This window comes from Hyla sarda, chromosome 8, assembly GCF_029499605.1.
Source record: "Hyla sarda isolate aHylSar1 chromosome 8, aHylSar1.hap1, whole genome shotgun sequence".
Classification (NCBI taxonomy): domain Eukaryota; kingdom Metazoa; phylum Chordata; class Amphibia; order Anura; family Hylidae; genus Hyla; species Hyla sarda.
The window spans coordinates 197,865,159-197,937,247 of record NC_079196.1 but is presented as its reverse complement, the minus strand read 5'-3'; the positions used below and the strand labels follow the sequence as shown (position 1 = coordinate 197,937,247).

At 44.2% G+C, this 72,089-nt stretch overlaps 1 long non-coding RNA gene across 2 annotated transcripts; it reads right to left on the bottom strand.

Moving 5' to 3' along the window:
* Positions 1–20,727: 20,727 nt before the first annotated feature.
* Positions 20,728–30,588, bottom strand: LOC130284185 (uncharacterized). Of its 2 annotated transcripts, none has more exons than XR_008846941.1 (3): positions 30,357–30,588; positions 22,667–22,770; positions 20,728–20,861 (listed from the first exon to the last, which is right to left on the bottom strand). It is a non-coding gene; the product is annotated as an uncharacterized LOC130284185 (long non-coding RNA). The 2 variants fall into 2 exon arrangements; XR_008846940.1 differs by lacking the exon at positions 30,357–30,588 and adding an exon at positions 23,231–23,451.
* Between the last annotated feature and the right edge of the window lie 41,501 nt (positions 30,589–72,089).

The window sequence follows — 72,089 nt, the reverse complement described above, 5'->3', positions numbered from 1 at the left end:
CCCACAGGGCTCACGTAGCCGTGAGATGTAGGCGCAACGTCACCATTGCCGTGACCAGTGATCGTTTCAATCATTTGTTATAGGCAATGTAGGAGTGGAATTACGTCAGAATTTTGAAACTACACCCCTCAAGGAAGGTAACAAGGGGTACAGTGAGTACTTACACCTCACAGGTTTTTTGAACAGTGAGCCGTAATTAGAAAAATTTTATTTTCAACCTATGCTCTGCTTCATCTTTCTGGGAACAACTAACATGTGACTCTGAATTATGGCCTGGAAATACGACAGAGCTCATGAGCGAGAACTCTTCGCATTTGAGGCCGATGTTTCTTACGGACCTGAAAGTTACATATATTCAGAAGAAAATACAAGAAAGGAACACCCACATGTGAGCTTATTACAAACATTACACCCTCTAGGGAAGGTGTATAGGGGTGTAGTGGAGATTTGGAACAGACGGGTGTTCCCTAAATATTATTTTCAAGGAATGGATGAAGTGTACTATGGGGGAGGGGGGGGGGGGGTGAAAATTGCAATTTTAATACTGATATGCCAATTCCCAGAATGATCACCCAGAGTATAGCCGGGGTCTGGTAGAGGATGTCCCCACTCCAGTATTGCCTGACAAAGTTTTTTTTAACTAGACCCATTTGCAGCACGAGGCCCCAAAAGGTCCTCAGCTGTATTGACTGGGTACCACTCATTGGGTCTAGCTAGAAATAAGCCCGGGTTTGCGGCAACAAACTGTTGGGCATAGTTTTGTCCGGTCAACCATCAGATTGACAAAGTAGTCACTGAAAAAAAAACTGAAATAGTCCATTTCAGTGAACCCGACGATGTCAATCTTGATTCCTGAGTTGCTAACAAACTCAGGAATCACGGGCTCAAGGTCCACTGGCTGAGTCCAAACAAGTTCGCCAGTACGGGGCACCAGTAAACTTGGCTGGGGGGCTTGACTAGTATGATCGCCAGGGGGACTCATACTAGCATGGGGCACAGGGTCAGGAGCAGAGGAGGTTTGTGGCCTCGCATGGCAACATGTCCGCCGCCTTGGTGACTCATCATTAGAAGATGATGAGGAGGATAAGGAAATAAGGAAGGTGGGGTCTTCCTCGTCCTCTGTGGCGCTTTCAGAGTCAGAGGCAAGTAAGGCTTCCTACCCTAACCCTCCCGAACCTAACTAACTAACCTGCCCTAAGAACAAAAATATAAAAATATCAAATAAAAAAAATAAATAAAAAAATTTCCTTTTTTTTTAATGACTTCTAGAGCAAAAAACCCTGTGCCCAAAAAAAGCGTTTACCTCATCAGTAGTGTGCACACCGATTAGCGCTTGGTGGCGGAAGGGGGCACCAAAGTCAGTGCGGGGGGTCTGGCCACTCAGCCCAGAACAGTGGTTGCTGGCACGTACACAGACCCCCACACAAAAAAACCTGAAAAATAAAAAAAAGATTAGAACTTGATAAAAAGCACCAGCCTGAACCAAAAAAAAAACACTGATCAGTTATAAATCCCTGACAGCGGTGGGGCATGCCGCAGACACAGGTATGGTCCGTCCACACAGCACAGGCCTGCTACTTGTGGCACGGACCGCCTATAGGTGCAAAAAATCAAATAAAAAAGACGCTTTAATACCCAAAAAAGCACCTTCACAAAATAACCCGTAGTACTGATCAGCGGCAGGTGGGCTTTAGCTAACAGTGGCGGACTGCTCTTTTATAGCCACACGTTTAGCAAAAAAAAAAAAGGTCTGCACCCCCAAAAAAACGCTGGGGGCAGACCGCAGTGACCCTGTAGAGCCGGGGTCACTCAGCTAAAGGTACCATGAAGGCTTTGTAAACACACATAGCCTTCAATTCCAGCCTAATTCTCTTTCAAAAAGCCCAATGGCGCCCCTTCTCTTCTGAGCATTGTAAGTCGCCCGCAGAGCACTTTACATCCACCTATGGGGTATGTTCTTACTCAGAAAAAATTGTGTTACAAATTTTAGGAGGCTTTTTTCCTATTACCCCTTGTGAAAATAAAAAATTTGGGGTAACACCAGCATTTCAGGGGAAAAAAACACATTTTTAATTTTCATGTCCAACTTTAACGAAAATTTGTCAAACACATTGTGTTGTTCTGTGAGGGGTGTAGTTTCAAAAATGCGGTCACGTGGGTGTTTTTTTTTTTTTGTGTTCATGTCAGAACCCCTGTAACGATCAGCCACCCCTGTGCAAATCACCAATTTAGGCCTCAAATGTACATGGCGCTCTCTCACTCCTGACCCATATAGTTCCTCCACAGAGCATTTTATGTCCACATATGGGGTATTTCCTTACTCGGAAGAAATTGCATTCAAAATTTGGGGGGTCTTTTTCTCCTTTTACCTCTTGTGGTGAAAATGCAAAGTATGGGGCAACACTAGCATGTTAGTGTAAAAATTTTAATTTTTTTTACACTAACATGCTGGTGTAGCCCCCAACTTTACCTTTCATAAGGGGTAAAAGGAGAAAAATCCCCCCAAAATTTGTTCCGCAAATTCTCCTGAGTACGGAGATACCCCACATGTGGCCCTAAACTGTTGCCTTGAAATATGACAGGGCTCTGAAGTGAGAGAGCTCCATGTGCATTTGAGGCCAAAATGAGGAATTTGCAATAGGGGCAGACCCGGATACAAAGATGGGGCTTGTCTCCACCAAAACCCTACAGCAATGTTTCCCAAAAAGGGTGCCAGCTGTTGCAAGACTCCCAGCCTCCAGGACAGTCTATGGTTGTCCGGCAATACTGGGAGGTGGCAATACTGGAGTCTCTGTTTTGGAAACACTGCTGTATGAGACGTTTTTCATTTTTATTGGGGGGGGGGACGTGTAAGGGGGTGTATATGTAGTGATTTACTTTTTATTACTAGTGCAGTGTAGTGCAGTGTTTTTAGGGTACATTCACACGGGCGGGGTTCACAGTGAGTTTTCCGCTGGGAGTTTGAGCTGTGGCGGAAAATTTGCCGCAGCTCAAAATTGTAGTAGGAAACCCACTGTAAAAACCCACTAGTGTGAATGTACCCTGTACATTCACATTGGAGGGGGGGGTGCCCCAAACCTTCAGCTGTGGCAAAACTACAACTCCCAGAATGCACTGACAGACCGTACATGCTGGGAGGTGTAGTTTTGCAACAGCTGTAGGCACACTGGTGGGGAACCACTGAGTTAAGAAACAGATTCTGGGGGGGCGTGGCTTGGCGCGCTGAAGATGAGCAGCGGGGTGTGAGTGCTCCTGAGGGCTACATCTTTAGATGCACATTACCGGGATATGGGAGGCAGAAATAGGGGTAGGAACCGTAAACAGACTGCCCCAGCACCCGGGGAACACACCAGTGACATCGCAGAAGACCTAGCACCACCACAACACCCGGCTTCCCTTATGTCTCCCCAAAGTGGTCAGATGTGGCATGTTAGTCCCGTACATCATGCCTCCTCATCGCCCACCCAACCAACATCCTCCAACAAGCTCCATGAACTTCACATCTCTGCTGCACCTCCTGTTAACCCTTCTGGGACCCCTGAGGTACTCTCCAATGCCTCAGCTGCATTTACACCCCATGCAGAGAAAAGACCCAGGGAGACTCCTGATACCTGTCACCTGCTAGCTCCTGGCCCCGCTGCCATTGATGTTACAGATTGGTCCACTGCCAGGGACTCAGATAGCATTGATGGCTCCCAAGATTCAGCAGCCAACAGTGATACCCCGGATTACTGGGGAGCAAGTCCACCTGCAAAAAAGACTCTCTGTAAAACACCTCTAAAATCACATCCTCCTGATCACTCCATCTCGGGCCACTCATGCTCGGATGATACCCTCACAGACCAGAGAAGGCCGACACGTCACTATCAAACTCCTGACCGCTCCCGTGCTCCATCCCACATCCTCTTGAACACAGACTTGCCCACGCCTGAAGCGGCCACCAACACTCTGAAACGATTCCCTGAGTTACAGGCACTCCTGGCATTACTACCAACCAAATCCGATATGCAAACCCTTGCCTCAGACCTTAAGGCTCCCTGGAAACAAGATCTCAAACCTGTAAAAGAAGACATCTCGAAACTCTCTGACAGAGTCCAAGATTTAGAGGACTTTCGTGCATCTGTTTCGGCGCAAATTCATTCCCTTAACGACCATGCAAGATTTACTTCGGTCCAACAATCAGCAATGATCGACCAGATCGACGATCTTGATAACAGGAACAGGCGAAATAACATCAGGATAAAGGGCCTTACTGAGACTGTTCTCCCCCAAGACTTAGATGAGACTTTGCAAAGAATCTTTAATGAGATCTTAAAGAAACCGACTGACACTCCCCTGGAACTGGATAGAGCCCACAGGGCCTTGAAAGCTAAAAATCCAGACCCACCGAAACCAAGGGATGTTATTTATAGAGTACATCACAACAATATAAAGGAAGAGATCATGCACAAGACTAGAGACTTGAAACACTTAACCTATAATGGGTCTCCTATTTTCTTATACCACGACCTGTCCCTCCGTGCCCTCAGATTAAGAGCTACCCTCAAGCCGCTCCTCCTGATGTTGCAAAATGCTCAAATTACTTATAGTTGGGGCTTCCCCTTCTCCTTAACAGCCAAACATGGCCGTACAGTAGCAACGATTCGCAAGCCGGAAGATCTACCAGCCTTTCTAGCCACCTTCAAACTGCCTCCGGTTCAATTGGCTGAATGGAATGGACTCTTCCTGCTGACCGCGGGGGCCGAGATTTCCACCCCCTAAACGCCTGCAACAGAAGCAAGACAAAGATGACCTTCTGCACTTGACCCAACGCTTCACTCGAGCGAACCGCAAGACCTGACTCTTTAAAGAATTACAGTTTTCTCATTTTTTCCATGTTCTCTATATGTGTCTCCCGCAAGTTGTCTAGTATGGAACCGTATAGTCGTATCTCACTGTTCACTACCCTGCCATATGTTTATAACCATTATTATTATATTGCCTCCCGCAAACAACTAGTCACCTAAGACGAACATTGTTTCGTCTTATTACTGTCTATGTGCCCTCATGACATGAAGATCCCTCTTTTTGTTACCTACTCCATACCCCCGGATGTCATGGGATCTTCCTATTCCATATCATATAACAGCCCTGTTACTATCTTTATTCCAGTTACTGTTAGGACAATTGTATGCCGGCAGTTTATGTTCTTTCTGACCATTTTTCCCTGTGTCTTCTCACATCCGCTCTCGCCTCTGGCACGCTTTCCATGTTGTCCCCCACTAGTGTGCTGATTGGGCTGGTCCCACTCCTACTTTCGGCTTTTTCAGCCTTTATCCTTAGGCCCCGTGTAACCATTCCCTTATGGCTACTACTCTTCCTATTTTACCCTACCCTTCTTCTCCTGACTTTGCCTCTTTCTTTCTCTTCCTCTATGAACTCCTGTCTCCGGCTGCCTCTGTATCGCTGACGGAACGCTCTGGACCTCTACGACCCAGTTGGTAAGTTGCTTACTTCACCCCACATTCACCATGGCAGCTAACATTAAAGTGATTACACTAAATGTAAAGGGGTTCAATACTTCAGAAAAACGTGCCCAGATACTCTATGCCCTTCATAAACAACGTGCGCAGATAATAACTTTGCAGGAAACACATTTCAAGACTGCTCATATGCCTAATTTCCCTCCCAAATACTACACGACGTGGCTACACAGCACTAATCCAGAATCCAGAACCAAAGGTGTCTCACTAGCCTTTCATAAATCCCTCCCAGTTAAGTTACTAGCATCACAGCTCGACCCCCAAGCCCGGTTTATCTTTGCTAATTGTGAAATTTCCAACCAACCGTTTACCATAGCTTCCATTTACGCTCCAAACAGGAACCAGATACCCTTCCTGCTTTCCACACTGTCGGCACTCTCAAATTTTGCCACTGGCCCCATCCTCCTGAGCGGAGACTTTAACCTTCCCTTATTCCCGCTTATGGACACATCCGCAGGTTCCTCTACTTTATCCCATAGTAAATTATATGCCCTATGACAGAAGCTACACTCTATTCGACTGTGTGATGCCTGGAGGGTCTTTCATCCCCAAGACAGAGACTATACGTTCTATTTCTCCCCAAGGCAGTCCTACAGTCGCATTGACTGTATCTTTTGTCCACACTACTTATTCCCTTCTATCACCCCCACTACTATTGGCCTCAGAGTCCTTTCAGACCATGCCCCAATTTCTTGTTCGCTGACGCTCCCCTCTCTGTCCAAAAGTCGATCTTCCTGGTGCATAAATGAGTCATTGCTCTCTGACACTGTGTGTCTCCAAGATCTCAAGGACTCCATACACAACTTCTCTCTGGACCATGCATCCGATGACTCCTCCCCCATAATTAAATGGGAAACTCTTAAATGTATTCTTAGAGGGGTTCTGATAAAACATGGCTCCCGCTTGAAGAGGGAAGCGTCATCGAAACTCAAGCGTTTATATCTACAGTTACATTCTCTTGACACAAGCAATCTCAACAAGACAACACACTAAGGGAACTGATCCAAGTTCGCAGCGACATTCTCCAAATACTCTCATCAAAACATAAATACTACACTCAACTCACTGGACGCCTCTTTTATGAGTGGGGCAACAAATCGGGTAAACTCCTAGCTAATGCACTTAAGGCAAAAAGATCCTCCTTGTTTGTCCCTGTGATAAAACCGTGTTCGGGCCCCACATGTTTTCTAACACCTGATATTCTGGAAACCTTCAGAGCGTATTAAGAGTCTCTATAGAACTTGCCACCACCCTCAGACCATTTTATCCCTGCACCAACTACCACATCCCTATCCCAATATATTGCACGCACAGCCCTCCCTCAACTAGATGCCACAACAATACGTGACCTGGTAAGCCCATTCACTCCTAAGGAATTGGAGACTGCCATCTCCTCCATGCCACCCGGGAAAAGTCCTGGCCCGGATGGCTATACAGCCAAATTCTATAAAATTCTACATCCCAACTTATCTCCTATTCTCATGGCGGCCTTCAACTCCATATCTGTGGACTCACCCCCCCCCCCTCAATCCTACATTACTGTTCTCCCCAAAAGCAGAAAAGATCCACTACTATGCCCCAACTACCGCCCCATTTCCCTAATTAACTCTGATGCCAAACTATTCGCCAAGCTGATAGCCAATAGATTGTCGGCACACATGCCTTCCCTAATCCACCCTGACCAGGTAGGCTTTGTAAAAGGCAGAGAATCGAGGGAAAACACCCTCTGTACCTTCTGGTAATACACTATGCCCACAAACATAATTCTCCGCTCTCTTCTCCTCTCTCTGGATGCTGAAAAAGCCTTTGACAGGGTGGATTGGGACTACATGTCTGCAGCCTTGTCCCAAATTGGCATAGGGACAAACATGCTTTCACGCATAATGGCTCTCTATTCACATCCACAAGCACAAGTTAGAGTTAACGGTTGTCTCTCCAAACCCTTTGACATCTGTAATGGCTCGCGCCAGGGCTGCTCCCTTTCCCCCCTCCTACACGTAATCTGTATGGAGCATCTATTAGTAGACATCTGGCAGAATCCTGATATTAGAGGACTGACCGTAGGCTCACGCCATTACAAATGCTCAGCGTTCGCAGACGACCTCTTGCTCTATATTTCCTCCCCTCTGACCTCACTTCCGTCTCTTATGTCCACAATCAAACACTTTTCCCAAATTAGTAATTATAAGTTAAATCTTGCCAAATGTGAAGCCCTGAACCGGACTATACCCATGTCCATGTTATATCACCTCCAAGACACATACCCATTTAAATGGAACACCTCCTCCCTGATGTACCTGGGAATTCGTGTGCCGTCCATATTGTCAGAAGCATACAAACTCAACTCCCCCCCCCCCTCTCCTCCACTCCCTGAAGGGAGACCTCTCTAGATGGGAAAGGAAAGATTTCTCGTGGCTGGGCAGAGTGAACATCATGAAGATGAATGCACTCCCGAGACTCCTTTACCTTTTCTCATGTATACCGATCCATCTTCCCCGAACATTTTTTAGGGAATTACAATGAATACAATCAAGCTTTGCATGGGCCTGAAGACCCTCTAGGTTGGCGAACCATGTACTTGTCAGGAGAAAGAGAAAGGGGGGCCTCGCTCTTCCCGATTACCACTCATATTACCTGGCGACTGTGTTGACTATGGTCCTGGATTGTTGCCAACACCGTGTTAATAAACAATGGGTGGAACTGGAAGGCTTGTCGGTGGGGAGTGACCTGATGGCGTTTCTGTGGCGCCCTCAATCTCCATCTTCATTTTCCCGACCCTCAGCCCTTCCTCCAGTACTTTATTCTATACATTGTGCACGTAAACTCTACCTATTGAAGCTTGACATCTTCCCACCAGGTGGCCCCCTGACTCCACACTTTGATAATCCCACCTTTGCCCCGACTCTTGCTAACAGCCATTTCCTGACTTTTCGCCAGGGCCAAGGGACTACCTTCTTTAATCTCCTGGACAGGTCCTCGGTTAAACCCCTCACAGATATACTTACCGGCACGGCCCCTACTCCCGCTCATCTATTCCAATATGCACAACTAACGCACTATTTCCACTCTATGAAAAGCGAGCTCCACCTTCATCGTCCTCTGATCCACTTTGAACGCCTGTGTGTTTCCCCCCGTCCCCCTTGCCGTGTAGTCAGTCATCTCTATGCTCTTCTCCTGGAGGAGTCGTCAAGGCGACCCCTTCCCTTCAGAGTGGGTTGGAAAAGGGAATTAGGTCATTCCATCGCTGATGATGACTGGCACAAAGCAATTAAAAACTGCCGCAAGTCTTCCCTGTCCTGTAAAGCGCAAGAAACCAATTATAAAATCTTGACGCGATGGTATAGGGTCCCATCTCTTTTGGCGACATTCTACCCAGGAGTTCCGGATCTCTGCTGGGGCTGTTCCTCAGGCAAAGGTACCATGATTCATATTTGGCTTACCTGCCCCTCTCTGTCTACCTTTTGGTCCAATGTCCTAAGCATTAAAGCCCATATCACGTCCGTACGCCTTGACCCTATGCCAGAAATTACGCTTCTATCCATACTCCCTCCCTCCATACCCAATGCCACCTCTAGATTGATTGCCTATCTATTGCTACCGGCGAGGTCAGTTATACGAAGACTGTGGAAATCGTCCGCTCCACCAAACGTATCGTCCTGGCTTCGCAAAGTATCCCACATCCACAGAATGGAAGAGCTCACAGCCACCGCATACAATCGCACGTCTCGTTATACTGCGATTTGGCATCCTTGGATGGCTTTCCAGTCATCCTCAGACTTTACTGCTATGCATCTAAAAGATTAGTTCGGTGATCATTCGCTCTCTCTAACACTGAGGAACCCCCCCCCTCCCTCTTACTGCATAAAGGGCCCCTCTCCCCCCCCCCCTCCTACATTACACATAGACTGCGCCAACATGGACTGGGTTTCGTGGAGGTCTGGAGGTTGTCTCGTCCAAAAGGTACTCTTATTACTCTTATTCTTGTTCATCTTACTCTTCGACCCCTCTCTTGCCTTATTCTCCCCCCATCCCCCCACCCTTTTTCTCTCCCTTTCTCTATCTCTTTTCTTTCCTCTTCTACCACCTTCCTCCTCCCTTTCGTCTCCTTCCTTTCTGGTTGTTATGACACTAACTTTTTTATTATTATATTATCTTATTGATAACAGTAATATTTCACACCTATTGCGCTAGTGTGGACACTCTACCATGTTGCCCCGTGTAATGTCAACCCACACGATTCACTGTACCACAACCATGTCTTTGTATTTTGACACTAGCGATTGTCTTGTATTATGGTTATGCAAAATTTTTTGCTCTGTGTACTGTGTTATATTTGCTGTTCACTTGAAAACTTGAAATAAGTTTAAATTGGGAAAAAAAAAAAAAGAAACAGACTCTAGCTCAGTGATTTCAACCCGTGCACCTCCAGCTGTTGCAAAACTACAACTCCCAGCATGTACAGACTGTCAGTGCATTCTGGGAGTTGTAGTTTTGCAACAGCTGGAGTCAGACGGGTTGGAATCACTGAGTTAGGAAACAGACTCTAGCTCAGTGTTTCCCAACCAGTGTGCCTACAGGTGTTGCAAAACTACAATTCCCAGCATGACCAGACAGTCAGGGATGGTGGGCGTGTAGTTCTGCAATATCTGGCCCTTCAGATGTTGCAGAACTACAACTCCCAGCATGCCTGGACAGTCTGGGAACTGCAGGAGTTGTAGTGATGCAACAACTGGGGAAAAAAACGCTAAGTAGTGGTCTCCAAACTGTAGCCCTACAGATGTTGCAAAACTACAACTCCAAGCATGCCCAGACCGTCCAGGCATGCTGGGAGTTGTAGTTGTGCAACATATGAAGGGCCAGATATGAGAGAACTACACGTCTAGCATCCCTGAATGTCTGGGCATGCTGGGAATTATAGTTTTGCAACATCTGGAGGGCTACAGTTTGGAGACCACCATATAGTGGTCTCCAAATTGTGCCACTTCAGATGTTGCAAAACTACAACTCTGACAGCTCTGATCACTGTTATTTTCTGGGCGATGGGTCACCATTGGCCTGGATCACCGCAAATCGCCGGTCTGAATTGACATGGGGGGTCTCAGGTCCCCCTAGGCATTGCCACTGGATGCCTGCTGATAGATATCAGCAGTCATCCCCGTCCGATCACCACCTGGCAAGCGGCGGTGATCGGAAATACGGAGGGCGTACAGGTACGCCCTCTGTCCTCAAGTTCCGAGACGCAATCCCCTGTTCAGGGCCCGACTCTCGCCACTCTACTTACCAGTTCCTGAAGCGTTCCAGCCCACACCTTCGGAGACCAGCAGGAGTGTCAGACCACTCCGCCAATCACCAATCAATAAAGGAGAGGTTACATTCACGCTACAGAATTTTGGCTGCATGAATCTAATGTTAGTGTAAATGGTTTTTCCAGTGACCCATTCACACTGCTAAGAAATTACGGAGCCCAGACATGCCAAAGAATGAACATTTCAACCCTTACACAGCCATAATACCTCAATATATGCAGTAGTAGATATGGAGAAATAACTAGTTATGTATATGCACCTCATGATAATGTCCATATGGAAACAGGTTATTGTGATGGACCTGCACCCGACTAAACGTACTCACAACTATTTTTTTCAGGACCAAATATATTACCCATGTTGTTTGAAAATGAGGGCACACAACTCTCCTTGGTACTAAATGGAAGAAGTGGTGCAAATGAGCTATCCATTTGGAAGCTGAAAAGAGGTTCTACAGCAGCTGGGTTGTGTATAATAAGGGATAATAGCCCCATGGCCTGTATATAATACACTGCCTTATACTTTTTAAATAGTCATGGAAGATTATAAAAACCCTTTTGTAACTTTAACCCCTTAAGGACCAGGCCATTTTATACCTTAAGGACCGGAGCGTTTTTTGCAATTCTGACCACTGTCACTTTAAACATTAATAACTCTGGAATGCTTTTAGTTATCATTCTGATTCCGAGACTGTTTTTTTGTGACATATTCTACTTTAACTTAGTGGTAAAATTTTATGGTAACTTGCATCCTTTCTTGGTGAAAAATCCCAAAATTTGATGAAAAAAATGAAAATTTTGCATTTTTCTAACTTTGAAGCTCTCTGCTTGTAAGGAAAATGGATATTCAAAATATATATTTTTTGGGTTCACATATACAATACGTCTACTTTATGTTTGCATCATAAAATTTATGAGTTTTTACTTTTGGAAGACACCAGAGGGCTTCAAAGTTCAGCAGCAATTTTGAAATTTTTCACAAAATTTTCAAACTCACTATTTTTCAGGGACCAGTTCAGTTTTGAAGTGGATTTGAAGAGTCTTCATATTAGAAATACCCCATAAAAGACCCCATTATAAAAACTACACCCCCCAAAGTATTCAAAATGACATTCAGTAAGTGTATTAACCCTTTAGGTGTTTCACAGGAATAGCAGCAAAGTGAAGGAGAAAATTAAAAATCTTCATTTTTTACACTCGCATGTTCTTGTAGACCCAATTTTTGAATTTTTGCAAGGGGTAAAAAGGAGAAAATTTTTACTTGTTTTTGAAACCCAATTTCTCTCGAGTAAGCACATACCTCATATGTCTATGTAAAGTGTTCGGCGGGTGCAGTAGAGGGCTCAGAAGGGAAGGAGCGACAAATGGTTTTTGGGGGGCATGCCACATTTAGGAAGCCCCTATGGTGCCAGGACAGCAAAAAAAAAAAACATGGCATACCATTTTGGAAACTAGACCCCTCAGGGAACGTAACAAGGGGTAAAATGAACCTTAATACCCCACAGGTGATTCACGACTTTTGCATATGTAAAAAAAATATATATATTTTTTACCTTAAATGCTTGGTTTCCCAAAAATTTTACATTTTTAAAAAGGGTAATAGTGGAAAATACCCCCCAAAATTTGAAGCCCAATTTCTCCCGATTCAGAAAACACCCCATATGGGGGTGAAAAGTGCTCTGCTGGCGCACTACAGGTCTCAGAAGAGAAGGAGTCACATTTGGCTTTTTGAAAGCAAATTTTGCTCTGGGGGCATGCCGCATTTAGGAAGCCCCTATGGTGCCAGAACAGCAAAAAAAAAACACATGGCATACCATTTTGGAAACTAGACCCCTCGGGGAACGTAACAAGGTGTAATGTGAACCTTAATACCCTACAGGTGTTACACGACTTTTGCATATGTAAAAAAATATATATTTTTTTTACCTAAAATGCTTGGTTTCCCAAAATTTTTGCAATTTTAAAAAGGGTAATAGCAGAAAATACCCCTCAAAATTTGAAGCCCAATTTCTCCCGATTCAGAAAACACCCCATATGGGGGTGAAAAGTGCTCTGCTGGCGCACTACAGGTCTCAGAAGAGAAGGCGTCACATTTGGCTTTTTGAAAGCGAATTTTGCTCTGGGGGTATGCCGCATTTAGGAAGCCCCTATGGTGCCAGGACAGCAAAAAAAAACAAAACACATGGCATACCAGTTTGGAAACTAGACCCCTCGGGGAACGTAACAAGGTGTAATTTGAACCTTACTACCCTACAGGTGTTTCACGACTTTTGCATATGTAAAAAAATATATATTTTTTTTACCTAAAATGCTTGTTTTCCCAAAAATTTTACATTTTTTAAAAGGGTAATAGCAGAAAATACCCCCCAAAATTTGTTAGGCAATTTCTCCCGAGTACGGCGATACCCCATATGTGACCCTAAACTGTTGCCTTGAAATACGACAGGGCTCCAAAGTGAGAGCGCCATGCGCATTTGAAGCCTAAATTAGGGATTTCATAGGGTTGTACATAAGGGTATTCTACGCCAGTGATTCCCAAACAGGGTGCCTCCAGCTGTTGTAAAACTCCCAGAATGCCTAGACAGTCAATGGCTATCTGGCAATACTGGGAGTAGTTGTTTTGCAACAGCTGGAGGCTCCGTTTTGGAAACAGTGGCGTACCAGACGTTTTTCATTTTTATTGGGGAGGGGAGGGGGGCTGTGTAGGGGTATGTGTATATGTAGTGTTTTTTACTTTTTATTTTATTTTGTGTTAGTGTAGTGTTTTTAGGGTACAGTCGCACGGGCGGGGGTTCACAGTAGTTTCTCGCTGGCAGTTTGAGCTGCGGCAGAAATTTTGCCGCACCTCAAACTTGCAGCCGGATACTTACTGTAATCCTCCGCCCATGTGAGTGTACCCTGTACATTTACATTGGGGGGGGGGGGGGGGGGGGGGAACATCCAGCTGTTGCAAAACTACAACTCCCAGCATGTACGGTCTATCAGTGCATGCTGGGAGTTGTAGTTTTGCAACAGCTGGAGGCACACTGGTTGTGAAACACCGAGTTTGGTAACAAACTCAGTGTTTTGCAACCAGTGTGCTTTCAGCTGTTGCAAAAGCTACAACCCCCAGCATGTACGGACAGCGGAAGGGCATGCTGGGTGTTGTAGTTATGCAACAGCTGGAGGCATACTATTTTGGCTGGGGATGCTGGGGATTGTAGTTATGCAACAGCTGGAGACACACTGGTTTGCTACTTAACTCAGTGTGCCTTCAGCAGTCACCGACAGCCAACGGGCATGCTGGGAGTTGTAGTTATGCAACCACCAGATGCACCACTACAACTCCCAGCATGCACTTTAGCTGATTGTGCAAGCTGGGAGTTGTAGTTATACAACAGCTGAAGGTACACTTTTCCATAGAAAGAATGTGCCTCCAGCTGTTGCAAAACTACAAGTCCCAGCATGCCCATAAGGGAATGCTGGGAGTTGTGGTGGTCTGCCTCCTGCTGTTGCATAACTACAGCTCCCAGCATGCCCTTTTTGCATGCTGGGAGCTGTTGCTAAGCAACAGCAGGAGGCTGTCACTCACCTCCAACGATCCTCGCCGCACAGGTCAGTACCTCGTTGTCGCCGCCGCTGCTCCTGGGGCCCCGATCCCAACAGGGGCGCTGGGGATCGGGGTCCCCAGCACCCGGGGTGCACGTCCCGCTCACGTCCTCCGGAAGAGGGGCGGAGCGGGTTGCGGGAGTGACACCCGCAGCAGGCGCCCTGATTGGTCGGCCGGTAATCCGGCCGACGAATCAGGGCGATCGTGAGGTGGCACCAGTGCCACCTCACCCCTGCTGGCTCTGGCTGTTCGGGGCCGTCTCCGACGGCCCCGATCAGCCAGTAATTCTGGGTCATCGGGTCACTGGAGACCCGATTGACCCGGAATCCGCCGCAGATCGCTGGACTGAATTGTCCAGCGATCTGCGGCCATCGCCGACATGGGGGGTCATAATGACCCCCCTGGGCGAAATGCCCCGATGCCTGCTGAACGATTTCAGCAGGCATCGGGCACCGACTCCGCTCCAGATGGTTGCGGGGGGCCGGTAAAACACATGACGTTCTCATACGTCATGTGTCCTTAAGGACTCGGAAATGGAGACGCATGAGAACGTCATGTGTCCTTAAGGGGTTAAATATTCTAATTTTTTCAATATGCCTTCATTTTTTCATTTTTGTATTAGTTATTGCTTACAATTCAGTCTCCTATACAGGGAAGGAAACATAACATATGAGCAGTTGGATGAGGTCCCAGGTGACATGGAGAAGCACATATGCGGATTTACCTGTGTGGTGTCTATAAATGTAAATTATATATAGGAAATATACTCAGGATCAGCTTTTGCTTTGAGGACAGGCACTTCCATTAATAATTATATGGGACCGATGTCAATGTCCTGTATTATAGAGGTTTTAGCAGGGATATTGGTTATCAATCCAAAACTACATGACATGTGTATCAAATATCTATCTAGCATATCAGCTGTATAATGGAGAACTGGCCTGTGGTTGGTTGGTCTGTATACTGGTGATCTGGCCTATGATTGGTCGGTCTGGATCCAAGTGAGCTGGCCTGTGATTGGTCGGTTCCTGGCACCTGCACGGAATGTTTTTCTGTTGACCTGACGACCAACCATCACTCACTCGATCGACAGCTGCATCGTCCGCATTATCTCGTACTATCAGAGGAGCCTTTGACAGATATTTGAGCCTTACAGGTGTGTTATTTGTACTTCTTGTTGTGTATCTAAGTGTCTGTGAGTGTTATTTCTTGTTGTGTGTCGGGGTGCGTGCTTTGATTTTAGGTTATACCTCACTTTCCGGATCATCTAGTGGCAAGCCCTACTCTAAATCATTGTAACCTTCATTAATATCATCACATATTTCTGTTCAGTTAGACATCCAATGTATATTATAGCTGTATATTGCTCCAATTGTCAGTTTGAGGGAGATATATGGAAACTTGTGCAAAGAAAAAGTTGACCAGTTGCCCATAGCAACCAATCAGATCGCTTCTTTCATTTTTGAAAAGGCCTCTGAAAAATAAAATCAGCAATCTGATTGGTTGCTATGGGAAACTGGTCCACTTTTCCTCAGCACAAGTTGTGATCAATCTCTCCCTATATGTCTGAGATAATAGGTAATGAGACTGGCATGTGATGGGCACTAACTGGTCACAGCCTGGTACATATATCATCTTATTATTATATGAACTGGGCTCTATAACTATATACCATCTGCCCTGGTCATATAAGGAGTAGTAACTGCAAACACTTAGGACATTTAAGTAACATTTCTAACAATTTTGATCCTCAAAACCACCTGCAAAAGTCTTCAACCTATGGCTCTCCAGCTGTTGTGAGACTACAACTCCCAGCTTGCCATGATCTGTTGTTTTGCAGTAGCTGAAGAGCTAAATGTTGGAGACCACTGCTTTAGGTTACGTTCAGACGAGCGGATTTATAGCGTATTTTACATTGCAGATCCACCGCTGAAGGACCTCTGTATGGTGCCTTTATATGTGCCTGCTCGGAGTGGCAATACGGCGCTACATGCAGACACACTGAAGCGATGTGCGAGTTGCCAAGCATACGCGTTGTACTCGCACACATCGCAGCCGCTCTCCCAACTCAATGAGTTAGGCCGAGAGCAGCCGCAATGTGCGAGTAAAAGGCAAGTGCGCGCGGGCACTCGCACATCGCAGTGTGTCTGCTTGTAGCGGCGTATTGCAGGCACATGTAAAGGCAGCATATAGAGGTCCTTCAGCGGCGGATCTGCAGCGAAATACGCATGGAAAATCCGCTCTTCTGAACATACTCTCAGACTGGAAAAAACACAGCCTTTTTGTCCACAAAGGTCACATATTTGCCAAATTGAGCAACTTTTCCTCTGGACAGGTTTAGATAAATCTCCTCATAGTGTTTACTTTTGGCATTATTGAACCCTTTTATTAGTGTTTTTTTTTTTGCTTAATTGCAACATTTCAAAATCACTGCATGCACTAGCTATGGTAGAAAAAATATCAGAAAAATGAAGGTGTATATGTATGTGGGCATTTTTTTTAATTGTATTTTGTTTTTCAGAATTCTGTCTGGGCAAGGTTGTATTCTTCGGTTTCTGTAATATTTTTTGTTTTCTTATTTCAACACTTTTATACCCTGGGCTTTACATATGGGAATTATGTACACTAATGTGAAAAAGTATTTGCCCCTTTCTTGATTATTATTTATTATTTTTATTTTTTTTGCACATTTGTCATACTTAATCCCTTAACCTCTTCAGGACGCAGGGCGTATGCATACGCCCTGCATCCTGAGTCTTTTAAGACATACAGGTACGCCCACTGCTAGCTGGTCGGGGACCGGACCGGGATGCCTGCTGAAAGATTTCAGCAGGCATCCCGGCACATCGCCCAGGGGGGTCCTGAGACCTCCCCCCCCATCTGTGGCAATTTCGGGTCATATGGGTCTCCGGTGACCCAGTGACCTAGAAGATAAGGGGGATTGGGTGTGTCCAAGACACCCCCGGTCCCCCTAAAGGGATAGGAGTGAGGTGGCGACTGACCAATAGCAGATCGGGGGCGGAGGAGTTAATGTTCGGTTCCCCCATTCTGCCTATCCACGGTAATCCTGGCAGAACGGGGGAACTGTCCTGTGACAGGGGCAGCGGTGGTGGAGGTCCATTACCGGCGATCGGCGGCGGCGGATGGTGATGGCGTGCGGCTCCCTGGTGCGGCTTCCTGATACAGACTACAGAAGCTGGTGAGTAGTTGCATAGCAGTTTGCAACAGCTGGAGGCTCCGTTTAGGAAACACTGCCATATGAGAAGTTTTTCGCTTTTATTGGGGGGGGGGGGATGTGTAAGGGGGTGTATATCTAGTGTTTCACTTTTTATTATTTGTTAGTGTAGTGTAGCGGAGGTTCACAGTGAGTTTTCCGCTGGGAGTTTGAGCTGCGGCGGAAAACCCACTGTAAACCCGCCTGTGTGAATGTACCCTGTACATTCACATGGGAGGGGGGGGGGGGCGCCCCAAACCTTCAGCTGTGGCAAAACTACAACTCCCAGAATGTGCACATGCTGGGAGTTGTAGTTTTGCAACAGCTGTAGGCACACTGGTGGGGAACCACTGAGTTAAGAAACAGACTCTAGCTCAGTGATTCCAATCCGTGCTCCTCCAGCTGTTGCAAAACTACAACTCCCAGCATGTACAGTCTGTCAGTGCATTCTGGTAGTTGTAGTTTTGCAACAGCTGGAGGCACACGGGTTGGGAAACACTGGTTTAAACATTCCATTTTGCAATCCTTGTCCAGATTTACATGCCAAGGGTCGGTGCCGTAATCCCAGTCTGTTAACTTTCTTCATTGGTAGATTATAGATAGATAGGAGATAAGGAGATTTTTTTCCCCATCCAGTGTGCATACAGCTGTTGCAAAAAATTCCCAGCAGGGGCCCCAAAAGTCGTAATAGTGCACTAACCAGATTTGAACATTTTTGGTCACTTCAAACACTATAAAAAATATCTAAAAAGCAATTGAAAAGTCCCATCAAAACAAAAATGGTACCGATAAAAACTACAAATCACAGCGCAAAAAATGACCCTCACATCCCCATATACAGAAAGATAAAAGAGTTATAGGGATCAGAATAGTACAATTTTATATTTTTGTATTGTCCCCCCACATTAGGTAGGCAGTATGACCCCCCACATAAGGTAGACAGTATAGTACCCCCAACCTTAGGTAAAGAGTATAGCTCCCCCACATTAGGTGCAGCATAGTTCCCCCACATTAGGTGCAGTATAGCTCCCAACATTAGGTGCAGTATAGTCCCCCACATTAGGTGCAGTATAGTTCCCCACATTAGGTGCGGTATACAGTAGTCCCCCACATTAGGTGCGGTATACAGTAGTCCCCCACATTAGGTGCGGTATACAGTAGTCCCCCACATTAGGTGCGGTATACAGTAGTCCCCCACATTAGGTGCAGTATACAGTAGTCCCCCACATTAGGTGCAGTATAGTTCCCCACATTAGGTGCAGTATACAGTAGTCCCCCACATTGGGGCGGTATAGTTCCCCCACATTAGGGGCAGTATAGTCCCCTCCCCCATTAGCAGCAGTATACAGTAGTTCCTCCCCATTAGGGGCAGTATACATTAGCCCCCCCCCCCTCATTAGGTGCAGTATACATTAGTTCCCCGCCATTAAGTGCAGTATACAGTAGTTCCCCCCCACATTAGGTGCAGTATACAGTAGTTCCCCCACATTAGGTGCAGTATACAGTAGTTCCCACACATTAGGTGCAGTATACAGTAGTTCCCCCACATTAGGTGCAGTATACAGTAGTTCCCCCCATTAGGTGCAGTATACAGTAGTTCCCCCACATTAGGTGCAGTATACAGTAGTTCCCCCACATTAGGTGCAGTATACAGTAGTCCCCCACATTAGGTGCAGTATACAGTAGTTCCCTCACATTAGGTGCAGAATACAGCAGTTCCCCCACATTAGGTGCAGTATACAGTAGTTCCCCCACATTAAGTGCAGTATACAGTAGTTCCCCCACATTAGGTGCAGTATACAGTAGTTCCCCCACATTAGGTGCAGTATACAGTAGTCCCCCCACATTAGGTGCAGTATACAGTAGTTCCCCCACATTAGGTGCAGTATACAGTAGTTCCCCACATTAGGTGCAGTATACAGTAGTTCCCCCACATTAGGTGCAGTATACATACAGTAGTCTCCCACATTAGGTGCAGTAAAAAGTAGTTTCCCCACATTAGGTGCAGTATACAGTAGTCCCCCACATTAGGTGCAGTATAAAGTAGTTCCCCACATTAGGTGCAGTATAAAGTAGTTCCCCACATTAGGTGCAGTATAAAGTAGTTCCCCACATTAGGTGCAGTATAAAGTAGTTCCCCACATTAGGTGCAGTATACAGTAGTTCCCCACATTAGGTGCAGTATGTTCCCCCACAGACATACAGCCTTCAGCCATATACAGTGTATGGCTGGAGGCTGTATGCCTGTTTACTGCCCCACTTCAGTGTTCCGACCACCGCTCCGGGGTCACGATCTACTGCTAGAGCGGCGGTCGGAACACTGAAGATGACCGCAGTTCACTTACCATTCCCTGCGCGTCCTCCTCATTGCTCCGCTCCGCTGTACTGTTGCTATGGGCGCACGCACGGGACGTCAGTGATGTCACTGCGTGCGCTTCCTCCCAGCGGCCCCTACGTTTTTAAAGTTAACGCGGGGCCGCTATGAGGTAAACGGGGTATCCTTGTGTCCTGAAAAGATTTTTCGGGACACAGGGATGTCCCGAATGTGACAGGGGCCCCCTGCGGGCACGGGGCCGGAGCTGGTCACTGTTTTAAAGTGGCCGTGGCCGGGCTGCTAATCTTTAACAAGAAGCCAACGCTGCGGCCACATTAAAACAGTTAAGCAGCCTTACTGAGCAGCCGGCAGGGGCAGGGCCAGGGCCAGATTATGGCTGCTTGGGGGAGGAGCACTTTAGTATGATGGGGCCCCCCTTCCCCGAAAAAAAAAAACAATGCCGACACAGACACATCCCTAAACCTCAACCCCCCTGTGCATGTTTTCAATTATGACAGTTAACAAGCCTTCACAAAGATATGGGCATTTCAGACTATGCAGCCCATTTTTGGTGGGGATCCATCTGCTGGGACCCCCATTAATTACCTCAGTTCCAGTGGCTTTCCACCTACTGAAAATCTACGACTCCCATAATGTCTTGAGAGCCTTAGGCATCATAGAAGTTGTAGTTATGCAATAGTTGGAAAGCCACAGATTGGGGTACAGTTTCACTCATGATCACCTAGTCAGAAAGAATACACAATGATATAATGGCTCACAGGTGACGTCTTCTCTGTTGTCTTCCATTTTCTCCTTCCTCCGGTCCAGATGGGGTGGTGGCTTCCAGCTAAATCTTCCTCTGCAGAGTGTGATGCTCAGACATCATTGGTTCCTCACTTTGTCAGCAGATCTTTATCCTGTATATGACAAAATAATCAATATGAGCCTGTTAGACACTGTGCCCCCTGAATACAATCCCTCCAAACACTAGGCCTCTGAAAATACTGCCACACACTGTTTCCTCCCAGTTTGGCTGAATCCCACCCTCTAGTGTCCTCCTCCAGACCCCTTTCTCCCCCAGACCTGTGTCCCCTCCTCCAGACCCCTGTTTTCTCCTCCCTGACCCCGCAGTCACCCCCAGACCCTTCAGTTACCTCAAATGCCTTAGTCCTCCTCCAGACCCCTATGTCCCCTCCTCCCCCAACCCCTCAGTCAAGCCCAGACCCCCCAATTCTCCTACAGATCCATCAGTCACCTCCCCCCAGATCACTCAGCCACCCCCAGTCCTCCTCAATAACCCTCTTTCCCATCCTCCACTGACCCCTCAGTCACCCCCAGACTCCTCAGTCCTCCTACAGATCCCTCAGTCACCCCTAGACCCCTATGTCATCACCCATCCTCCTGCAGACCCCTCTCTTCCCTCCTTCTCCAACCCCTCAGTCCTCTTCCAGAGATCCTCATCACTCCACTGCCCCTTTCTCCAGACTCCTTTGTCCTTTTTATTTAGACTCTGTTCCCCACATACTGTTTCCTGGGTCCTGTCCTTGTACTATTACATCACTGTGTATTATCCTTGTTATGTGACGTTATACATACATATTCATACATACTGCACACATTACATACTGTACATGCATTATATACACACAGCACACATACTGCACATATTACATACTGTACATGCATTATATACACACAGCACACATACTGCACACATTACATACTGTACATGCATTATATACACACAGCACACATACTGCACACATTGCATACCGTACATGCATTATACACACTTAGCACACATACTGCACACATTACATACTGTACATGCATTACATACACACACAGCACACACTACATACTGTACATGCATTACATACACACAACACACATATTGCACACATTACATACTGTACATGCATTACATACACACAACACATATACTGCACACATTACATACTGTGCATGCATTATATACACACAACACACATACTGCACACATTACATACTGTACATGCATTATATACACACAGCACACATACTGCACACATTACATACTGTACATGCATTACATACATACACAGCACACATACTGCACACATTACATACTGTACATGCATTATATAAACACACAGCACACATACTGCACACATAACATACTGTACATGCATTATATACATACTGCACACATTACATACACACACAGCACACATACTGCACACATTACATATTGTACATGCATTATATACATGCATTACATACACACACACACAGCACACACTTCATACTGTACATGCATTACATACACACACAACACAAATACTGCACACATTACATACTGTACATGCATTATATACACACACAGCACACACTACATACTGTACATACATTATATACACACAGCACACATTACATACTGTACATGCATGCTTCATACACACACATAGAATAGACTAGTGTTTCCCAGCCAGTGAGCCTCCAGCTGTTGCAAAACTACAGCCCCCAGCATACCCATATAGCCTTTGGCTGTCCAGGCATGCTGGGAGTTGTAGTTTTGCAACAACTGGGGGCACACTGGTATAGATACACACATGCACTTTATATAGTCATCCACAGTAGTAACACACACACAGGCACAGTACATAGACATACACATATGAACACACACTTATATATCCACACACACATGCTTATACACATATATACATGCAAGGACACCTACTTTAGTCAGGCCCCATGTTGTACAGCCTCTGCGGTGCTCTCATTTCCTCACAGCAAGCTCTGTGCTCCCCTCCCTCCTCCTGCTCAGGCGCGAAGAGTCCGGGGCTGTGGGAAGATACCAAGTGCGGGGGGGGGGGCGTTATTGTAGTTTGGTGATAAGAACTCCAAAGCTGCAAATGAGTGTATAAAAAAAAAAAAATGTCAGACAACCGGGGGCCCTCTTATTTGACTGGGTGCCCGGGGCCCGGAGCACGAGCTCCATAAGCACCATTGTTAATCCGGCCCCCCGGGGGATGGGGGCCCTAGGCAATTGCTTGGTTTGCCCCGCCCTAACGCCGGCCCTGTGTATATAATGCACTGCCTTATACTTTTTAAATAGTCATGGAAGATCATGAAAAACCTTTTGTAACTTTAAATATTCTTATTTTTTCAATATGCCTTCATTTTTTCATTTTTGTATTAGTTATTGCTTACAATTCAGTCTCCTATACAGGGAAGGAAACATAACATATGAGCAGTTGGATGAGGTCCCAGGTGACATGAAGTAGCACATATGCGGATTTACCTGTGTGGTGTCTATAAATGTAAATTATATATAGGAAATATACTGAGGAGCAGCTTTTGCTTTGAGGACAGGCACTTCCATTAATAATTATATGGGACCGATGTCAATGTCCTGTATTATAGAGGTTTCAGCAGGGATATTGGTTATCAATCCAAAACTACATGACATGTGTATCAAATATCTATCTAGCATATCAGCTGTATAATGGAGAACTGGCCTGTGGTCAGTTGGTCTGCATACTGGTGATCTGGCCTATGATTGGTCGGTCTGGATCCAAGTGAGCTGGCCTGTGATTGGTCGGTTCCTGGCACCTGCACGGAATGTTTTTCTGTTGACCTTACGACCAACCATCACTCACTCGACCAACAGTTGGAGCATCCACAGCATCTCGCACTATCAGAGGAGCCTTTGACAGATATTTGAGCCTTACAGGTGTGTTATTTGTACTTCTTGTTGTGTGTCTAAGTGTCTGTGAGTGTTATTTCTTGTTGTGTGTCGGGGTGCGTGCTTTGATTTCAGGTTATACCTCACTTTCCGGATCATCTAGTGGCATCCCTACTCTAAATCATTGTAACCTTCATTAATATCATCACATATTTCTGTTCAGTTAGACATCCAATGTATATTATAGCTGTATATTGCTCCAATTGTAAGTTTGAGGGAGATATATGGAAACTTGTGCAGAGAAAAAGTTGACCAGTTGCCCATAGCAACCAATCAGATCGCTTCTTTCATTTTTGAAAAGGCCTCTGAAAAATAAAATCAGCAGTCTGATTGGTTGCTATGGGAAACTGGTCCACTTTTCCTCAGCACAAGTTGTGATCAATCTCTCCCTATATGTCTGAGATAATAGGTCATGAGACTGGCATGTGATGGGCACTAACTGATCACAGCCTGGTACATATATCATCTTATTATTATATGAACTGGGCTCTATAACTATATACCATCTGCCCTGGTCATATAAGGAGTAGTAACTGCAAACACTTAGGACATTTAAGTAACATTTCTAACAATATTGACCCTCAAAACCACCTGCAAAAGTCTTCAACCTATGGCTCTCCAGCTGTTAGGAGACTACAACTCCCAGCTTGCCAGGATCTGTTGTTTTGCAGTAGCTGAAGAGCTAAATGTTGGAGACCACTGCTTTAGGTTACGTTCAGACGAGCAGATTTATAGCGTATTTTACATTGCAGATCCGCTGCTGAAGGACCTCTGTATGGTGCCTTTATATGTGCCTGCTCGGAGTGGCAATACGCCGCCACATGCAGACACACTGAAGCGATGTAAAAGGCGCATGCGCGTGGCCACTAGCACATCGCAGTGTGTCTGCTTGTAGCGGCGTATTGCAGGCACATGTAAAGGCAGCATATAGAGGTCCTTCAGTGGCGGATCCGCAGCGAAATGCGCACAGAAAATCCGCTCGTCTGAACATACCCTCAGACTGGAAAAAACACAGCCTTTTTGTCCACAAAGGCCACATATTTGCCAAATTGAGCAACTTTTCCTCTGGACAGGTTTTGATAAATCTCCTCATAGTGTTCACTTTTGGCGTTATTGAACCCTTTAGTAGTGTTTTTTGGCTTAATTGCAACATTTCAAAATCACTGCATGCACTAGCTATGGTATTTTTTTTTTAAAGGAAAACTGTCACATATTTTCTCCCGCACTATCCACATGTACTGGTGGATAGTGCGGGAGACGCTGATTAAAACGAGCCCTACCTTGGTCTGATCCGCGCCGCCGTTCGCCCCCACTTGTAGTTTTAATCTCTGTGTATATCCGGCTGTAACTGGCAAAGGCGGTGCTTCTGCGGGCTAACGTACACTGACGTTAGCGCCGCTCATGAATATTCCTGTTCTCCCTTTCTTCGCCGCTCCTAACCAGAGAGAGGGATGAATATTCATGAGCGGCGCTGACGTCAGTGTCCGTTAGCCCGCAGAAGCCCCGCCTTTGCCAGTTACAGTCGGATATACACAGAGATTAAAACTACAATTGCGGGCGAATGGTGGTGCGGATCAGACCAAGGTAGGGCTCGTTTTAATCAGCGTCTCCCACACTATCCACCAGTACATGTGGATAGTGCGGGAGAAAATATGTGACAGTTTTCCTTTAAGTTGTGTTGTTTCTCCTCCCATAGACCACTATAGATAGGTAGAAAAAATGTCAGAAAAATGAAGGTGTACATGTATGTGGGCATTTTTTTTTTATTGTATTTTGTTTTTCAGAATTCTGTCTGGGCCAGGTTCTGTAATATTTTTTTGTTTTCTTATTTCAACACTTTTATACCCTGGGCTTTACTTATGTGAATTATGTACACTGCTGTGAAAAAGTATTTGCCCCTTTCTTGATTATTATTTATTATTTATTTTTTTTGCTCATTTGTCATACTTAATCCCTTAATAGACATCTACAGTGCTGGCACTTTAAAAAAAAGTTTACCTCATCTGATAGCTCTTTGAAAGACCTTTCTAACAATACCTCATTTGTAAAAATCGGTCCAGCCGTTCTCCGGTAATTGCCGCCCGAAGCAGTAAGCAGCCATGTCATAAAGACTACATTTCCCATAACTCCCTGCCCTCTGCTTCCTGTAAGCTGCTTTCCTCCCTTATAATAAAGTGACGCCCACAGCTCCTTCCCTTGTGGTTCTCCCCTGCCCAATAGGAGAGCAGGCTGCATCACATACTTGCTATGAGAGCACACTGCTGGTGTACAGTGTATGGTAAAACACAAACCTTCCCTATAAAGCAATGTTGTCTATAGTTATTGTAACACTACAACTCCCAACATGCCCAGACAGCTATGTGCTGTCAGGTCATGCTGGGAGTTGCAGCGGTGCCTCCAGCTGTTGCAAGACTACAACGCCCAGCATGCTCAGACAGCTGAAGGCTGTCTTGGTATGCTGGGTGATGTAGTTTGACAACAGCTGGAGGCACATTGGTTGGGAAACACTGCTCTAAAGGTATTTACTAAATGGCTTCATGAATATCCCTGTAAGGGTGCTTTTACACCACGTTTTGTACTTACGGTTCCCGAATACGGCTGGGAGGAGGGGGGCAGGGCTTAATCGCGGCGCCCGCACTCAGCCTTATTCGGGAACCGTATTTAATGCAAGTCTATGAGCCGACCGGAGTGAACTGCAGCCTCCGGTCGGCTGCGTTTTCGGCCGTATGCGGTTTCCCGACCGCAGGCAAAAACGTGGTCAACGGTTCACTCCGGTCGGCTCATAGACATGCATTAAATACGGTTCCCGAAAACGGCTGAGTGCGGACGCCGCGATTAAAGCCGTATTCGGGAACCGTAAGTACAAAACGTGGTGTGAAAGCACCCTTAGTTACGGCGTAACTAACAGGGATATAATTGGCCTGCTAAAGTCACATGTCTGGTCCCGGTGTGAGGGGCATACTTGCGCTCCCGTGCAGACTTGCGTCCCCTCCTCCCCCAGCTCTCCGAAGAGCTGGCGGAGGGCAGAGCAAGGGGAGAGAGTGCGTCCCCTCCTCCCCCAGCTCTCCGAAGAGCTGGCGGAGGGCAGAGCAAGGGGAAAGAGTACACGCCCACTCCCTCATCTCCCCTCCCTGCCTCCCTGAGCTCGGGAGGATGCAGATCTGCACGGGGAGAAAGAAGCCAGAGCAGTGTTCCTTATCTCCACTACCTGAGCTCTGTCTGTGTCTACTGTGCACAGGATTCATACACTGCAGGGACTGGGAATAAATCTCTAACTGGAGATTATTTCTGTGGGGTGAGGGGGTTTGTAGTCCCTGTTATGTGTGTGTATGCCAGTAGTTGTAGTCCCTGTTATGTGTGTGTATCCCAGGAGTTGTAGTCCCTGTTATGTGTGTGTAAGCTAATGTTTCCCAACCAGGGAATGCTGGGATTTGTAGTCCCTGTTATGTGTATGTATACCAGGAGTTGTAGTCCCTGTTATGTGTGTGTATGCAGTGGAGGTAATTAACAATGTTATATAATTTAGGATTATATTTAAATGGTCCAAAAATCTTTTGCTCCGGAGTACTCCTTTAAACTATTCAGAACACAGGGAGTATGCATGCACCCTGCATCCTGAGTCCTTAAGGATGTAGGGTGTACAGGTATGCCCATGGGAATTCCGGTCCCCGCTGCTAGCTGGTCACGGACCGGACCGGGATGCCTGCTGAAATCTTTCAGCAGGCATCCCGGCACATCGCCCAGGGGGGTCCTGAGACCCCCTTCCCCCCCATCTGCGGCAATTTCGGGTCATATGGCTCTCAGGTGACCCGGAGATCTAGAAAATAATGGGGATCGGGTGTGTTTAAGACACCCCTGGTCCCACTGAAGGGTTAGGAGTGAGGTGGCAGGGGTGCCACCCCTCCTATACCTGCTATTGGTCGTTCAGAAGCGACCGACCAATAGCAGATCGGGGGCGGAGGGGTTAATGTTCGGTTCCCCCGTTCTGCCCATCCACGGTATTCTGGGCAGAACGGGGGAACTGTCCTGTGACAGCGGCGGTGGAGGTCCCTTACCGACGATCGGCAGCGGACGGGGATGGCGTGCGGCTCCCTGGTGCGGCTCCCCGGTGCGGCTCCCTGGTACAGACTACGGAAGCTGGTGAGTAGTTGCCTAGCAGTTTGCAACAGCTGGAGGCTCCGTTTAGGAAACACTGCCATATGAGATGTTTTTCATTTTTATTCGGGGGGGGGGGGGCTGTGTAAGGGGGTGTATATGTAGTGTTTCACTTTTTATTTGTTAGTGTAGTGTAGTGTTTTTAGGGTACATTCACATGGGCTCACAGTGAGTTTTTCACTGGGAGTTTGAGCTGTGGCGGAAAATTTGCCGCAGCTCAAAATTGTAGAAGGAAACCCACTGTAAACCCGCCCGTGTGAATGTACCCTGTACATTCACATGGGAGGAGGAGCGCCCCAAACCTTCAGCTGTGGCAAAACTGCAACTCCCAGAATGCACTGACAGACCGTACATGCTGGGAGTTATAGTTTTGCAACAGCTGTAGGCACACTGGTGGGGAACCACTGAGTTAAGAAACAGACTCTAGCTCAGTGATTCCAACCCGTGCACCTCCAGCTGTTGCAAAACTACAACTCCCAGCATGTATAGTCTGTCAGTGCATTCTTGTAGTTGTAATTTTGCAATAGCTGGAGGCACACGGGTTGGAATCAATGAGTTAGGAAACAGACACAACCAGTGTGCCTACAGCTGTTGCAAAACTACAATTCCCAGCATGCCCAGACAGTCAGGGATGCTAGGTGTGTAGTTCTGCAATATCTGGCCCTTCAGATGTTGCAGAACTACAACTCCCAGCACGCCTGGACAGTCTGGGAATTGCAGGAGTTGTAGTCATGCAACAACTGGGGAAAAACTGTTTAGAGACCGCTAAGTAGTGGTCTCCAAACTGTAGCGCTCTAGATGTTGCAAAACTACAACTCCAAGCATGCCCAGACTGTCCAGGCATGCTGGGAGTTGTAGTTCTGCAACATATGAAGGGCCAGATATTGGAGAACTACACACCCAGCATCCCTGACTGTCTGGGCATGCTGGGAATTGTAGTTTTGCAACATCTAGAGGGCTACAGTTTGGAGGCCACCGTATAGTGGTCTCCAAACTGTGGCCCTCCAGATGTTGCAAAACTACAACTCCCAGCATGCCCAGACAGCCTTTGGCTATCTGGGCATGCTGGGAGTTGTAGTTTTGCAACTTTTAGAAGGCCACAGTGAAGATCCCTTACCTGCGATCTTCACTGCAGCCTCCTCCACCGCCACACTTTCCGGATGCAGTCCTCCTGCTGACGCTGATGCCGCCGCCCCTCCACGATGCCGTCGCTGCTCCATGATGCCGCCACCGGTACGGGTAAGCCGGCCATGCTACCCCCCCTCGCCGCCCGTGTCCCCCCCCCCCCCCCCGCTCTGCCCAGACTTCGATCGGTGGGCAGAGCGGGGGAAATTAACTCCCCGCCCACAACTGCTGTTGGTGTTCGTACTGACCGACCAATGGCAGGGAATAGGAGGAGGTGGCAGCACTTCCACCTCACTCCTATCCTTCAGAGACAGCTCCGATCACTCTTATTTTCTGGGCGATGGGGTCAACAGTGACCTGATTGGTCCGGATCACCGCAAATCACCGGTCTAAATTGACATGGGGGGGGGGGGGGTGTCTCAGGACCCCCTAGGCATTGCGAAGGGAGGCCTTCTGATAGATATCAGCAGTCATCCCGGTCCGATCACCGCCTGGCGAGCGGCGGTGATCGGAAATACGGAGGGTGTACAGGTATGCCCTCCGTCCTTAAGTTCTTGGACGGTAGGGCGTATCCATACGACCTCCGTCCCCAACAGGTTAATGCTGGGACATACCGCAATCCACTGTTCAGGGCCCGACTCTCACCACTCTACTTACCAGTTCCTGAAGCGTTCCAGCCCTCACCTTCGGAGACCAGCAGGAGTGTCAGACCACTCAGCCAATCAGCAATCAATAAAGGAGAGGATACATTCACGCTACAGAATTTTGGCTGCATGAATCTAATGTTAGTGTAAATGGTTTTTGAAAGTGACCCATTCACACTGCTAAGAAATTACGGAGCCCAGACATGCCAAAGAATGAACATTTCAACCCTTACACAACCATAATACCTCAATATGTGCAGTAGTAGATATAGAGAAATAACTAGTTATGTATATGCACCTCATGATAATGTCCATATGGAAACAGGTTATTGTGATGGACCTGCACCCGACTAAACGTACTCACAACTATTTTTTTCGGGACCAAATATATTACCCATGTTGTTTGAAAATGAGGGCACACAACTCTCCTTGGTACTAAATGGAAGAAGTGGTGCAAATGAGCTATCCATTTGGAAGCTCAAAAGAGGTTCTACAGCAGCTGGGTTGTGTATAATAAGGGATAATAGCCCCATGGCCTGTATATAATACACTGCCTTATACTTTTTAAATAGTCATGGAAGATCATAAAAAACCTTTTGTAACTTTAAATATTCTTATTTTTTCAATATGCCTTCATTTTTTCATTTTTGTATTAGTTATTGCTTACAATTCAGTCTCCTATACAGGGAAGGAAACATAACATATGAGCAGTTGGATGAGGTCCCAGGTGACATGGAGAAGCACATATGCGGATTTACCTGTGTGGTGTCTATAAATGTAAATTATATATAGGAAATATACTCAGGATCAGCTTTTGCTTTGAGGACAGGCACTTCCATTAATAATTATAGGGGACCGATGTCAATGTCCTGTATTATAGAGGTTTTAGCAGGGATATTGGTTATCAATCCAAAACTACATGACATGTGTATCAAATATCTATCTAGCATATCATCTGTATAATGGAGAACTGGCCGTTGGTCAGTTGGTCTGCATACTGGTGATCTGGCCTATGATTGGTCGGTCTGGATCCAAGTGAGCTGGCCTGTGATTGGTCAGTTCCTGGCACCTGCACGGAATGTTTTTCTGTTGACCTGACGACCAACCATCACTCACTCTACCGACAGTTGGAGCGTCCGCAGCATCTCGCACTATCAGAGCAGCCTTTGACAGATATTTGAGCCTTACAGGTGTGTTATTTGTACTTCTTGTTGTGTGTCTAAGTGTCTGTGAGTGTTATTTCTTGTTGTGTGTCGGGGTGCGTGCTTTGATTTTAGGTTATACCTCACTTTCCAGATCATCTAGTGGCAAGCCCTACTCTAAATCATTGTAACCTTCATTAATATCATCACATATTTCTGTTCAGTTAGACATCCAATGTATATCATAGCTGTATATTGCTCCAATTGTAAGTTTGAGGGAGATATATGGAAACTTGTGCAAAGAAAAAGTTGACCAGTTGCCCATAGCAACCAATCAAATCGCTTCTTTCATTTTGAAAAGGCCTCTGAAAAATAAAATCAGCAATCTGATTGGTTGCTATGGGAAACTGGTCCACTTTTCCTCAGCACAAGTTGTGATCAATCTCTCCCTATATGTCTGAGATAATAGGTCATGAGACTGGCATGTGATGGGCACTAACTGGTCACAGCCTGGTACATATATCTTCTTATTATTATATGAACTGGGCTCTATAACTATATACCATCTGCCCTGGTCATATAAGGAGTAGTAACTGCAAACACTTAGGACATTTAAGTAACATTTCTAACAATATTGACCCTCAAAACCACCTGCAAAAGTCTTCAACCTATGGCTCTCCAGCTGTTAGGAGACTACAACTCCCAGCTTGCCAGGATCTGTTGTTTTGCAGTAGCTGAAGAGCTAAATGTTGGAGACCACTGCTTTAGGTTACGTTCAGACGAGCGGATTTATAGCGTATTTTACTCAGCAGATCCACTGCTGAAGGACCTCTGTATGGTGCCTTTATATGTGCCTGCTCGGAGTGGCAATACGTCGCTACATGCAGACACACTGAAGCGATGTAAAAGGCGCATGCGCGCGGCCACTAGCACATCGCAGTGTGTCTACTCGTAGCCGCTCAGAGTAGGCATATGTAAAGGCAGCATATAGAGGTCCTTCAGCGGCGGATCCACAGCGAAATACGCACGGAAAATCCGCTCGTCTGAACATACCCTCAGACTGGAAAAAACACAGCCTTTTTGTCCACAAAGGCCACGTATTTGCCAAATTGAGCAACTTTTCCTCTGGACAGGTTTTGATAAATCTCCTCATAGGGAGAGATTTATCAAAACCTGTGTAGAGGGAGAGTGGTGTAGTTGCCCATAGCAACCAACCATATTGCTGCTTTCATTTTGAAAAAGGAAATAAAAGAAGCACCCCGGATTGGTTGCTATGGGCAACTGCTCCACCCTTCCACAACACAGGTTTTGATAAATCTCCCCCATAGTGTTCACTTTTGGCGTTATTGAACCCTTTAGTAGTGTTTTTTGGCTTAATTGCAACATTTCAAAATCACTGCATGCACTAGCTATGGTATTTTCTTTTATTTTAAGTTGTGTTGTTTCTCCTCCCATAGACCACTATAGATAGGTAGAAAAAATGTCAGAAAAATGAAGGTGTACATGTATGTGGGCATTTTTTTTAATTGTATTTTGTTTTTCAGAATTCTGTCTGGGCCAGGTTCTGTAATATTTTTTGTTTTCTTATTTCAACACTTTTATACCCTGGGCTTTACTTATGTGAATTATGTACACTGCTGTGAAAAAGTATTTGCCCCTTTCTTGAGTTTTTTTTTTGCACATTTGTCATACTTAATCCCTTAACCTCTTCAGGACGTAGGGCGTATGCATACGCCCTGCATCCTGAGTCTTTAAGGATGTAGGGCAGCAAATAGAAATATCCAGCACGGTGGAGTGCAAAACAGGAAACTTTATTAAAGATGCATGGACAGCACAGGTAAAACCAACGCGTTTCGGGTCAAGCAGAACCCTTAATCATGGCATAACACATTGACAGCAAAGACATGTTTAAATAGAAAATTGTGTGGTCACATGCAAGTGACATCACTTCAAATTAAGAACAATGGTAAAACATGGAACGGACCACTCAGGTATGAGCAAAACCTGGAAACTGAATACACTTTTTATCAAATAGTATCACAATATAACTAAAGTGTATATACATTGATACATGGGTATATAACCCTAGAAGCTACTACTAGTGAGCTCCACCATACATATCCAATTACAATTTTAAGAAATATGTATATATAATTCCAAAAAAACAAACTGTACAGCAGGGACCCAATTCAATAGGTAAGGATCAGAATCGCCAGGCGTGCGACGATGGCGTGCTGCTCCCTGGTGCAGCTCCCTGGTACAGACTACAGAAGCCAGTGAGTAGTTGTTTAGCAACATCTGGAGGGCTACAGTTCTGAGACCACTATACAGTGGTCTCTAAACGGTAGCGCTCCAGATGTTGCAAAACTACAACTACCAGCATGCACGAACAGCAAAAGGCTGTCTCACCATGCTGGGAGTTGTAGTTGCGTACCTCCAGCTGTTGTATAACTATATCTCTCAGCATGCCCTTCGGCGATCAGTACATGCTGGGAGTTGTAGTTTTGCAACAGCTGGAGGCACACTGGTTGGAACATACTGAGTCAGGTAACAGAACCTAAGTGAAGCTCTTCCAACCAGTGTGCCTCCAGCTGTTGCAAAAGTACAACTCCCAGCATGCACGGTCTGTCAGTGCATACTGGGAGTTGTAGTTCTGAAATAGCTTGAGGCTTGCCCCCCCCCCACCATGTGAATGTACAGGGTACGTTCACATGGGAGGGTTTACAGTGGGTTTCCTACTTCAAGTTTGAGTGTAAACTCCTAGTGGGAAACTCATTGTTAACCCTCGCCCGTGTGAATGTACCCTAAAAACACTACACTACACTAACACAAAATTAAAGGATAAAACACTACATATACACCCCCTTACACTGTCCCCCCAATAAAAATGAAAAATGTATTGTATGGCAGTGTTTCCAAAACGGAGCCTCCGGCTGTTGCAAAACAACAACTCCCAGCATTTCCGGACAGCCACAGACTGTCCAAGCATGCTGGGAGTTTAGCAACAGCTCTAGGCACCCTGTTTGGGAATCACTGGCGTAGAATACCCCTATGTCCGCCCCTATGCAAATCCCTAATTTAGTCCTCAAATACACATGGTGCTCTCTCACTTCGGAGCCCTGTCGTATTTCAAGGAAACATATGGTGTATTTAGGGCCACATATGGTGTATTTCTGTACTTTTGAGCAATTGCGTTACAAATTTTGGGGGGCTTTTTCTTCTTTTACTCCTTATGAAAAGGAAAAGTTGGGGTCTACACCAGCCTGTTAGTGTAAAAAAATTTAAAAAATTACACTAACATGCTGATGTTGCCCCATACTTTTTATTTTCACAAGAGGTAAAAGGAAAAAAAGACCCCCAAAATTTGTAACGAAAGTTCTCCTGAGTACGGAAATAAAATGTAAAATGCTCCGCAGACGCACAACAAGGCTCAGGAGTGTTAGCGCACTATGTACACGTGAGGCCTAAATTGGTGATTTGCACAGGGGTAGCTGATTTTACAGTGGTTCTGACATAGACGTAAAAATATAAATACCCACATGTGACCCCATTTTGGAAACTATACACCTCAAGGAACGTAACAGGTGTTTGACAAATTTTCAATAAAGTTGGATGGGAAAATGAAAAAAAGTTTTTAATTAAAATATCGGTGTTACCCTAAATTTTTCATTTTCACAAGGGGAAAAAGGGAACCCCCCCAAAATTTGTAACCCCAATTTCTTCTGAGTAAGAACATACCCCACATGTGGATATAAAGTGCTCTGCGGGCAAACTACAATGCTCAGAATAGAAGGAGCGCCATTGGGCTTTTGGAGAGAAAATTTGTCCGGAATTGAAGGCCACGTGTGTTTACAAAGCCCCCATAGTGCCAGAACAGTGGACCCCCCCCACATGTGACCCTATTTTTGAAACTATGTAAATTTGGAATGTAATAAGGGGTACAGTGAGCATATACGCCCCATAGGTGTCTGACAGTTTTTTGGAACAGTGGTCCGTGAAAATGAAAAATGAAATTTTTGGCACAGCCCACTGTTCCAAAGATCTGTCAAACGTCAGTGGGGTGTAAATGCTCACTGCACCCCTATTAAATTCTGTAAGGGGTGTAGTTTCCAAAATGGGGTCACATGTGGAGGGGGTACACTGTTCTGGCACCATGGGGGGCTTTGTTAAGGCACAAGGCCCCCCGACTTCTATTCCAATCAAATTCTTTCTCCAAAATCTCAATGGCACTCCTTTCTCTTCTGAGCATTGTAGTGCGCCAGCAGAGCACTTGACCTCCACACATTGGGTATTTCCATGGGGTTAAAAATTTGGTGGGGCATTTTCTCCTATTACAACCAGCATTTTAGTGAACTTTTTTTTTTTTCATTTACACCTCCGAATTTAATGAAAAGTCGTCAAACACCTGTGGGGTTTTAAGGCTCATTGTACCCCTTGTTACGTTCCTTGAGGGGTGTAGTTTTCAAAATAGTATGCCATGTGTTTTTTTTTTTTTTTTTTTTTTTTGCTGTTCTGGCACCATAGGGGCTTCCTAAATGGTTCCCCCAAAAAACCATTTCAGAAAAACTCACTCTCCAAAATCCCATTGTCGCTCCTTCCCTTCTGAACCCTCTAGTGCACCCACAGAGCACTTGACATACACATATGAGATATTTCCTTTCTCGAGAGAATTTGGGTTACAAATTTTAGGGTGATTTCTCTTCTTTTACCCCTTATAAAAATTCTAAAAACTGGGTCTACAAGAACATGAGAGTGTAAAAAATGAAGATTTTGAATTTTCTCCTTCACTTTGCTGCTATTCCTGTGAAACACCTAAAGGGTTAACACACTTAATGAATGTCATTTTGAATACTTTGAGGGGTGCAGATTTTATAATGGGGTAATTTATGGGGTATTTCTACTATGAAGGCCCTTCAAATTCACTTCAAACTGAACTGGTCCCTGAAAAAGTCAGATTTTGAAATTTTGGGAATAATTGGAAAATTGATGCTGAACTTTGAAGCTCTCTGATGTCTGATGTCAGGGAGGAGGCCTTCACGGCGAAACGGCGTTGGGGTCTGGCGTGCTGCATAGGGGTATGTGTGTACCATGGATCTTACCTGTCACTCTGCTGAGGCAATTTACCTTTCAGCCCACTAGCTGACACCTGGTTTTGATGTGGTGGGTTTTTGCTTTCTTTCTTTTCCCACCAACATCATAGGTGTTTCCCTTGCCCAGCTTAGTCACGGATCAGACAAGTGCACATCTTTTCTGCTGTTCTGCCTCCCTTCTTTGTGTCACTTTTTTATGTGCTATATCGTTTGGCTGTGGCCATAACATTTACTGTTTACATATTGAAGTGTTTACATTATCTACTTTATGCTGCACTTTGTCAGCCATATAGATTGCATAAGTCACTTTAATATAGTATCTACCTTTTTGTACCTTTGCACATTAATTTTTTGTATATCAGCAACTACCCATCTATGCAGTAGCCATGATTTGTCTGTCTTATTGCTGTCTCTTGTTTTAATGTTTTTTAAACTATGTCTAATAAAGATTAACAATTATTTATACTGATTGTTCTGGTGTGTTTATGGGAGTTTAAAAGTAAAAACCTGTCAACTTTATGATGATGCCAACATAAAGTAGACATACTGTATATGTGAATCAATATATAATTTATTTGGGATGTCCATTTTACTTATAAGCAGAGAGTTTCAAAGCAAAAAAAAATGCATAGATTAGAATATGTCACGAAAAAACTATCTTGGAATCATAATGAAAAATAAAAGCATCCCAGAGTTATTAATGCTTAATGGCGCAAAAAATAACCCATCATATGGAATTTTATGTGAAAAATTGAATTTTGTGTGAAAAATTGAAAGCGTTATGATTTTTAGAAGGTGATGAGGATGCAAAAAACGGAAAAACGCTGAGTCCTTAAGGGGTTAAGGTGAAAATTAACTGCCTCCTTTATTTTTGCATTTAAATTTTTTCCTCCTTGCCTTCTAAAAATCATAACTCTTTTATATTTTCATCCACAGATCAGTATGAGGGCTTGTTTCTTGCTCGACCATTTGTCCTTTGTAATGACATCCCTCATTTTACCATAAAATGTATGGCGTAACCAAAAAAAAAATACCATTTATGTGGGGAAATTGAATAGAAAACTGCAATTTAGCAAATTTTAGAAGGTTTCGTTTTCTCGCTGTACAATTTACAGTAAAAATAACATGTTTTCTTTATTCTGTGGATCAATACGATTAAAATGATACCCATAATTTCATACTTTGCTATTAACTGTGCCACTTTAAAAATCTCAAACTTTTTAACCAAATTAGTACCTGTAAAATCTCCCTATTTTGACGACCTATGACTTTTAAATTTTTCCGTATAAGTGGCAGTATGAGGGCTAATTTTTTGCGCCGTGATCTGTACTTTTTTTGATACCACATTTGCTTATGTAAAACTTTTAATACATTTTTTTTAAAATATTATGTGACAAAAAAGCAGCAATCTTGGACCTTTTGTATTTTAACACGTTTAGGCCATTCACCGTATGGGATCATTAACATTATATTTTGATAGTTCGGACATTTACGCACGCAGCAATACCAAATATATTCATTAATTTTTTTTAAATACTTTTTGGGGGTAAAATGAAAAGAAGGACCATTTACATTTTTATTGGGGGAGGGGCTTTTTAAATTTTTTAAAACTTTTTGTTACACTTTTTGAGTTCCCATAGGGGCCATATTTATAGCAATCACTTGATTGCTAGTACTGTTCAGTGCTATGCATAGGGCATAGCACTGATCAGTATCATTGGCGATCTGCTCTGGTCTGCTCGATCTCAGACCAGAGCAGAAGACCCCTCGAGACGGACAGAGGCAGGTGTGGGAACCTCAATCTGCCATTATAGAGGATCGGATCCCCGCAGCAGCGCCACGGGCCATCCGATCATCCATTTTTCTGACCGCACTGCCGCAAATGCCGTGATCTGTATTGATCTCGGCATCTAAGGGGTTAATGGCGGACATAAGCGTGATCGCTCATGTCTGCCATTACCGGCGGGTCCCTGGCTGCTGATACATTTAAGTCCTGCGTCGTTAAGGGATTAAATGTATCAGCTCATCAAATAAATGTTAATATCACATAAATAAAACCCATGTAAACAACAAATGCTATGACTGGTTGTGCCACCCACAGCAGCAACAACTGGAATCCTGGAATCAACTGTAGAGGGGGGGGGGGGGGGGGGGAGTGTCTGTAGTAATGGTGGTTAGGGGATTCTGTATTGGGGTGGTGGGTTTGTGCTTTGAGGTAGGGGTGAGAGGGTTGTCTGTTTTGGCAAAAAGCCTGTATTGGGGATGTTTCTAAGGAAGTCACAGGGCTCTCTGGAACACACTTGCTATATTATTGTCACATAAAGTGGGGCTTTCTTTATCATAGATGTAGGTTTACACCTGACACAGACAGACAGTCATTACCAGATGGTATCGGCTGCTGATATCAGACGCCATTTGCGGGGTATGGTGCAGGCCCGGATCCCAAGCTTGCACCATACTCCCTCACGTGACCCATGGTGTAAGTCATGGATCAGCAGGGGTTTAATCACTCCTTTGCACCTCTAGTATAAAATATAAAGACTGCTTCTCTAGTGATATCCAATACATGGTACAGTATGTATGAGAACCAGATTTCTAGGTTCTAACTGCAAGAGGTTCAGGTGTTGTGTTTGTATTACGTCCATCTAAAAGCGGCCCTGTTGATAATTAGTTAGGTTTAGGGACAGTGATTGATTAGAGTGACAGTCTGTACAGGTGAATGTAAAATAAAAAAACCTATGCAATTCCCATCACAATTAGCACACCTTGTAGTTTTGACATTTCCTGTGAATGTAGAAATGTTTGGTATCTATGAACTCTTCACATATAACATTTTATTGTCGAGTTCATTTGGGAATTTTATGAGTCTCTTTGCTCATGTGACGTTTGAGATCATTGCCAGGAGCTCAGAAATTCTAGGCATCAGTCTCTAGTTTTCCTACCTACGTATCATAGAGAGGGGCACTACTTTTTCACTGCATTGTATTTTATTTTGTGGTATTTATGTTATAGATACTTGGCCTTACCCTATTGTGGGAATTGTGTCTGAGGAGGTTTGGCTTCCAGCTTATTTGCACTAGAGCTGTGATTACATGTTCTTTTTATGTGTCTTGTCTGGTCTTTTCAAGTAATTTTTCAATAAATGTTGTATAATCCACCACATAAAAAAGACCGTACTAATGTGCAATATGTTTAGAAAATAAACCACAAAAACTGCATCATGAAGAAGAAAACAGAAGAGGCAGGTTTTTTTTTCAGAAAAAAATGTCAAATAAAAAATTTCTCTGTAGCCTTACAGAGTATAGTATAATAGAAAGAAGTAGCTTCCACATTGATTTGTCACTTATTTTGTTGTCACAAATTTGGGATAGGCTTTTTGTAAATAAACAGTTTTCATAAATATACCACCACAGTCAAAGCCAAAAAAATTACAAAGGGGTACTCCGGTGGAAAAAATGTTCCTTAAATTAAATGATTTTCTTTTTGAATTTATTTTCTGTATGACCACAGTGCTCTTTGATGACACCTCTGTCCATGTCAGAAACTGTCCAGAGCAGGAGAAAATCCCCATAGCAAACCTATCCTGCTCTGTACAGTTCCTGAAACAGACAGAGGTGTCAGCAGAGAGCCCTGTCAGACAGAAAAGAAACTCAAAAAGAAAAGATCTTCCTCTGGAGCTTACAACAGCTGAAAGGTATTGGAAGGATTGAGATTTTTAAATAGAAGTCATTTACAAATCTATTCAACTTTCTGGCGCCAGTTGATTAAAAAATAATAATTCCACAGTTTTGTTTTTTTAACAAAACCGCTCCCTAGGTACCTCCTGTATCCTGCTCCCGTCCTCCAGTGTGGTCCTCTGCTATGTTTCCAGGGGTCAACCCATAAGACTGATGCTCAGCTAAATGCCAGCCACAGCGATGTCCCACCTTGGCCAGTGATTGGGTAAACAGCAATGCGATCTATTGAGCCCTATCCCCAGTCTTCTTCTTAGTACTGGGGCCCAACACATCATACTGCAGCTCAGCCTATCAATATCCGAGACGAGGCATTGCTGTGGCTGGCAATTAACTGAGCAGCAGTCTGACCCCCGGCAACAAGGAAGATGAATGTGTTGGAAAACAGGAGCATGATACCAGAGGCCCCAGGGGAGCTGCAGGAGGTAAATCTGTTTTTTGTGTTTTTTTTTTTTTGGTTTGTTTTTTAATGCAAACAGCTGGGCAGGTTTTTCTAAAAGTTTAAAGCCACTTAATTCCTTTAACAAATGACTCATATGATAAATTTCTCCCATAGACGGGAAACAGTGGAAACGAGTTATATGGTTAGACCATTTATTTTGGATCATTGTAAATCCTTGTTCTAATGCATCAACAATAAAACACTTAAAGCAACCTCTAGCTCTGAATCTTATGGGGCACATTTAATATTGCAAATCTGTCACAAGACTGACTTACATGACTTGTGCTACATTTAGTGTGTGTATAAAATAATTGTTAGGAACTTTTGAGTCTCGTTGGTCTGAAAATCCATTTGGAAAATTACTTCAGGGCACATGTAATAAAGCTGCCTAATTCTAACTATGTAAATGTGGCCTGACATATTTGGTTTCAGCCCAGATCAGCCTGAAACAAAAACTGTTTAATTTGCTCATAACAACCAATCACAGCTCAGCTTTCATATCTTAACAAACTCTGGTAAAATGAAAGTATAGTTGTGATTGGTCGCTATGGGAAGATCACACAGTTTTTTGTTTCTAGCAGATTGTTAAATCTGGGCCATTATTTTCATTTCTATATGTCTGGTTTTCTATTGTTCTGATATGTTTGTTTCATTATGTCAATTAGTTTTTGTTGTCCTAATATTTTCATGAAAACAATGGCTGCTTAACCCCTTAAGGACTCAGCGTTTTTCCGTTTTTGCATTTTCACTTTTTTTCCTCATCACATTCTAAAAATCATAACGCTTAAAATTTTGCACATAAAATTCCATATGATGGCTTATTTTACTTTGCAGTGACATTAGTCATTTTACAAAAAAATCCACAGCGAAACAGAAAAAAAAATTAATTGTGCGACAAAATTGAAGAAAAAATTAAATGTTGTAAATTTGGGGGGCTTCCGTTTCTACGCAGTGCAATTTTTGGTAAAAATGAAACCTTATCTTTATTCTGTAGGTCCATACGGTTAAAATGAGACCCTACTTATATAGGTTTGATTTTGTCGTACTTCGGAAAAAAATCATAACAACATGCAGGAAAATGTTTACGTTTAAAATTGTCATCTTCTGACTCCTATAACTTTTTTATTTTTCTGCGTACGGGGCGGTATGAGGACTCATTTTTTGCTCCATGTGCTGAAGTTTTTATTGGTACCATTTTTGCATTGATCGGACTTTTTGATTGCTTTTTATTCATTTTTTTATGATTTGAAAAGTGACCAAAAATACGCTATTTTGGAATTTGGAATTTTTTTGCACGTACGCCATTGACCGTGCAGTTTAATTAACACTATATTTTATAGTTCGGACATTTACGCACGCCGTGATACCACATATGTTTATTTTTATTTACACAATTTTTTTTATGGGAAAAGGGGGGTGATTCAAACTTTTATTAGGGAAGGGGTTAAATGACTTTTAACTTTTTTTTTTCACTTTTTTTTTTTGCAGTGTTATAGCTCCCATAGGGGGCTATAACACTGCACACACTAATCTTTTATCCTGATCCCTGCAAAGCCATAGCTTTGCATGGATCAGCCTAATAGGGGGTTGATTGCTCAAGCCTGTAGTTCAGGCTTGGAGCAATCAAACGCCGATCGGATGCGACGGAGCAAGGTAAGGGGGCCTCCGCTCGTGTCCTAGCTGATCGGGACATCGCAATTTTATCGCGATAGTCCCGATCGGCCCGACTGAGCTGCCGGGGAGCGTTTACTTTAATTTTCGATGCGGAGATCAAATTGATCGCCGCGTCTGAAGGCTTAATAGCGCACGGCACAACGATCGGTGCCGTGCGCTATTAGCCCAGGGTCCCGGCTATGAATAGCAGACAGGACCGATGCCGTGACCCCGTTTTAAACACCGGGACCAGGCGCAGGGTGTACAGGTATGCCCTGCATCCTTAAGAGGTTAAAGGGGTACTCCGCCCATAGACATCTTATCCCCTATGCAAAGGATAGGGGATAAGATATCCGATCACGGGGGTCCCGCCACTAGAACCCCCTACTATCTATGTGCAACACCCGGAGATCTGAACCACAGGTCAATTATCAAATCAATCATGCATTGTTTTGTTCAGCAATGTGGCCAAGGTTTATTAAAATGCGATGAGTCCTGCAATAAGCCAAGCTACATCTCCCTATGATTGGGAGACATATTTAGCTACTATTGAATAGGGGCTCAGTATCTGTGGACACCAGAAAGAAACAATGAAAACAGACTCCTTGCTATGTTCATATATGATAGACTGATCATTATCAATGTGTTAATTATATAAAGAATAACTGAATATGTCAATAACTAAGAAGTCAGTTAATGTAAATACTTTGCAGGAAAATGTATGTACTGTATATAGAATAAGTCAGAAAAGCCAATCTCTATCTCTTCTACATTGTTTAGAGATGGAGCCCCACACGGAGGAGAGGACTCAATCCAATAAAAAGACACAAGAAGAGGTAAATTCTCCTATAGTTTTGAATAATAATTTTTCTGTTTAAGCACATCTGTCAACTCCATACCATGTACAGAGCTGCAAATCCCTGCAGATAGCAGCGAAGAGGGATATGATTAACCATACATTTTGTTTTGCTGATCACTTTTGTTACCAACTGAAGAGTCAAACTGGTGGTGCTTAGGTACCGTAGCATCTCCTCCCTCCTACGCCCTGTGTAAGATTAACAAACAAACATCTGGGAATACTGATTTATTGATTTTTCTGAATACTGATTTTCCAATCAATCCTCCCATGTCATTTAAATGTAAAGGGCTATTACACTGCTTTCTAAGAATCATATGTGGCTTGAACAGGGGAAAATGGACGAAAATATCTATACTAACCTAGTCCTGGTCCCCCCGCAGCTCCTGTCTGTCTTTTTATGGTTCCCCAATCTTCTTTTTGCTTCCTGCACTCAGTCCAGAACCTGCCTGCTCAGCCCATTCACCGCTGTGAATAAGAAAAGAGAAGATTGGGGACCTAACTGAGGTGAAAAGAAACTTTAGGGGACTGGACTAGGTAAACATTATATACATTATTTTAAAATTTTTCCCCTACTCCAGCAGCATATGATTTATTTTAGAAAACATTGGAATACCCCTTTAGTATTGAGGGTTTTACATATTGATGGGTTGATGGGCACTCATTCACTTTAAAGGAAAACTGACATCTTGTTCACGCGTACTAATCCCAATACATGGGGATAAAGTGCAGATAAACAGCATTAAAAAGAGGGGTTACTCACATATTTCTATCCAACAGATAAAACATTATACCCCCAGTAGCGGCATTGATATAGCCCTGCTGTGCACAATGGAGGCAGGGAACCAGCTTGCCAAGCTCCCAGCTTGCCAGCTTGCCAATATGCAGGGCTAGGCCCACCCATCTGATGAATATTCTAGTTTCTGTACTCTCATGTCCTGAAGACGTGAGAGTGAAGAAATTACAATATTCAGGGGTGGGCATAGATCTGTATATTGAGCAGGCAGGGGAGCTCAGCCAATCGGCTCCCTGCTTCCATTGTGCACAGCAGCGTTATAGAAATGCCGCTACCGGGAGGGATAACTTTTTATCTGCTAGACAGAATTGTGTAAGTAACCCCTCTTTTTTAATGCTGTTCACCCGCACTATAACCCATTGTATTGGGTTTAGTGCAGGTGAATAGGATGACAGTTTCCCTTTAATGGTACTGAAGTGCAATTATCATTCACAGCTGCCTATATGGACTGACCTGCATTATCATTCATAGCTGCCTATATGGATGACCTGCTGATCCTTTGCAAATAATGAAAAAGACATGGTGTTCAAGGTGGATCCTCACCATCAAATATTGGTGGCCTTTCCTAAAGATAGGCCATCAACATTTGCCCATTAGTGACCCAAATATGCCTTTGTATAATGGTCACTAAAAGGCCTTGGGCTAAAAGGGGTTAACCTCATAGGGATAGTAATAGCGGTCATGGCAGATGGTGATATTTGCAGATGGTGCAGGATACCACTATAAGACCATCTGCCCCTCTATAATTTAATTAAAAGGTTAAGTTGAGTTGCCATGGCAGCTGGAGGACTAAAATTGGCTATGTTAAGAAGGCAGGAGGTTTAGATCAGAGGGACACCTGTTCAAGTCCCTATAGAAACTGAAAATGTTACAAAAAGTGTTTTGTAAAATGAAAAAAAAAAGTGATAAAAAAGACCCCTACAAAGCCTGTCCTGAGACCTCACCCATGTCGGCGATCGCCAAAAATCTGCGGTCAATTCAGATCAGCGATTTGCGGCGATTTTGGGTCAATCGGGTCTCCGGTCAACCGGAAAAAAAGTGTGATAGGTGCTGTCCGAGACCAGCAGGAGTGAGGTGGCACAGGTGCCACCTCATGATCACTTTGTCAGTCGGGACTATCCTGCTGGGCGGTGATCACCGATGATTGGGGCAGCAATCTGGGCCTTCCTTACCTGTCCATAGGTCGGCGGAGGTAGGCGGGGGTCCTTTCAGGTGGCGGTAGTGGCAGGAGAGGCGACGGCAGGAGCGGAGGCAGCAGGATACGGCAGGAGGTGAGGCTTTCCTTACTTAGCAACAACTCCCAGCATGCACAGCCAAAGGGCATGCTGGGAGTTGTAGTCATGCAACAGCTGGAGGCACATTTTTTTCTAAGAAAGTGTGCCTCCAGCTGTTTCAAAACTCCCAGCATGCACGAACAGCCAAAGGGCATGCTGGGAGTTGTAGTAGTGTGTATCCAGCTGTTGTATAACTACAACTGCCAGCATGCCCCTTCAGCTGAAGGCACACCAGTTGCGAAACACTGAGAGCTTGTTGCTTGTTTCGCAATCAGTGTGCTGACTGTACATGCTGGGAGTTGCAGTTTTGCAACAGCTGGAGGCACACTGGTTGCGAAACACTGAGTTAAGTAACAAACTCTTAGGGTCTTGCAACCAGTGTGTCTCCAGCTGTTGCATAACTACAACTCCCAGCATGCACGGACAGCCAAAGGGCATGCTGGGAGTTGTAGTTTTGAAACAGCTGGAGGTTTGCCCCCCCCCACGTGAATGTACAGGGTACATTCACAAGGGCGGGGGTTTACAGTGAGTTTCTCACTGCAAGTTTGAGATTCGTCAATTTGTCCGCTGCAGCTCAAACTCCCACTACACTATACAAAATTAAGAGTAAAACACTACATATACACACACTCTTACACAGTTACACCCCCCACCCCCAATAAAAATAAAACTGTTTCCAAAACGGAGCCTCCAGCTGTTGCAAAGAAACAACTCCCAATATTGCCGGAGAGCCATTGACTGTCCAGTCATGCAGGGAGTTTAGCAAATCTTGAGGCACCCTGTTTGAGAAACACTGTCATAGGTTATTTTTGGTATCGGAGGCAAGTGTAATGCTTGCATCCGGGTCCGTCCCTATGTAAATCCCTAATTTAGTCCTCAAATGTGCATGGCGCTCTCTCACTTTGGAGCCCTGTTGCATTTCAAGGCAACAGTTTAGGGCCACATATGGGGTATTTTCGTAATCAGGAGAAAGAAACAACTTTTGGGGGGCCTTTTCTCCTTTTACCCCTTATGAAAAGGTAAAGTTGGGGTCTACACCAGCATGTTATTGTAAATTTTCTTTTTTTTTTTTACACTAACATGCTGGTGTTTCCCCATACTTTTCCTTTTCACAAGAGATAAAAGGAAAAAAGACCCCCATAATTTGTATCGCAATTTTTCCTGAGTACGAAAATACTCATTATGGCGACGTAAAATGCTCTGCCAGCGGACAACAGGGCTCGGGAGTGAGAGAGCGCCATGTACGCCATTAGCACAGGGGTTGCTAATAGTTACAGAGATTTTGACATAAACACAAAAAAAAAAACACCCACATGTGATGCCATTTTGGAAACTACACCCCTCACTGAACATAACAAAGGGTATAGTGAGCCATAACACCCCACAAGTGTTTGACAAATTTTTATGTTCAAATGTCCCATGTGAATGTACAGGGTACATTCACACGGGCGGGGGTTTACAGTGGGTTTCCCGCTGCAAGTTTGAGATTCAGCATTTTTCCGCTGCAGCTCAAACTCCCAGCAGGAAACTCGCTGTGAACCCCCGCCCATGTGAATGTACCCTAAAAACACTACACTACACAAAATAAAGAGTAAAACAATACATATACACACACCCTTACACAGTTACACCTCCCCCACCCCCAATAAAAATGAAAAATGCCACCTATGGCACTGTTTCCAAAACGGAGCCTCCAGCTGTTGCAAAAGAACAACTCCCTGTATTGCTGGACAGCCATTGACTGGAGGCATCTTGTTTGGGAAACACTGTCATAGGGTGTTTGGTATCGGAGGCAAGTGTAATGCTTGCATCCGGGTCGTCCCTATGTAAATCCCTAATTTAGGCTTCAAATGCGCATGGCACGCTCTCACTTTGGAGCCCTGTTGTATTTCAAAGCAACAGTTTAGGGCCACATATCGGGTATTTTCATAATCAGGAGAAAGATGCAACTTTTGGGGGGCTTTTTCTCCTTTTACCTCTTATGAAAAGGTAAAGTTGGGAATTTATGCCAGCATGTTATTGTAAAAAAAATGGAATTTTTAATACTAACATGCTGGGGTTTCCCCATACTTTTCATTTTCACAAGAGGTAAAAAGAAAAAAAGACCCCCAAACGTAACGCAATTTCTCCTGAGTACGAAAATACCCATTAAGTGGATGTAAAATGCTCTGCGGGTGCACAACAGGGCTCGGGAGTGAGAGAGCACCATGTACATTTGAGGTGATTTGCACAGGGGTGGCTAATAGTTAAAGCGGTTTTGACATGAACGCAATAAAAACCCCACCCACATATGACCCCATTTTGGAAACGACACCCCTCATGGAACATAACAAGGGGCATAGTGAGCCCTAACACCCCACAGGTGTTTGACGAATTTTCGTTAAATTTGGACATGAAAATGAAAAATTTGTTTGTCTTTTTTTTTCACTAAAATGCTAATGTTAACACAATTTTTATTTTCACAAGGGGTAATAGGATAAAGGCCCCCCAAAAATTGTAACACTATTTCTTCTGAAATCCAAGAAGAGATGTACAGCACAAGCCGGAGACTCCAATAGCAAAGGAAAGTGACTTTTATTGATAGCTACCCAGATGCAACATTTCGGCAAACAAACTGCCTTTTTCAAGCATAACAAACAAAGTGACTAAGTGCATATTTATAGGAGAGCAAGAAGCATGCAGATTGGTTAACACACAAGTGTTCCATATCATACATTAATTAGTGATACAGCACCCATTGGTCAAATCATGTTGTCATGGTAACTGTTATATATACAAAGCTATTACATAGTGAAATCATATTTCCAATGTGTTATATACAAAACCATACAGAAGATGGGCCTCCTTATACTCCACTTACATGTCTCCATGCTTCCGATCTAGGCCATCCTATACCGATTGTTCATGATTCTAATACTTACTTGCGCCGTCTGGTTTGTAAACAAACCTGCTGCGCATGTCTCAATCACCACGTCACTTCCGCTGGGTATAGCCAATCAGCGGTAAGCCCATAGCCAGTATAGCTATGATGGTGTGCGAGAGCGCCGGCAGCCTGCGCCTGCGCAGTGCCCGCACGCCAAAAAATTTGCGCACGTGCACTGACGCCTCAGAGCGCCTGAAGCCGGCGCACACGCACTTACATCAATAATACCATTCAGCGATCCCGCGGTCCAGCCCATGGGCAAATACATGCCCAGTGTCAGGACAGCGCATGCGCACATGTATAATCTCACGAGTCTATATTAGACTTCTGTATGAAACGCAAAAACTAACTGGTATGGACTTTTATGCAAACAAAGTGGGAATTTTATTATGTAATAATGACAAAGAAAAACTTTTTAGAAATGAAACGGAGGCCTAGATACATAGATGGACACATGTATTACAATACTCCATAGGGACATAATACAAGTACATATTTCTTTGTGTGAAGTTTGGCCCATCTTCTGATCCAACCCAGGATAATTCATAGAAAGTGATAAGTGCCATTTAATATAAAGTGCCTAAAAAGATAAAAACAATATTTAAAATCACATGTAAAATATGATGTATCCAATTTTGCCTACTATTGCAAACCTACACTAAGCGTGTATCATAACATTGACCAAGAAAGATGAAAAAGAAGGGAGAATAAAAAGATAAGACATAATAGTAGTTAGAGAAAAAAATGAAGAAAAATAGATAATGAAAATAAAAATAAAAAATAAAAATAATAATAAAAATAATAAAAATAATAGTAAAAATGAAAAATAAATGATAAAAAAATAAAATAAACAAAAAATTTTATAAAAAATAAATAAAGATAATAAAAAATAAAATATAAAAAATTTATAAAAAATATATCTATAAAAAAAAATAATAATAAAATATAAAATAAAATAAAATGTGGAAAAATAACAAAATAAATAATAAATAAATAATTAAAAAATAATAAGTGAAAAAATGAAAAATACATTATTAAAAATAATAAATAGAAAATAAAAAATGAAGAATAAAGAATGTAAAGGTAACTAAAATGTGGAAAAAAAAGGGGGAAATAAAAAATAAAAAAAGAAAGAAAAGGAAAAGAAAAGGAAGGGGAGAGGGGGAGGGGGAAGGGGGCGAGAAGGGGAAAGGGGGTGGGGTGGGGGGGAAGGGAAGGGAAGTGGGAAAAGGGACAGAAGAAGGAGGGTAAAGAAAAAGGAGAAAGAAGAAAGAAGGAGAAAAAAGAAAAAGGAGAGAAAAAGGGAAAAAGAAGAGAACAAAATAAAGAAAAAGGCAAAAGAAACAACCAGAATAGTGAAGGAAAACAGAAGAAACAAGACAAAGAAAAAAAAAAGACGTAAACACAAAGGGTCCAGATAGTACTGTTATTTACATAAAGGGTTTTAAGCCAAAGTCCATATTTAAACCTTTCGGACACATGGTGCCTAACGTATAGATCCATCTCAGTTCTTTTTGCCGTAACAATTTTTCGCTGTCACCTCCTTGTCTCAGGGGGGGCACCCAATCAATGATGCAAAACCGTAATTGACTTATATTATTCCCACTTTCAATAAAGTGCTTAGGTATAGGGAGATCTACTTTTTTCGTCCTGATGGATGACTTGTGTCCATTTAGTCTAATACGGCATTCACTTGTTGTTTCACCCACATAGTGTAACCCACATGGGCAAGACAACAAATAAACCACGTAAGACGACCGGCAAGTAAATCTATCGTGTATCCTGAACGTCTGGCCTGTATGTGGGTGGTTAAAGGTATCTCCCTTAATCATTGAGTTGCATTGACTGCAACTCAAGCAAGGAAAATTCCCTTTCCGTACAAAGCCCAGCCATTGCTGTTTATCTGATTTTTTGAAGGGACCAATATCAGATTTTATAAGACGGTCCTTAAAATTTCATCCCTTCCGATAAGCCATAACCGGTGGTTTATCAAGCCCCACAGTTTTACTGACCAGTGACCAGTTGCGTCTAATATTAGCTACTGCCTGACTATTGACTGTATAGGTTGAGACAAACGGTATCCTATCAGATCGTTTTGTATATAACACATTGGAAATATGATTTCACTATGTAATAGCTTTGTATATATAACAGTTACCATGACAACATGATTTGACCAATGGGTGCTGTAGCATTAATTAATGTATGATATGGAACACTTGTGTGTTAACCAATCTGTATGCTTCTTGCTCTCCTATAAATATGCACTTAGTCACTTTGTTTGTTATGCTTGAAAAAGGCAGTTTGTTTGCCGAAACGTTGCATCTGGGTAGCTACCAATAAAAGTCACTTTCCTTTGCTACTGGAGGCTCCGGCTTGTGCTGTACATCTCTTCTTGGATTGTTGTGACTCTGGATTGGCCCTCCGGATAGGTACGGGCACAGCCGAGTGGTCCAGTGCTGTCTCTCGAGACTTTTTGCTCCACCATTTCTTCTGAGTAAGGGAATACCCCATATGTGGATGTAAAGTGCTCTGCAGGCGCACTACAGGGCTCAGAAGAGAAGAAGCGCCATTGGGCTTTTGGAGAGAGAATTTGGCTGTAATTGAAGGCCATGTGCATTTACAAGGCCCCCATGGTGCCAGAACAGTGACCCCATTGACCCCATTTTGGAGACTACACACCTCAAGGAATGTAACAAGGGGTGCAGTGAGCATTTACACCCCCCCAGGTGTCTGACAGATTTTTAGAACAGTGGTCCATGAAAATGAAAATTTTTATTTTTTATTCCCAGAGCCCACTGTTCCAAAGGTCTGTCAAATGCCAGTGGGGTATAAATGCTCACTGCAACCCTTATTACATTCCATGAGGGCTGTAGTTTCCAAAATAGGGTCACATGTGGATGGGGGGCTTTGTTAAACGCAGATGGCCCCTGACTTCTATTCCAACTAAATTCTCTCTTGAGGGGTATTGTTTCCCAAATAGTGTGCCATGTGTTTTTGTATTTTTTATTTTTTTGCTGTTCTGTCACCATAGGGGCTTCCTAAATGCAACATGCCCCCCAAAAACCATTTCAGCAAAATGTGCTTTCCAAAAGCCAAATTTGTCTCCTTCTCATTTTTTCCCCTTCATAATCCCCCTAATTACTGCTTTTAAAGCATCCCAGACCTGTCCCAGAATTTATTTCGAAATAAGATTGCACCTTTTTAATTATTTCCAAATCCTCCCCTGTATTTCCAACCAAGATTAATCCACTCTTATTTCCCCTTTTTTTCATCTTGGGATGAAACTGGAGCATTAATGGGGAATGGTTTGATATGCTCCTTGATTCATACTTGATATTTTGTACCCAGGAAACAATCTTATCTGAACCTAGTGCCAAAACTATTCGAGACAATGTTTTTTTTGGATTTGCTATAGCATGAATACGTCTTCTTCTCTGGATTTTTTTGACCTCCAAAAACCAACCCACCCTAACTACTCAACCAGTCACCTTAAGGGTGATACTTGATAAGCCTATTTGGCTGTGTTTGTGAGATAGATGTGGAATACTCTATGCATGCCCCCCATCACAAAGGTATGTGCATAATTATGGGAGGGGCCTTATATATTTAAACGCACACCCCCTGTCTCACAGGTATGTGCGTTTCGTTTGGCAAGAGGTTGCAGTTGGGCACCGCTGTTAGCGTATCCCCTCTTCCTCTCCTGGGTCTCGGGCCTGTGGAGGTCGTTGGTTTGCGGTAGCAAGGCGGGCGATATTTGGGCTGCAGTGAGGTAAGGGCCGGTATTCCGGCTGTGCAAATTTACTATTGTATTATGTCCCAGTCCCCGTCAGCAACTGATGGTGGGACAGGTTTTTTAGGGGCTGCAGCGCTGCTGATAGGCGCTGTGGGGTTCCCCGGGGGCCACACGAGTCCGGCGTACCCACCTGCAGGCTGGTAGCATACTAGTCACGATTGGTTGCTCACCCTTGGCAGCGCTGTCACGGGTCCCGGCAGGCAGCAGTTCACGGCACTGTACAATTGCAGCTCCGGCTGCTCTACACGGACACCGGCGCCAGGTGGCGCTGCGTGCGCACGTGTTCTGGCAGTTTGGGCAGCTTACAAATAAAAAATAAAGTGTGTGTAGAGGTAATGATGAAAGTATTTCAGTAGGAATATGATTATTGATAGAATCTTTTGTTATTGGTATAATATAAATGAATGCATAAAATAATGAAGGGTGTATGTGTGTGCAGGCACGTCTATTGTACACATGTACATACATTTTATATATAAATATATATATATATAATATATGCCTGTAGTGTTGTGCAGATGTGTATATCGATAGCATCAATGCAGGGGGCGGTAGAGAGTACGTAAATCTTAGTGTTTATTTAAGCATAGTTAAGGGTATGGGGTGCAAAAAAAAAGCGGTGGTACCGTCTCAGTGATGCCATTTTTTTTTAGCAGGGGGTGTAATATAAAAAAATAAAAAATAAATGTGTATATAGGTATATATAGATATATACAATAAAATGTTATAATATACGGTTCCTACACTCCTAATATCACATACAGTGCATATAGCCATGATGTTTTCAGTACATGCTTTTCAGGATTATGCGCAACGTGTACGGACATGGCTTAGGTATGGTTCATATACCGGTAATGGCTTGTGCAGAAGATACAGTGGCAGTGTAGTGTACAGTTCACACTATCACGTCCTCCACAGGTATAGTGTTGTATACGGTTCAGGCACACCGTGTTATCTACAGAGGGTACGGTTATAGGTTTGTTTTCAGTACATACGTTTTGTAGTAATACATACAGTCCACACACTTATAATATAGTTAGTACGGTCGAAAAAAGACATATGTCCATCAAGTTCAACCAGGGAATTAAGGGGTAGGGGTGTGGCGCGATATTGGGAAGGGATGAGATTTTATATTTCTTCATAAGCATTAATGTTATTTTAACGTTATGCTTCTTGCTCTTAATGTTAATGAAGTCAGGGGCCATGTGCGTTTAACAAAGCGGGCCCAGTACAGAACCTTGGGGTATACCACTAATAACCGGGAACCAATCAGAGTACGAATTATTGACCACCACTCTCTGGGTACGATCCATTTTTCAATCCAGTTACAAACTAAAGTTTCCAAGCCCAAAGACCTTAACTTACCTGTCAGATGACTATGAGGGACAGTATCAAATGCTTTAGCAAAATCCAGAAACACTATATCCACAGCCATTCCTCTGTCAAGGCTTCTACTCACCTCTTCATAAAGGCAAATTAGATTAATTTGACAACTTCTATCCTTAGTAAACCCATGCTGGTTATCACTTATAATACTATTATCCCCTATGTATTCCTGTATGTAATCCCTTATAAGTCCTTCAAACAATTTACCCACAATGCACGTTAAACTTACCGGTCTATAATTGCCTGGGGAAGACCTAGAGCCTTTTTTGAAGATTGGCACCACATTTGCCTTGCACCAGTCCCTTGGCACAATACCAGACACCAGAGAATCTCTAAGAACTCTTGGGTGTAGTCCATCTTGTCACACAGGCGGTTGTATACACTTTGTACCTGCTACGTCTGCAGGGGGATGCATTGCGCAATTGTTGTCACTAAATGACTTCAAAACAACGACATCTCGTCACACAGGGGGGACATATTTCCAGACCAGTTACATCTGTAGAGAGATAGGTTGCATAGTTGATGGTATAGGGCACATTGTAAGGGCAATTAATACCAGGACACATAGGTGGTATCTTTTATTCCCGCTACCTCTGCAGGGGGAGGTGCGGTGTAATTGTTGTTACTGATACATCTTCACAGCGATAACAGCACGACACATAGGCGGGGATATACCCGTTGTTCCTACCACATCTGCAGGGGGATACATGGCATAGTTGTTGTTACTGACACGTTTCTGCTGAGCGACAACATCTAGTCACAAAGGTGGTTGTATACCCATGGTGTCTACCACGTCTGCAGGGGGATGCATGGCGCAGTGGTTGTTACTGACACATCTTCAGAACAACATCCTCTCGATACTCAGGTGCTGGTCTATTCTTGGTACCTGCTACATCTGCAAGGTGATAAATTGCATAGTGGTGGATACTGGCAAAGCATAGGGGGTGGCTTATCCTTCATAGCTGTCAATTCTGCAGGGGGACGCATTGCGCAGTTATTGTTACTGACACGTCTTCAGAGCGACGATATCACGACGCAGGGGTATACTCATCATACCTGCCACGTCTGCAGGAGGATATATTGCATAGAAGTTGGTACGGACACGTTTCAGAGCGTAAGCATCACCGCACATACGCAATTACAATCGTTCACAAACGTCTTGGCTACAGGAGAATTGTTATGATTACATGGCAGAACAATGTTCATCACGACATGTAGGCGGTGGTCTTTCCATTGTACCTGACATGTCTGCAGGGCATATGTTGATTAGGCATTGTTACTGACACGCTGCAGAACGACAATATCATAACTCATAGACGGAACACTTAGATGGTATACACATCATACCTGCCATGTGGACAGAGGAATTCACTGACTAATTGTTGTTACTGACATGCCTTCGGGGCAACAACATCATGACATACAAGTGGCTGTATAATCGTTATACCTGATATGGTTGTAGGAGGATACACTACAGAGTTGTTATTGACACACTTTCATAGCAATATCAGCATGGCGCATAAGGGTTGTAGTCCCTTCATACCTGCCAAACCTGAAGTGATACACTGTGTAGTTATTGTCACTAACATGCTTTCTGAGTAAATTCATGACACATAAGAAAGAAAAAAACCATGATCAGGTTAGACCTGTCACGTGTACAGGCAAGAGGCTTACGCAAAGAATTGTCACACCACATGTACGATCATTTTGCAAGGACCTGTCACATCTACAGGCACGACGGTTACAACAACACCTGGTATAGGTTCAGGTATGGTGGGTCACACATACAAATACAGTGTCACGATTCGGCTTACAGGTTGTGGATCCACTGTGTCAGCGAGGGATTGGCGTGGACCGTGCTGGTGGACCGGTTGTAGGTGGCTACTGGTGTTCACCAGAGCCCGCCGCAAAGCGGGATGGTCTTGCTGCGGCAGTAGCAACCAGGTTGTATCCACTAGCAACGGCTCAACCTCGCTGACTGCTGAGAAGGCGTGGGACAGAAGGACTAGGCAGAGGCAAGGTCAGACATAGCAGAAGGTCAGGGCAGGCGGCAAGGTTCGTAGTCAATAAGGATAGCAGGAGATCAGGTAACACAGGCTTGGACAACACTAAACGCTTTCACTGGCACAAGGCAACAAGATCCGGCAAGGGAGTGCAGGGGAAGTGATGTGATATAGCCAGGGAGCAGGTGGAAGCTAATCAGGCTAATTGGGCCAGGCACCAATCATTGGTGCACTGGCCCTTTAAGTCTCAGAGAGCTGGCGCGCGCGCACCCTAGAGAGCGGAGCCGCGCGTGCCAGCACATGACAGCCGGGGACCGGGACGGGTAAGTGACTTGGGATGCGATTCGCGAGCGGGCGCGTCCCGCTATGTGAATCGCATCCCCGCCGGCAATGTCAGTGCAGCGCTCCCGGTCAGCGGGTCTGACCGGGGCGCTGCAGGGAGAAAGACGCCGTGAGCGCTCCGGGGAGGAGCAGGGACCCGGAGCGCTCGGCGTAACAGTACCGACAACTGCTTTACCTGGGACGAGGACACCGGGAGTGAATGTAGGGTTTCCTCAAAGGCAGGCAGTACAACAGGAGTGGGAATGGGGAGGGAGGGCAGAGGGTGAAGCTTGGCACGGGGCAGGGTGTCACCAGTACAGGGGCCATGAGGAGGCAAGGCACAGTCCAGATAAGCCTTGGGGGGACCAGGTGTAGAAGGAGGCACTTCTTGTGGCAAGCAGAGTCCCAGTTCTTGATCTCCCCGGTGGTCCAGTCAAGGTTGGGAGAATGAAGTTGGAGCCATGGCAGACCGAGGAGGACCTCAGAGGTGCAGTTGGGAAGGACGAAAAATTCAATCATTTCGTGATGGGGTCCAATGCACATTAAGAGGGGTTTTGTGCGGTAACGCACGGTGCAATGCAATCTAACTCCGTTGACCGCGGAAATGTAGAGCGGCTTGACGAGACGGGTCACCGGGATGCAGAATTTATTCACCAAAGAATCCAGAATAAAATTCCCAGAGGCACCAGAGTCCAAGCAGGCCATGGCTGAGAGGGAGGAGTTGGCAGAAGGAGAAATCTGGAGGGGCACCGTGAGACGTGGAGAAGCAGACTTCGAACCAAGAGACGCCACACCCACGTGAGCTGGGTGCGTGCGTGCGTTTCCTAGACGTGGAGGACGAATAGGGCAATCCACCAGGAAATGTTCGGTACTGGCACAGTACAGACAAAGATTTTCTTCCCTACGGCGATTCCTCTCTTCCTGGGTCAGGCGAGACCGATCCACTTGCATGGCCTCCTCGGCGGGAGGCCCAGGCGTAGATTGCAAAGGATACTGTGGGAGAGGTGCCCAGAGATCTAAGTCTTTTTCCTGGCGGAGCTCCTGGTGTCTCTCCTTAAAACGCATGTCAATGCGGGTGGCCAAATGGATAAGTTCTTGCAGGTTGGCAGGAATCTCTCGTGCGGCCAGCACATCCTTGATGTTACTGGATAGGCCTTTTTTAAAGGTCGCGCAGAGAGCCTCGTTATTCCAAGATAATTCGGAAGCGAGAATACGAAATTGGATGGCGTACTCGCCTACTGAAGAATTACCCTGGACCAGGTTCAGCAGGGCAGTCTCGGCAGAAGAAGCTCGGGCTGGTTCCTCGAAGACACTACGGACTTCAGCGAAGAAGGACTGGACTGTGGCTGTGGCAGGATCATTGCGGTCCCAGAGCGGTGTGGCCCAAGACAAGGCCTTTCCTGAAAGAAGGCTCACTTCGAACGCCACCTTAGACCGTTCTGTAGGAAACAAGTCCGACAACATCTCCATATGCAGAGAACATTGAGACAAAAATCCACGGCAGAGTCTAGAGTCCCCATCAAATTTGTCCGGCAGGGACAAGCGGAGGCTAGGAGCGGCCACTCGCTGCGGAGGAGGTGCAGGAGCTGGTGGAGGAGATGGTTGCTGCTGTAGCAGAGGCAGAAGTTGCTGTAACGTGGCGGTCAACTGCGACAGCTGCTGTCCTTGTTGGGCAATCTGCTGCGATTGCTGAGCGACCACCGTGGTAAGGTCAGCGAGACTTGGCAGCGGCACCTCAGCGGGATCCATGGCCGGATCTACTGTCACGATTCGGCTTACAGGTTGTGGATCCACTGTGTCAGCGAGGGATTGGCGTGGACCGTGCCGGTGGACCGGTTCTAAGTGGCTACTGGTGTTCACCAGATCCCGCCGCAAAGCAGAAGGACTAGGCAGAGGCAAGGTCAGACGTAGCAGAAGGTCGGGGCAGGCGGCAAGGTTCGTAGTCAATAAGGATAGCAGGAGATCAGGTAACACATGCTTGGACAACACTAAACGCTTTCACTGGCACAAGGCAACAAGATCCGGCAAGGGAGTGCAGGGGAAGTGATGTGATATAGCCAGGGAGCAGGTGGAAGCTAATCAGGCTAATTGGGCCAGGCACCAATCATTGGTGCACTGGCCCTTTAAGTCTCAGAGAGCTGGCGCGCGCGCACCCTAGAGAGCGGAGCCGCGCGTGCCAGCACATGACAGCCGGGGACCGGGACGGGTAAGTGACTTAGGATGCGATTCGCGAGCGGGCGCGTCCCGCTATGCGAATCGCATCCCCGCCGGCAATGTCAGTGCAGCGCTCCCGGTCAGCGGGTCTGACCGGGGCGCTGCAGGGAGAAAGACGCCGTGAGCGCTCCGGGGAGGAGCAGGGACCCGGAGCGCTCGGCGTAACAGTACCCCCCCCCCTTAGGTCTCCCCCTTTTTTTGTCCGACAACTGCTTTACCTGGGACGAGGACACCGGGAGTGAATGTAGGGTTTCCTCAAAGGCAGGCAGTACAACAGGAGTGGGAATGGGGAGGGAGGGCAGAGGGTGAAGCTTGGCACGGGGCAGGGTGTCACCAGTACAGGGGCCATGAGGAGGCAAGGCACAGGGGAGGAGTGCTCCGGGGAGGAGCAGGGACCCGGAGCGCTCGGCGTAACATACAGGTTGGAGGGTCACAATGCATAAAGCTTTCTGTCAATCACAGCAGTATGTCACCTCAGAGTTTTCAGTTTGAAGCAGGTGTTTGGTGGTCTGAGGTTGGGTTATGTGAAGGTAGTTGATGGAATGTATGACCTCCCAGGTGAATAGGCACATTGTCTACATATAGTCTGGTTTGCATGATAGCAGTGCAAGGTGCAACTAACTTCAGCAGGTCAATGCGTTGCAGTACAGTAGGTGGGTAGTTCATGATAGGTCGGTACAGTTCGGGATGTCTTCAGGTAAGTTTGTACAGTAGGAAGTTTAGTTTTTCTACTACTTAAGCTACCGGGTCAGGGGTTTTTGCCCTCTTAAGGCCTGCTCTCGGTCGCTGTATGGGCACAGCTTTAGCTGCTGTTGTTAAGGTCACCTCCCAGGTAGGTACGTAGAACATTTGTGACTTCATCACAAGGGAAGTTGCTCTGACCTTGTCACAATTTTAGTTCCTCACAATAGCTCATCGACGACCAATCTGGGAGGTGATCTTCAGGAATTCTTAGGTTGTTTTCGCAGTGGGGCAGCATCACAACACTGGTTTCCTCCGGAGCCTGGAAGTCAGGCTGTCATGATAATTATGTCCAAAGTCCCCACAATGTGATGGCGGATGTCATCAGATACTGGTTTTGGTAAATTCTATAATCATTTTACTCCTGCACGGTTTTGTGCTTTTGCCCTCTAAAGGCTAACCCTTGGTCGCGTTTTTTTGGGCACACTTCAGCCGCTTTACTATACAGTGTTATGCATATGTGTTATTAGTGTATTTGCAGGAATCCACTACTGGGGTAGGTATGTCTTGCCGGTCACATGTGGAGCCCCGAACACAATGTATGTTTAATTTGTTACTTTCCATTCTCATTCTATCCTCTTCTTCATCCATAACCGCATTATAATCACCGATCACTGCAATTGGTATATTTCCTACACTTTGAGCGTACTTGCATAGACCAAACAAAACCCCATATGAGTAAGGGCGAGGCACATAGACAAACGCCAACAGTAGCTTCTTACCATCATCATTTTGTGAGCTTGAGAAAGGCTCTATTGTCGAGCCGAAACGTTGCCTGAACAGATGTGTGAATAAATTTTGTGATTATTTCAGTTGGAGTGCCGCTTCTACCTTTCGTCTGTAAATCGTTGGGAAGTGGTCAGTTCCTGAAGTTGGCACCCACACGGATTTAAAATTCTGATATACGGTAGTGTTGCTCGCGAATATTCGCAATGCGAATTTTATTCGCGAATATCACATATTCGCGAATTCCCGAATATTCGCGAATATCGCACTATATATTCGTAATTACGAATATTCGTTTTTTTTTTTTTTTATTTTATTTTTTTTTCACAGTACACATCACAGTGATCATCCCTTCCTGCTTCCAGCTTGTGTGGTGTAAAGAAGGCTCTAATACTACTGTGTGAGACCGGGGTGCGAATTTTCGCATATGCGAAAATTAGCATATGCTAATTTTCGCATATGCGAATTTTCGCGGATGCTAATTTATGTATATTCTAATTTTTGCATATGTTCATTTTCACATACGCGAATTTACGCATATGCGAAAATAAATCAAGAATATTACGAATATGCGAATATATGACGAATATTCGTCCATATATTCGCGAATTCGAATATGGCCTATGCCGCTCAACACTAATATACAGTGCTTCTCCATTTGCATTGTTCTATATATATATATATATATATATATATATATATATATATATATATATATAAAAATAAATATATATTCCTTTTTAGTCTTTCTTTGACCCCAGTTCTTCAAGATCCTCCCCCTTATGTATCAACACACTTACCCCCCTTGAATAACCCGTATGAATCGTATGATATTGACTTGAGACCCACCTTCTCTGTAAGATTCTATTTTTCTCTAATGTTAAAGGGATACTCCACCCTTAGACACCCCCGCAATCTCCTGGCTGCAACCGGCGTTCATTTAGAGCGTCAGGTGCAGAGCCTGAGGCTTGTGACATCACGGCCATGCCCCCTGAATGCAAGTCTATGGGAGGGGGGGTGAAGTCCATCACGGCCCCTCCCATAGAATTGCATTCAGGGGGCATGGCCGTGTCACGAGCCTCCGCCCCGCATTGCCAGTCCTCCGGCACAGAGCAAAGTTCGCTCCGTGCACCGGATGTCTTGGGTGCCGCAGCCAAGATCACGGAGGTCCCCAGCAGCGGGACCCCTGCAATCTGCTGCTCTCACCACTCCAACACCAACCACTGACTGAAAGTTATTTTGCCACCTCTGTCGTCCTCACATTGTTGCGTGGCTTTCACTTTCACCTTCTTGACCGCAGCATCCCATTTAGCTCTCGCAGTGTATCACATGTCCCATGCCTCTCCTCCTGCTCCCTCTGCAGAGCCCCAGAACCAAAGATTGGCAAACACCGCCACTTCACCACCCTACGCCTCCCCGTTGCGTCCAAGTACTCCAAACTCTCCGTGCCTCCATGTCACCACCACTGCTATTTCGCCATTCTCTGCTTAGCCACTTAGCCCCTCTGCTGTGCGATCCTCACCATAGTCCACCAGCATCATAAATGCCTCCTGGCTTCACAGCTTCCACCGGTTACAGACTGCGAAGAAGTTAGAGTGGCGTAGCGTGTGTCTGCTCACATGCTCCTCCTACCCCAAAACTCTTTAATGGGACTGGCCTGCATTATCATTTACAGCTGCCTATATGGATGACCCGATGGTCCTTTGCAAATAATGAAGAAGACAGGGTGTTCACAGAGGATATCCACCATCAAAAATTGGTGGCCTTTCCTAAAGATAGGCAATCAACATTTAACCATTAGTGGCTCAAATATGCCTTTGTAAAATGGTCACTAAAAGGCATTGGGCTAGAACGGGTTTACAATGCCAGCTGTACCTGATGATGGCTAAATAATGACAGCTGATCTCCTGCTCTTAGGGCCGGGATTGGAGAAATCTCTTATTATAATTGGTCAACCTCATAGGTGCCATGATTAAAAGCGGCCATGGCACCTAAGATATTTACAGATGGTGCAGGATCCCCCTATAAGCCCATCTGCACCTCTATCATTTAATTATAAGATTAGGCTGAGTTTACATGGCAGCTGGAGGACTAAAAAAAGAAGTAAAAAAATAGGCCTAGAAAGCCCTTTATTTTTGGGAAAAATATGGTATATCCACATACATAAGACCTGAATTATAAAATTGTAAAAAATAAAATGTAAGTCCATATGGTGAAAATATAACATTTTTTGCCAGAATTGCAGTTTTTTTTGTTTGATAATCCTGCCTCCCAATAAGAAAATAAAAAGCATTCAAAAAGTCAGATGTTTCCTAAAATGTATAACAATGAAAACTGGAACTCATCCAGAAAAAATACAAGCCATCATAAGAGAAAAAATGAAAACATATTTCTATTCTTTTCTCTGAATTTTAAGTTTATGGAAACAGCTTATATCTGTAACATGTTTTTTCAGTGAACTTATCAATTATACAGTATGTCCTCCAAAATAGAGCCAACAAAAAATGATCACTCATTCTGCATAAAAATGCTCTCATATATCTAGTGCAGAAGAAGAGAATCCAGGATGTTTGGTGCTATCTCTCCAGTAAAGGCTATGTTTGAGTCTAAGGGTATGGATTTTCTATTGGATCAAACTGCATAAAAGCATTAAATCTACACTAGCTCGCAGGCGGTATACATTTTCACTACAATTTGTGGTGGGACAAAAGCTTTAAGGCTTCATCCTATGGAATAGAGTTGAGTGAACTTACAGTAAATTGGCTCATAGCGAACCTTGCAGCTCGGCTGTTGATTTCTTTAATCTGCATCAATTAGTTTAGCTTTGCAAGGGCTCCAGTTGCCTGGAAAAGGTGGATACCGACCTAGGAGACCTAAGACTGTCATCCCAGACTTTTCTAGGACACCAGAGCCCCTGGAAAGCTGAACTAATTTATGCAGACTAAAGTAATTAACAGCCGCGCTGCAAGGTTCGCTACGAGCCAATTTACTGTAAGTTCGCTCAACTCTACTATAGATCATTACTTAGATAAGTTAAAACTAAAAACATTTTTTTTTAAATGAAGACATTTGTTAGGCAAGATGAATAAGACAATATACTTAGACTTTATAATGTATATATTATGCGTTACACCAAAATGATTTTACTGAGCAGAGTAAAACTAAGTCTAATCTTTTCTGTTCTAGGTGCAAAAGATGTTGAGAGCCATGGAAATATATTTTTTCTTGCATCAGGATGAAGTAAGTTATATAAAAATATACATATAACATTCTCTATAGACATTAGATTTTGTTATGGCAGACTTCACCAGTTTTGACAGATGTGTCAGTAATCTAATGTCTATGTGGATAGTCATAGTATACCCCAATTTCTATGGACACAGATGGTATAGGTGATCTGCACCATTGTTTCTATCAATGAAACTGATACCAGAGGTTCTTCATTCCAGAGAAATAACATGCCCATTTATCAAGCCTACAGAATTGTCCAGAGTAAAAGAACCTTCATTCCTCATACCCCATACTGTTTTTTTTCTGAGTACAATCCATTGCTATGTAAAGAATTTAACCTCTTCCCACTCTGCACTATAATAACATTTCACTGCTTGTAGGTTGTTCCATGCTATTATGGTGCAGTGATTATGTTGGCAAAGAGCTGTGTCTGCGTCATGACTTGTAGTTATCAGCTGCATTATGCGGCCAACATCCTGCTCTAGTTACCAGGATCAGAGAAAAGCCTATCCCAACAAGTTAACCTCTTATAGGCCAAGGTCAACAGTGACTCCTAAGGAGATTGAAAGAAGGGAGGGGAGATCACAATTAGCTATTTTGTTACTATGGTAGCCAGAGGCTTAACCCCTTAAGGACTCAGGGTTTTTTCATTTTTGCACTTTTGTTTTTTTTCTCCTCACTTTCAAAAAATCATAACTCAGTTTTCCACCTACAGACCTATATGAGGGTTTGCTTTCTGTCCCACCAATTTTATTTTGTAATGAAATCAATCATTTCACCACAAAATCTATGGCAAAACAAAAAAAAAATATTTTAATTTGCTTATCTTCTTTTAAAAACAAAACTTTTGTACTTAAATTAGCATGTCTAAAACTGTCATTTGCTGACCCCTATAACTTTTTTTTTCTCTATATGGGGATGTGTGAGTGCAAATTTTTTGTGCCATTATCTGTTGTTTATATCGGTGCCATTTTTTGTTTTGATGGGACCTTTTGATCGCTTTTCCTACATTTTTTTAGGGTATAAAAAGTGACCAAAAATACGCAACTCTGGACATTGGGCTTTTTTTTTACGTATATGCCATTGTCTATACAGTTTAATTAAAATTATATTTTTAAAGGTTGGACTTTTACACACATGGCAATACCACATATGTTTATGTTTATTTTTGTTTACAATTTTTCATGGGAGAAGGGAGGTGATTCAAACTTTTATTAGGGATGGAGTTTAATTAAATTTATTAAGAGTTTTCTATAAAAAAAAAAAATTTACACTATTTTTAGACCCCATAGGGGCTATAACACCCAATCATTAGATTGAATACACTGAACAATGCTATGCCATAGCATAGCATTGATCAGTGTTATCAGTGCCTTATTGCTTCAGGCTGCCATGACTCACTGCTTTGGATTGCTGATCGGACGAGGTGGCAGGTAAGGGCCCTCCCGCCGTCCTTTTAGCGGACATCGCAATTTCACCACTACGGTCCCGATCAGCTCTGCTAAGCAGCTGTGATTGTTCATTTTTTATTTTATTTTTTTGCATTTTACACATCGCAATCAACTTTTATTGTGAAGTCTAAGGGTTTAATACCGGGCATCACCAAGATCAATGATGTCTGGCAGTAGACACAGGTCCCACCACCCCGAAATGACGTGCACTCAGCTGTTGAACATGCTCTCAACTCCTGAGTGCATGTCATAGCAGGGGAGAATGTGCAGGGCTTACATGCATGCCCAGCGTCCTTAAGAGGTTAAAAGGAACCTGTCACCAATTTTATGGTTTTATGCTTCTGAAACTGCGGATGGGAAGCATAAAACAGGTGGAGGTAGCAGGGTGCCAGGACACTATGATTAACTCTGAATCCTATATATAGATAGTCAAGCAGTTGCTCTTTACCCCACCAGCACTGAGTGAGAAAGATGCATTGCTCAGGGCCAATGTGGTGAGAAGCAGTTACTGGGATACGCCCCCTGTGACTACTTACCTGAGTCTTGGTGGCATTTTTAAACTATGATAGTCTGAAATGCCTGAGCGTTTCATAGTTAATCATAGTGTCTTGCCATCCTTCTGCCTGCACCTGTTTTATGCTTCCTGTCCTTTGGGCAGCATAAAATGGTGACAGGTTTCCTTTAACAAAGTATAAATGTAGCACCCGCTATCTTCATCGAGACAGTGCAACATCTTTTTAATGCAAATTCTCCAGGCCAGGTGAGAGAGGTTAGTGGCAATGTACATAGTACTATATACAATACTGGTAAGTAACAGAGGTTAGGGATGGTGCATGCTGTATCATATGCATCACCACTCCAGGTACAGGAGTGTGGAGTGCAGGTATAAACAGTAGTCTCCGTTCCTGTGTGTACTGCACAAACGTTGGTGTGTTGAGCCAATAGCATAGTGTGCCATGGAAACAGAGGAACGAGCTGATGAGAAGGATTTTATATATGTATGTAGCTTATATATAATCGGACAATATAGGCTGAATTTCATCGGGTTTCCTTTATTCTTAATAGAATAGCACAGAATTCTGTAGCTATATTCTGTCAATAAGCTCTATTACAAACTGGATTAGCCTTGGAGAAGGCACATACTACATTGGCTAATATTGTTAGAAAACACCTCCAATGCATAAGTAAGTTCTGAATAACTACAATAAATTGAAAAAACAATAACCTCTTTCTGTATTATTTTTCATTTATATTTGGACAGATAAGAGAATCTGGATTGAACATCGCCGACTACTATGTAAGTCATATTTCAAATAACAAGCCAATTTTCATTTTTACATTTTCGTTTTGTTCCTCCCCTTATTAGCCATAACAATTTTTTTTTATTTACATACTCATATGTGGACTTTGCTGGGCCAATAATATTTTGTGATGACTTCCTTCTTTCCAAAAATTATGCTGGGAAACAAAAAAAGAAACATTATTCGGGTGAAATTGAAAAAAAAAACTATTTTGAAAATGTGTGTGTGGGGGGTAATTCTTGTGTCATTTATCATGCTGTTAAAATTACATGTTATTACGATTCTACAGGTCAATGCAAATACAATTTTATGAAATTAATATGGTTTTATGTTTTAAAATATTGCTTTAAAAAATATCATGACTATGCCATATAGCTTTAAATTTTTTTGGCCTATGGAGCTGTTTTCAGCTTTTTTTGTTTGTTTGTTTATGCCATTTACCGCCTGGGAATAATACTTTTATATTTTAAGATTAGATATTTACACAGGCAGTGATTCCAAATATGTTATATTTTATTTTATATAAATTGTTTGTTATATAAAAAATAGGAAAAAAGGGGTGATTTAAATCTCATTTGGAAGGGGTTAATTTATATTTGTATATATATATATATATATATATATATATATATATATATATTATTTTACACCTTATTAGACCCCCTAGGGCAGTGATATTCAAACTGTGGTCCTCCAGATGTTGCAAAACTAGGCTTTGTAGGTTTGCAACATCTGGAGGTCCACAGTGCGGAGACCACTGCCCTATGGGACTTGTATGGCTTTTACAGATCAATGCAGGAGATATGTCCTTTATTGATCAATGCAATCTACACTCTATCAATAAAAAAGCCAAGGGCAGCCTCGCAAGGCAAGGTAAGCCCTCCAGGTACCAGGAAACAGAATCCAATCCTCCATTTAGATGCAGCTGTGAACTTTGACAACTGGCATCTAAAGGGTTAAAGGGTTACTCCACCCCTAGAAATGTTATTAGGGGATAACATATCTGATTGTGGGGGTCCGGCTGCTGCGGCACTGGGGCGTTCATTAACACGGAAGCCTGGGGCCTTTACTAGCCATAATGCCCCCTCCTATAGACATTAATGGAGTGGGGAGTGGCGTAGTGTCACAAACATGGAAACCTTAGGCAATCAAGCCTGAAGACCGCGGGGGCTCCCAGCGGCCGCACCCCTGCGATCAGACATATTATCCTCTATCCTTTGGATAGGGGATTATATGTCTAAGGGCAGAGTACCCCTTTAATATCCCACAGCAGCGATCACTGCATGTTGGCTACTAGCCATGGCCTACCTTTACAGAAAACAGCCAGGGTATGGAGCGGGATTTGAACCATATACCCCTTCCAGCACTATGACATACATTGTACGTTAAAGGAATTCAATGAGTACTGTCATTTCAGACAACTAAATAGAATTTAATAAAGTATTGATGAAGATAAAAACCCATGTGAAATAGTTATAAGCATTATATTTCTTGCCTCTAGGTGTCTCCTTCATTACTAAAACATCATCCACTGTATGTCAAAAGTACATTCTGTCTCTGTCCATAGACTTGCTAAAACAGAATTTAGGTAGTGTAGGTGGGATATTCTGTGCTCTGTGTACTCTCATGGCTCTCAGTCAGTTAGCTCTGAGAGAGTTACTGTCAGGGCACAGCTCACATAGCAGCATAGACCAACACTCTCTTCTGTCAGCAAGGAAATCAAATTACATTTGACATTATGGTAAAATGTGTTTTTTTTAAAAGAGGGCATAGCTTAAACGGATTGTCCAGTGAGGGCGATAAGTCTCTAATCACAAGTATCCAACTGATGGAAACCCCCACAATCTACAGAATAAGACCCTGGCTCTCAAAAAGAGGGTGTGCTGTAGACGGCATGTCCTCATTTATTTCTATGTAAGTGCCACAGATACCTGAGTACAGCACTCGGGCATCTCTGGCAATCGTATACAAATAAATGGAGCACATGTTTTCTTCAGCACATGCTGTAAGAGATGGGAGAGAGATGGTGGGACACCCTGCAATTAGACACTTATCCCTATCCTGTATATGAGATGCCATAATATGTCAACAATTGGGCCAGAACGCTGACACAGTTTAAGCCAATAGCTGATCTAAACTTAGTCTAAGTGTAGTGTAAGAGTTAGATAGATTCATCAAACAGCCTTGTATGCCTGTGATAAGTCTGACACATTCTAGGACTGTCTAGTCTGGGATGACACTGTATAATAATCAGACATTTTAAGTAATTCTGGTCCATAATCCTCTAGAGAACTTCTTCTCTTTGTGTCCCTATGTTCTGGCTAATCAAGAAATGTAATAATTGGGGACACTAAAATTATATGAGAAGAACACAAAATAAACCAGATATTACCTTTCTCACTGCTCCACTGATAAATAATGGTAAATACATTGCAGAAATCTGAAGCCTTCCGCAAATATAACACTTTAATCACATTGTCATTTATATTTTAGGATGTACTCTCCAAGATGGATGACGTGGACAGGGTAAGAGCCTCTTTTATTATACACTGTGAAGAATTCCTTCACAGGATAGAAAATGACTGTAATGGAGAGAAAACAATGATTGTTATATTTTTATTCTAGCCTCTAAGCATGAAGATTGCTGAGAGACTGTTGAATAACAACGACGAGGAATGCTGCATAAGAACTTGCTGCGCCTCCTTACGCAGAGCCGTGAGAAATATCATCAGCAAAGTAAGGACGTTCATGTTTAATTTTACAAAGTAACACCAAGTTGAGTGAGGAGGTGGCGCCGTTAGAGGTTATCTAGAGAGCTGAAAAGGTATTACCTCTCCTAGCTTCACCAGTGTCTTACTCTTAGTTTGGTCTCGTCTCATTCCGATACCTTCGGCTATAAAGAAAAAGGGCTGAGATGGCAGGGCAGGTACTATGTTGCAATCAACACATGCAGACGAAATCAGTGGCAGCAAATGTATGCAACATTGTGTGTACATTGGCCACCACATGGAGGCCTGGTTTCACCTGCATGTGTTGATCACAACATAGTAACCTACCCACCATCTCAGCCCTCCTCCTTTCATACCAGAAGGTATCAGGATGAGACTAGACCAAACTGAAAGTGAGCCACTAGGGAACAGGGAAGGCTATCGCCATTTTAGCTCCCCAGATAACTTTTTTAACATCAAGAGACAAATATGGCGCCTTTAACATCAGGAGGGTACATTTGTCTCAAAAGGGGTAGGAGGAGACCCCATTTAACATCACAGTCTGGAGGAAAAGACTCCTTTAACATCTAATGGAGTCTGGAGGTGGCGCCCTTAAAGAGGTTATCTAGACAGCTGAAAAGGTATAACCTTTCTTTGCTACCTAGCTGCTTACTTCTGGGTCGATCTTGTCTCGTCCTGATACCTTCTAAAAAGAAGGGGGAAGGCTGAGGTGTTGGGTCAAGTACTACGTTGAAATCTCCACATGAAGGCGAAACCAGTGGCAGCAAATGTATACGTGATGCTGCTGATGTTTTGCAACATTATGTGTACATTGGCCACCGCATGGAGGCCTGGTTTCTCCTACAGGCGGAGATCTCAATGTAGTACCTAACACACCATCTCAGCCCCCCTCCTTTCATACCAGAAGGTATCAGGATGAGACTAGACCAAACTGAAAGTGAGCCACTAGGGAACAGGGAAGGCTATCGCCATTTTAGCTCCCCAGATAACTTTTTTTAACATCAAGAGACAAATAAGGCGCCTTTAACATCAGGAGGGTACATTTGTCTCAAAAGGGGTAGGAGGAGACCCCATTTAACATCACAGTCTGGAGGACAAGACTCCTTTAACATCTAATGGAGTCTGGAGGTGGCGCCCTTAAAGAGGTTATCTAGATAGCTGAAAAGGTATAACCTTACTTTGCTCCCTAGCTGCTTACTTCTGGATCAATCTTGTCTCATCCTGATACCTTCTGAAAAGAAGGGGGAAGGCTGAGGTGTTGGGTCAAGTACTACGTTGAAATCTCCACATGAAGGCGAAACCAGTGGCAGCAAATGTATGTGTGATGCTGCTGATGGTTTGCAACATTATGTGTACATTGGCCACCACATGGAGGCCTGGTTTCTCCTACAGGCAGAGATCTCAATGTAGTACCTAACTCACCATCTCAGCCCCCCTCCTTTCATACCAGAAGGTATCAGGATGAGACTAGACCAAACTGAAAGTGAGCCACTAGGGAACAGGGAAGGCTATCGCCATTTTAGCTCCCCAGATAACTTTTTTAACATCAAGAGACAAATATGGCGCCTTTAACATCGAGAGGGTACATTTGTCTCAAAAGGGGTAGGAGGAGACCCCATTTAACATCACAGTCTGGAGGACAAGACTCCTTTAACATCTAATGGAGTCTGGAGGTGGCGCCCTTAAAGAGGTTATCTAGACAGCTGAAAAGGTATAACCTTTCTTTGCTACCTAGCTGCTTACTTCTGGGTCGATCTTGTCTCGTCCTGATACCTTCTAAAAAGAAGGGGGAAGGCTGAGGTGTTGGGTCAAGTACTACGTTGAAATCTCCACATGAAGGCGAAACCAGTGGCAGCAAATGTATACGTGATGCTGCTGATGTTTTGCAACATTATGTGTACATTGGCCACCGCATGGAGGCCTGGTTTCACCTACAGGCGGAGATCTCAATGTAGTACCTAACACACCATCTCAGCCCCCCTCCTTTCATACCAGAAGGTATCAGGATGAGACTAGACCAAACTGAAAGTGAGCCACTAGGGAACAGGGAAGGCTATCGCCATTTTAGCTCCCCAGATAACTTTTTTAACATCAAGAGACAAATAAGGCGCCTTTAACATCAGGAGGGTACATTTGTCTCAAAAGGGGTAGGAGGAGACCCCATTTAACATCACAGTCTGGAGGACAAGACTCCTTTAACATCTAATGGAGTCTGGAGGTGGCGCCCTTAAAGAGGTTATCTAGATAGCTGAAAAGGTATAACCTTACTTTGCTCCCTAGCTGCTTACTTCTGGATCAATCTTGTCTCATCCTGATACCTTCTGAAAAGAAGGGGGAAGGCTGAGGTGTTGGGTCAAGTACTACGTTGAAATCTCCACATGAAGGCGAAACCAGTGGCAGCAAATGTATGCGTGATGCTGCTGATGGTTTGCAACATTATGTGTACATTGGCCACCACATGGAGGCCTGGTTTCTCCTACAGGCGGAGATCTCAATGTAGTACCTAACTCACCATCTCAGCCCCCCTCCTTTCATACCAGAAGGTATCAGGATGAGACTAGACCAAACTGAAAGTGAGCCACTAGGGAACAGGGAAGGCTATCGCCATTTTAGCTCCCCAGATAACTTTTTTAATATCAAGAGACAAATAAGGCGCCTTTAACATCAGGAGGGTACATTTGTCTCAAAAGGGGTAGGAGGAGACCCCATTTAACATCACAGTCTGGAGGACAAGACTCCTTTAACATCTAATGGAGTCTGGAGGTGGCGCCCTTAAATAGGTTATCTAGACAGCTGAAAAGGTATAACCTTTCTTTGCTCCCTAGCTGCTTACTTCTGGATCGATCTTGTCTCGTCCTGATACCTTCTGAAAAGAAGGGGGAAGGCTGAGGTGTTGGGTCAAGTACTACGTTGAAATCTCCACATGAAGGCGAAACCAGTGGCAGCAAATGTATGCGTGATGCTGCTGATGTTTTGCAACATTATGTGTACATTGGCCACCGCATGGAGGCCTGGTTTCTCCTACAGGCAGAGATCTCAATGTAGTACCTAACTCACCATCTCAGCCCCCTCCTTTCATACCAGAAGGTATCAGGATGAGACTAGACCAAACTGAAAGTGAGCCACTAGGGAACAGGGAAGGCTATCGCCATTTTAGCTCCCCAGATAACTTTTTTAATATCAAGAGACAAATAAGGCGCCTTTAACATCAGGAGGGTACATTCGTCTCAAAAGGGGTAGGAGGAGACCCCATTTAACATCACAGTCTGGAGGACAAGACTCCTTTAACATCTAATGGAGTCTGGAGGTGGCGCCCTTAAAGAGGTTATCTAGACAGCTGAAAAGGTATAACCTTACTTTGCTCCCTAGCTGCTTACTTCTGGATCGATCTTGTCTCGTCCTGATACCTTCTGAAAAGAAGGGGGAAGGCTGAGGTGTTGGGTCAAGTACTACGTTGAAATCTCCACATGAAGGCGAAACCAGTGGCAGCAAATGTATGCGTGATGCTGCTGATGGTTTGCAACATTATGTGTACATTGGCCACCACATGGAGGCCTGGTTTCTCCTACAGGCAGAGATCTCAATGTAGTACCTAACTCACCATCTCAGCCCCCTCCTTTCATACCAGAAGGTATCAGGATGAGACTAGACCAAACTGAAAGTGAGCCACTAGGGAACAGGGAAGGCTATCGCCATTTTAGCTCCCCAGATAACTTTTTTAACATCAAGAGACAAATAAGGCGCCTTTAACATCAGGAGGGTACATTTGTCTCAAAAGGGGTAGGAGGAGACCCCATTTAACATCACAGTCTGGAGGACATGACTCCTTTAACATCTAGTAGAGTCTGGAGGTGGCGCCCTTAAAGAGGTTATCTAGACAGCTGAAAAGGTATAACCTTTCTTTGCTCCCTAGCTGCTTACTTCTGGATCGATCTTGTCTCGTCCTGATACCTTCTGAAAAGAAGGGGGAAGGCTGAGGTGTTGGGTCAAGTACTACGTTGAAATCTCCACATGAAGGCGAAACCAGTGGCAGCAAATGTATGCGTGATGCTGCTGATGGTTTGCAACATTATGTGTACATTGGCCACCACATGGAGGCCTGGTTTCTCCTACAGGCGGAGATCTCAATGTAGTACCTAACTCACCATCTCAGCCCCCCTCCTTTCATACCAGAAGGTATCAGAATGAGACTAGACCAAACTGAAAGTGAGCCACTAGGGAACAGGGAAGGCTATCGCCATTTTAGCTCCCCAGATAACTTTTTTAACATCAAGAGACAAATAAGGCGCCTTTAACATCAGGAGGGTACATTTGTCTCAAAAGGGGTAGGAGGAGACCCCATTTAACATCACAGTCTGGAGGACAAGACTCCTTTAACATCTAATGGAGTCTGGAGGTGGCGCCCTTAAAGAGGTTATCTAGACAGCTGAAAAGGTATAACCTTACTTTGCTCCCTAGCTGCTTACTTCTGGATCGATCTTGTCTCGTCCTGATACCTTCTGAAAAGAAGGGGGAAGGCTGAGGTGTTGGGTCAAGTACTACGTTGAAATCTCCACATGAAGGCGAAACCAGTGGCAGCAAATGTATGCGTGATGCTGCTGATGGTTTGCAACATTATGTGTACATTGGCCACCACATGGAGGCCTGGTTTCTCCTACAGGCGGAGATCTCAATGTAGTACC